Source organism: Beta vulgaris, chromosome 1, assembly GCF_026745355.1.
Source record: "Beta vulgaris subsp. vulgaris cultivar EL10 chromosome 1, EL10.2, whole genome shotgun sequence".
Lineage (NCBI taxonomy): Eukaryota > Viridiplantae > Streptophyta > Magnoliopsida > Caryophyllales > Amaranthaceae > Beta > Beta vulgaris.
In genome coordinates this window covers 33765468-33837275 of record NC_079202.1, presented here as the reverse complement: position 1 = coordinate 33837275, position 71808 = coordinate 33765468, and the positions used below count along the sequence as shown (strand labels likewise).

At 37.8% G+C, this 71808-nt stretch overlaps 5 protein-coding genes, 1 long non-coding RNA gene and 1 other non-coding gene across 8 annotated transcripts; 3 read left to right on the top strand and 4 right to left on the bottom strand.

The window, feature by feature from the left end:
* The first annotated feature begins 13408 nt into the window (after positions 1-13408).
* On the top strand, positions 13409-18542 carry LOC130590659 (uncharacterized). Its single transcript, XM_057393171.1, has 2 exons — positions 13409-17928; positions 18003-18542. Exons 1-2 carry the CDS (start codon positions 17124-17126, stop codon positions 18005-18007), a joined length of 810 nt encoding a protein of 269 aa, XP_057249154.1. The 5' UTR covers positions 13409-17123; the 3' UTR covers positions 18008-18542.
* A 4362-nt stretch (positions 18543-22904) lies between these two features.
* Positions 22905-34881, top strand: LOC104885186 (probable N-acetyl-gamma-glutamyl-phosphate reductase, chloroplastic). 2 transcript variants are annotated; one of them, XM_010669889.4, is made up of 15 exons: positions 22905-23121; positions 23459-23553; positions 23666-23815; positions 24049-24156; positions 24255-24341; positions 24528-24578; positions 24692-24763; positions 30387-30506; positions 31471-31531; positions 31614-31694; positions 32050-32129; positions 32206-32295; positions 32408-32536; positions 33480-33588; positions 34533-34881. In XM_010669889.4, the coding sequence occupies exons 2-14, from the start codon at positions 23500-23502 to the stop codon at positions 33585-33587; spliced, it is 1191 nt and encodes a 396-aa protein (XP_010668191.1). In that variant the 5' UTR covers positions 22905-23121; positions 23459-23499; the 3' UTR covers position 33588; positions 34533-34881. The 2 variants fall into 2 exon arrangements, with proteins under 2 accessions (XP_010668191.1, XP_010668190.1); XM_010669888.3 differs by having other exon boundaries at positions 22906-23121; positions 34527-34881.
* A 6378-nt stretch (positions 34882-41259) lies between these two features.
* LOC130590657 (uncharacterized) lies at positions 41260-41957 on the bottom strand. Its single transcript, XM_057393165.1, has 2 exons — positions 41625-41957; positions 41260-41535 (listed from the first exon to the last, which is right to left on the bottom strand). The coding sequence occupies exons 1-2, from the start codon at positions 41944-41946 to the stop codon at positions 41519-41521; spliced, it is 339 nt and encodes a 112-aa protein (XP_057249148.1). The 5' UTR covers positions 41947-41957; the 3' UTR covers positions 41260-41518.
* A 338-nt stretch (positions 41958-42295) lies between these two features.
* On the bottom strand, positions 42296-45073 carry LOC130590656 (uncharacterized). Its single transcript, XR_008968506.1, has 2 exons — positions 44596-45073; positions 42296-42475 (listed from the first exon to the last, which is right to left on the bottom strand). It is a non-coding gene; the product is annotated as an uncharacterized LOC130590656 (long non-coding RNA).
* A 924-nt stretch (positions 45074-45997) lies between these two features.
* Positions 45998-46372, top strand: LOC104896347 (hypothetical protein). The gene has a single exon (XM_010683094.4). It carries the CDS (start codon positions 45998-46000, stop codon positions 46370-46372), a length of 375 nt encoding a protein of 124 aa, XP_010681396.1.
* A 115-nt stretch (positions 46373-46487) lies between these two features.
* On the bottom strand, positions 46488-56073 carry LOC104896355 (DEAD-box ATP-dependent RNA helicase 39). The gene is made up of 9 exons (XM_010683104.4): positions 55423-56073; positions 54405-54500; positions 54102-54290; positions 53873-54013; positions 53494-53634; positions 50614-50756; positions 47944-48073; positions 47800-47848; positions 46488-47260 (listed from the first exon to the last, which is right to left on the bottom strand). The coding sequence occupies exons 1-9, from the start codon at positions 55945-55947 to the stop codon at positions 46659-46661; spliced, it is 2016 nt and encodes a 671-aa protein (XP_010681406.1). The 5' UTR covers positions 55948-56073; the 3' UTR covers positions 46488-46658.
* Positions 56074-59787: 3714 nt separating this feature from the next.
* Positions 59788-59894, bottom strand: LOC125494473 (small nucleolar RNA R71). The gene has a single exon (XR_007270721.1). It is a non-coding gene; the product is annotated as a small nucleolar RNA R71 (small nucleolar RNA).
* Positions 59895-71808: the final 11914 nt, after the last annotated feature.

Genomic DNA, 71808 nt, shown 5'->3' with positions numbered 1-71808 from the left:
AAATGGTAAAAAAAACATGTCAGGCTTTGGAATCACTCAATTCTGATGTCCGAGATAGGCATTAGGTCGAAATTACAATGTTGGGCTAAGATGAGCATGAATCAGACTCGAAAAATTGCACTTCAACGAATTCAGCTTCAGAGCTCACGAACCAGGATTTTGAATCGCTCAATTCTGATGTCCGAGGTAGGAGTTAGGCCCAAATTACGATTTTGGGCCAAGATGAGGAAGAAAGGGACGCGAAAAATCGGACTTCAATGAATTCAGCTTATGAGCTCACGAACCCCTTAGAGATGGTAAAAAAACATTTCAGGGTTTTGAATCGCTCAATTTTGAGGTGCAAGCTAGGAGTTAGTCCCAATTACAATTTTGAGCCAAGATGAGAAGGACATAGAGGCGAAAAATTGGGCTGCAAGGAATTCAGCTTCTGAGCTCACGAACACCGTACAAATGGAAAAAAATATGTCAGGCTTAAGAATCGCTCAATTTTAATGTCCGAGATAGGAGTTAGGTCGAAATTACGATGTTGGGCCAAGATGAGCATGAAACAGACACGAAAAATCTGACTTCAACGAATTCACCTTCTGAGCTCACGAACCCATTAAAAATGGTAAAACACCAATTCAGGCTTTTGAATCGCTCAATTCTGATGTCCGAGGTAGGAGTTAGGCCTAAATTACGATTTTGGGCACAAATGAGTTGTAAAGAGACACAAAAATATGACTGCAAGGAATTCAGCTTCTGAGCTCACGAACCCCTTCAAAATGGTAAAAAAAACATGTCCGGCTTTGGAATCGATCAATTATGATGTCCGAGTTAGGAGTTAGCCCCAAATTACGATGTTGGGCCAAAATGAGCAAGAAACGGATGCGAAAAATCAGAGTTCAAAGAATTCAGCTTCTGAGCTCACGAACCCCTTAGAAATGGTAATAAACATGTCAGGCTTTGGAATCGCTCTATTTTGATGTCCGAGATAGGAGTTAGGTCGAAATTACGATGTTGGGCCAAGATGAGCATGAAATAGACTCGAAAATCGGACTTCAACGAATTCAGCTTTGAGCTCACGAACCCCTTAGAAATGGTAAAAAACCAATTCAAGCTTTTGAATCGCTCAATTCTGATGTCCGAGCTAGGAGTTAGGCCCAAATTACAATTTTGAGCCAAGATGAGAAGGACACAGACGCGAAAAATTGGGCTGCAAGGAATTCAACTTTTGAGCTCACGAACCCCTTAGAAATGGTAAAAAAACATGTCAGGCTGTGGAATCTCTCATTCTAATGTCCGAGATAGGAGTTAGGTCGAAATTACGATGTTGGGCTAAGATGAGCATGAAACAGACACGAAAAATTGGACTTCAACAAATTCAATTTCTGAGCTCACGGATCCCTTACAATCGATAAAAATATCATGTCAGTCTTTGGAATCGTTCAATTCTGATGTCTGAGCTAGGAGTTAGGCCCAAATTACGATTTTGGGCACAGATGAGCTGTAAACAGACGCAAAAAATCTGATTGCAAGGAATTCAGCTTCTGAGCTCACGAACCCCTTAGAAATGGTAAAAAAACATGTCAGGCTTTGGAATCGCTCATTTCTGATGTCCGAGATAGAAGTTAGGTCGAAATTACGATTATGGGTAAAGTTGAGGATGAAACAAACACGAAAAATTGGACTTCAACGAATTCAGCTTCTAAGCTCGCGAACCCTTTTGAACTGGTAAAAAACCAGTTCAGGCTTTTCAATCGTTCAATTCTGATGTCCGACCTAGGACTTAGGCCCAAATTACGATTTTGGGCACAGATGAGTAGCAAACATACACAAAAAATCTGACTGCAAGGAATTCAGCTTCTGAGCTCAGGTTCCCCTTAGAAATGGTAAAAAGACATGTCAGGCTTTGAAATCGCTCAATTATGATGTCCGAGCTAGGAGCGAGGCCCAAATTAAGATTTTGGGCCAAGGTGAGCAAGAAAGGGACGCGAAAAATCGGACTTCAACGAATTCAGCTTCTGAGCTCACGAACCCCTTGGAAATGGTAAAAAAACATTTCAGGCTTTTGAATCGCTCTATTTTGAGGTCCGAGCTAGGAGATAGTTCAAAATTACAATTTTGAGCCAAGATGAGAAGGACACAAACGCGAAAAATTGAGCTACAAGGAATTCAACTTCTGAGCTCACGAACCCCTTAGCAATGGTAAAAAAAACATGTCAGGCTTAGGAATCGCTCAATTCTGATGTCCGAAATAGGAGTTAGGTCGAAATTACGATGTTGGGCTAAGATGAGCATGAAACAGACACGAAAAATCGGACTTCAACGAATTCAACTTCTGAGCTCACGAACCCCTTAGAAATGGTAAAAAAAATTCAGGCTTTTGAATCGCTCAATTTTGATGTCCGAGTAAGAGTTAGGCCCAAATTACAATTTTGGGCACCGATGAGTAGTAAGCAGAGAAAAAATCTGACTGCAAGGAATTCAGCTACTAAGCTCACGAACCCCTTACAATTGATAAAAAAATCATGTCAGTCTTTGGAATCGTTCAATTCCGATGTCCGAGCTAGGAGTTAGACCCAAATTACGATTTTGGGCACAGATGAGCTGTAAACAGACGCAAAATATCTGACTGCAAGGAATTCAGCTATTGAGCTCACGAACCCGTTAGAAATGGGAAAAAAACCATTTCAGGCTTTTGAATCGCTCAATTTTGAGGTCCGAGCTAGGAGTTAGTCCCAAATTACAATTTTGAGCCAAGATGAGAAGGACACAGACGCGAAAAATTGGGCTGCAAGGAATTCAGCTTCCGAGCTCAGGAACCCCTTAGAAATGGTAAAAAAACATTTCAAGCTTTTGAATCGCTTAATTTTGAGGTCCGAGCTAGGAGTTAGTCCCAAATTACAATTTTGATCCAAAATGAGAAGGACCAATTTATGCTTTTGAATCGCTCAATTCTGATGTCCGAGGTAGGAGTTAGGCCCAAATTACGATTTTGGGCCAAGATGAGCAAGAAACGGACGCTAAAAATTAGACTTCAACGAATTTAGTTTCTCAGCTCACGAACCCCTTAGAAATGGTAAAAAACAAAATTACACGCTTTTGAATGGCTCAATTTTGAAGTCCGAGATAGAAGTTAGGTCGAAATTACGATGTTGGGCTAAGATGAGGATGAAACATACACGAAAAATTGGACTTCAACGAATTCAGCTTCTGAGCTCGCGAAACCCTTAGAAATGGTAAAAAGCCAATTCAGGCTTTTGAATCGCTCAATTCTGATGTCCGAGCTAGGAGTTTGGCCCAAATTACGATTTTGGGCACAGATGAGCTGTAAATAGACGCAAAAAATCTGACTGCAAGAAATTCAGCTTCTGAGCTCACGAACCCCTTAGAAATGGTAAAAAAAAAGCATGTCATGCTTAGGAATCGCTCAATTATGATGTCCGAGCTAGGAGCTAGACCCAAATTATGATTTTGGGCTAAGATGAGGAAGAAACGTACGCGAAAAATCGGACTTCAACGAATTCAGCTTCTGAGCTCACGAACCCCTTAGAAATGGTAAGAAAACGATTCAGGCTTTTGAATAGCTCGATTTTGAGGTCCAAGCTAGGAGATAGTTCAAAATTTCAATTTTGAGCCAAGATGAGAAGGACACAAACGCGAAAAATTGGGCTACAAGGAATTCAACTTCTGAGCTCACGAACCCCTTAGAAATGGTAAAAAAAACATGTCAGGCTTAGAAATCGCTCAATTCTAATGTCCGAGATAGGAGTTAGGTCGAAATTACGATGTTGGGCTAAGATGAGCATGAAACAGACACGAAAAATCGGATTTCAACGAATTCAGCTTCTGAGCTCACGAACCCCTTAGAAATGGTAAAAACCAATTCAGGCTTGTGAATCGCTCAATTCAGTTGTCCGAGGTAGGCGTTAGGCCCAAATTACGATTTTGGGCACAGATGAGTAGTAAATAGATACAAAAAATCTGACTGCTAGGAATTCAGCTTCTGAGCTCATAAACCCTTAGAAATGGTAAAAAAAAAACATGTTAGGGTTTGGAATCGCTCAGTTATGATGTCCGAGCTAGGAGCTAGGCCCCAATTACAATTTTGGGCCAAGAAGAGCACGAAAGGGACGTGAAAAACCGGGCTTCAACGAATTCAGCTTTTGAGCTTAACCCGTTAGAAATGGTTAAAAAAACATTTCAGGCTTTTGAATCGCTCAATTTTGAGGTCCGAGCTAGGAATTAGTCCTAAATTACAATTTTGAGCCAAGATGAGAAGGACACGGACTCTAAAAATTGGGCTGCAAGGAATTCAACTTTTGAGCTCACGAACCCCTTAGAAATGGTAAAAAAAAACAAGTCAGGCTTTGGAATCACTCAATTCTGATGTCCGAGGTAGGAGTTAGGTCGAAATTACGATGTTGGGCTAAGATGAGCATGAAACAGACACGAAAAATTGGACTTCAACGAATTCAACTTCTGAACTCACGACCCCTTTAGAAATAGTAAAAAAACCAATTCAGGCTTTTGAATCGCTCAATTTTGATGTCCGAGGTAGGAGTTAGGCCTAAATTACGATTTTGGACACAGATAAGTAGTAAGCAGAGAAAATATCTGAATGCAAGGAATTCAGCTTCTAAGCTCACGAACCCCTTACAATTGATAAAAAAATCATGTCAGTTGTTGGAATCGTTCAATTCCGATGTTCGAGCAAGGAGTTAGGCCCAAATTACGATTTTGGGCACAGATGAGTTGTAAACAGACGCAAAATATCTGACTGCAAGGAATTTAGCTTTTGAACTCACGAACCCCTTAGAAATGGTAAAAAAAACATTTCAGGCTTTTGAATCGCTCAATTTTGAGGTCCGCGCAAGGAGTTAGTCCCAAATTACAATTTTGAGCCAAGATGAGAAGCACACAGACGCGAAAAATTGGGCTGCAAGGAATTCAACTTCTGAGCTCACGAACCCCTTAGAAATGGTAAAAAATATTTCAGCCTTTTGAATCGCTCAATTTTGAGGTCCGAGCTAGGAGTTAGTCCCAAATTACAATTTTGATCTAAGATGAGAAGGACCAATTCAGGCTTTTGAATCACTCAATTCTAATATCTGAGTTAGGAGTTAGGCCAAAATTACGATTTTGGGCACAGATGAGTAGTAAAGAGACACAAAAAATCTGACTGCAAGGAATTCAGCTTCTGAGCTCACGAACCCCTTAGAAATGGTAAAAAAAAACATGTGAGGCTTTGAAATCGCTCAATTATGATGTCTGAGCTAGGAGCTAGGCCCAAATTACGATTTTGGGCCAAGATGAGCAAGAAACAGACGCGAAAAATTGGACTTCAACGAATTCAGCTTCTGAGCTCAAGAACCCCTTAGAAGTGGTAAAAAAAAACATTTCAGGCTTTTGAATCGCTCAATTTTGAGGTCCGAGGTAGGAGTTAGTCCCAAATTACAATTTTGAGCCAAGATGAGGACACAGATGCGAAAAAATTGGGCTGGAAGGAATTCAACTTTTGAGCTCACGAATCCCTTAGAAATGGTAAAAAAACATGTGAGGCTTTGGAATCGCTCAATTCTGATGTCCGAGATAGGAGTTAGGTGGAAATTACGATGTTGGGTTAAGATGAGCATGAAGCGGACACGAAAAATCGGATTTCAATGAATTCAGCTTCGAAGCTCATGAACCCCTTAGAAATGGTAAAAAATCAATTCACGCTTTTGAATCGCTCAATTCTTATGTCCGAGGTAGGAGTTAGGCCCAAATTACTATTTTGGGCACAGAGGAGTAGTAAACAGACACAAAAAATCTGACTGCAAGGAATTCAGCTTCTGAGCTAACGAACCCCTTAGAAATGGTAATAAAACCATGTCCGGTTTTGGAATCGCTAAATTATGATGTCCGAGCTAAGAGTTAGGCCCAAATTACGATGTTGGGCCAAGATGACCATGAAACAGACACGAAAAATCGGACTTCAACGAATTCAATTTCTGAGCTCATGACCCCTTACAATTGATAAAAAAATCATGTCAGTCTTTGGAATCGTTCAATCTGATGTACGAGCTAGGATTTAGGCCCAAATTACGATTTGGGGCACAGATGAGCTGTAAACAAATGTAAAAATTATACTGCAAGGAATTCAACTTCTAAGCTCACGAACCCCTTAGAAATGGTAAAAAAAATATTTCAGGCTTTTGAATCTCTCAATTTTGAGGTTTGCGCTAGGAGTTAGTCTCAAATTACAATTTTGAGCCAAGGTGAGAATGACACAGACGCGAAAAATTGGGCTGCAAGGAATTCAGCTTCTAAGCTCACAAACGCCTTATAAATGGTAAAAAAACCAATTCAGGCTTTTGTATCGCTCAATTCTGATGTCCGAGCTAGGAATTAGGGCCAAATTACGATTTTGGGCACAGATAAGTAGTAAACAGACACAAAAAATCTGACTGCAAGGAATTTAGCTTATGAGTTCAGGAACCCCTAAGAAATGGTAAAAAAACATGTCAGGCTTTGGAATCCCTCAATTATGATGTCCTAGCTAGGAGCTAGGCCTAAATTACGATTTTAGGCCAAGATGAGCAAGAAAGGGACGCGAAAAATCGGATTTCAACGAATTCAGCTTCTGAGTTCACGAACTCCTTTGAAATGGTAAGAAAACGATTCAGGCTTTTGAATCGCTCAATTCTAATGACCGAGTAAGAGTTAGGCCCAAATTACGATTTTGGGCCAAGATGTGAAGAAACGGACACGAAAAATCGGAATTCAACGAATTTAGCTTCTCAGCTCACGAACCTCTTAGAAATGGTTAAAAAAACCAATTCAGGCTTTTCAATCGCTCAATTCTAATGTCCGAGCTAGGAGTTTGGCCCAAATTACGATTTTGGGCATAGATGAGCTGTAAATAGACGCAAAAAATCTGACTGCAAGGAATTCAGCTTCTCAGCTCACGAACCCCTTAGATTTGGTAAAAAAAAAAACATTTCAAGCTTTGGAATCGCTCAATTATGATGTCCGAGCTAGGAGTTAGGCCTAAATTACGATTTTGGGCCAAGATGATTAAGAAAGAGACGCGAAAAATCGGACATCAACGAATTCAGCTTCTCAGCACACGAACCCTAAGAAATGGTAAAAAAAACATTTCAGGCGTTTGAATCGCTCAATTTTGACGTCCGAGCTAGGAGTTAGTCCCAAATTACAATTTTGAGCCTAGATGAAAAGGAAACAGACATGAAAAATCGGTCTTCAACGAATTCAGCTTCTGAGCTCACGAACCCCTTAGAAATGGTGAAAAAAACAATTCAGGCTTTTGAATCGCTCAATTTTGATGTCTGAGCTAGGAGTTACTCCCAAATTCCGATTTTGCCCAAGATAAGCAAGCAACGGACGCGAAAAATTAGATTTCACCGAATTTAGCTTCTCAGCTCAGGAACCCCTTAGAAATGGTAAAAAAAAATCAGGCTTTTGAATGGCTCAATTTTGAGGTCCGAGCTAGGAGTTAGTCCCAAATTACAATATTCAGCCATTATGAGAAGGACACAGACGCGAAAAATTGGGCTGCATGAATTCAGCTTCTGAGCTCACGAACCCCTTAGAAATGGTAAAAAAACATGTCAGGCTTTGGAATCGCTCAATTCTGATGTCTGAGATAGGAGTTAGGTCAAATTACAATGTTGGGCTAAGAAGAGCATAAAACAGACACGAAAAATTGGACTTCAACGAATTCAGCTTTTGAGCTCATCACGAACCCCTTAGAAATGGTAAAAAACCAATTCAGGCTTTTGAATCGCTCAATTCTGATGTCCGAGCTAGGACTTAGGCCCAAATTACGATTTTGGGCACTGATGAGTAGTAAACAGACACAAAAAATCTGACTGCAAGGAATTCAACTTCTGAACTCAGGATCCCCTTAGAAATGGTAAAAAAAAATGTCAGGCTTTGGAATCGCTCAATTATGATGTCCGACCTAGGAACTAGCCCAAATTACGAATATGGGCCAAGATGCGCAAGAAACGGACGCGAAAACTCGGACTTCAACGAATTCAGCTTCTGAGCTCATAAACCCCTTAGAAATGGTAAAAAAACATTTCGGGCTTTTGAATCGCTCAATTTTGAGGTCCGAGATAGGTGTTAGGTCGAAATTACGAATTTGGGCTAAAATAAACATAAAACAGACACGAAAAATTGGGCAGGAAGGAATTCAACTTTTGAGCTCACGAACCCCTTAGAAATAGTAAAAAAACATGTCAGGCTTTGGAATGGCTCAGTTCTGATGTCCGAGATAGGAGTTAGGTCGAAATTACGATGTTTGGCTAAGATGAGCATGAAACGGACACGAAAAATCGGACTTCAACGAATTTAGCTTATGAGCTCACAAACCCCTTAGAAATGGTAAAAAAAACATTTCAGCCTTTTGAATTGCTCAATTTTGAGGTCCGAGAGAGATGTTAGGTCGAAATTCTGATGTTGAGCTAAGATGAGCATGAAACGGACACGAAAAATCGGACTTCAACGAATTCAGCTTATGAGCTCAGAACCTATTAGAAATGGTAAAAAACCCTATTCAGGCTTTTGAATCGCTCAATTCTGATGTCCGAGGTAGGAGTTAGTCCCAAATTACTATTTTGGGCACAAATGAGTAGTAAACAGACACAAAAAATCTGACTGCAAGGAATTCAGCTTCTGAGCTCACGAACCCCTTAGAAATGGTAATAAAAACATGTATGGCTTTGGAATCGTTCAATTATGATGTCCGAGCTAGGAGTTAGGCCCATATTAAGATGTCAAGCCAAGAAGAGCATGAAACAGACACGAAAAATCGGACTTCAACGAATTTAACTTCTGAGCTCACGAACCCCTTACAATTGATAAGAAAATCATGCCAGTCTTTGGAATCGTTCAATTCTGATGTCTGAGCTAGGAGTTAGGCCCAAATTACGATTTTGGGCACTGATGAGCAGTAAACAGATGCAAAAAATCTGAATGCAAGGAATTCAACTTCTGGGCTCAAGAACCCCTTAGAATTGGAAAAAAAACATTTGAGGCTTTTGAATCGCTCAATTTTGAGATCCGCGCTTGGAGTTAGTCCCAAATTACAATTTTGAGCCAAGATGAGAAGGACGTAGACACGAAAAATCGGCTTCAACGAATTCAGCTTCTGAGCTCACGAACCTCTTAGAAATGGTAAAAAACCAATTCAGGCTTTTGAATCGCTCAATTATGAGGTCCGAGCTAGGAGTTAGGCCCAAATTACGATTTTGGGCACAGATAAGTAATAAACAGACACAAAAAATCTGACTGCAAGGAATTCAACTTTTGAGCTCACGAACCCCTTAGAAATGGTAAAAAAAAATGTCATGCTTTGGAATCGCTCAATTATGATGTCCGAGCTAGCTGCTAGTCCCGAATTACGATTATGGGCCAAGATGAGCAAGAAACAGACGCGAAAATTCGAACTTCAACGAATGCAACTTCTGAGCTCACGAACCCCTTAGAAAAGGTAAAAAAAACATGTCAGGCGTTGGAATCGCTCAATTATGATGTCCGAGCTAAGAGCCAGGCCCAAATTACGATTTTGGGCCAAGATGAGCAAGAAACGGACTTCAACGAATTCAACTTCTGAGCTCACGAACCCCTTAGAAACGGTAAAAAAACATTTCAGGATTTTGAATCGCTTAATTTTGAGGTTCGAGCTTGGAGTTAGTCCCAACTCACAATTTTGAGCCAAGATGAGAAGGACATAGACGCGAAAAATTGGGCTGGAAAGAATTCAACTTTTGAGCTCACAAACCCCTAACAAATGGTAAAAAAAACATGTCAGGCTTTGGAATCGTTTAATTCTGATTTTCGAGATAGGAGTTAGGTCGAAATTACGATGTTGGGCTAAGATGAGCATGAAACGGACACGAAAAATCGGATTTCAACGAATTCAGCTTCTGAGCTCACGAACCCCTTAGTAATGGTAAAAAACCAATTTAGGCTTTTGAATCGCTCAATACTGATGTCCGAGGTAGGAGTTAGGCCCAAATTACTATTTTGGGCACATATGAGTAGTAAACACACACAAAAAATCTGACTGCAACGAATTCAGCTTCTGAGCTCACGAAACCCTTAGAAGCAGTAAAAAAACATGTCCGGCTTTGGAATCGCTCAATTATGATGTCCGAGCTCGGAGTTAGGCCCAAATTACGATGTTGGGCCAAGATGAGCATGAAAAAGACACGAAAAATCGGACTTCAACGAATTCAATTTCTTAGCTCACGAACCCCTTACAATTGATAAAAAAATCATGTTAGTCTTTGGAATCGTTCAATTATGATGTCCGAGTTAGGAGTTAGGTCCAAATTATGATTTTGGGCACAGATGAGCTGTAAACAGACGCATAAAATCTGACTGCAAAGAATTGACCTTCTGAGCTCACAAACCCCTTAGAAATGGTAAAAAAAAAATGTCAGATTTTGGAATCTCTCAATTATGATGTCCGCGCTAGGAGCTAGACCCAAATTACGATTTTGGGCCAAGATGAGCAAGAAAGGGACGCGAAAAATCGGACTTCAACGAATTCAGCTTATGAGCTCACGAACTCCTTAGAAACGGTAAAAAAACATTTCAGGCTTTTGAATCGTTCAATTTTGAGGTCTGAGCTAGGAGTTAGTCCCAAATTACAATTTGGAGCCAAGATGGGAAGGACACAGATGCGAAAAATTGGGCTGCAAGGAATTCAACTTCTGAGCTCACGAACCCCATAAAATAGTAAAAAAAACATGTCAGACTTTGGAATCGCTCAATTATGATGTCCGAGATAGGAGTTAGGTCGAAATTACGATGTTAGGCCAAGATGAGCATGAAACAGACACGAAAGATCGGACTTCAACGAATTCAGCTTCTGAGCTCACGAACCTCTTAGAAATGGTAAAAAAAAACCAATTCAGGCTTTTGAATCGCTCAATTCTGATGTCCGGGCTAGGAGTTTGGCCCAAATTACGATTTTGGGCACAGATGAGCTATAAATAGACGCAAAAAATCTGACTGCAAGGAATTCAGCTTTTGAGCTCACGAACCCCTTAGAAATGGTAAAAAAAGCATGTCATGCTTAGGAATTGCTCAATTATGATGTCCGAGCTAGGAGCTAGACCCAAATTACGATTATGGGCCAAGATGAGCACGAAACAGACGCGAAAAATCGGACTTCAACGAATTCCGCTTCTGAGCTCACGAACCCCTTAGAAATGGTAAAAAAAACATTTCAGGTTTTTGAATCGCTCAATTTTGAGGTCCGCGTTAGGAGTTAGTCCCGAATTACAATTTTGAGCCAAGATGAGAAGGACACAGACGCGAAAAATTGGGCTGCAAGGAATTCAGCTTCTGAGCTCACGAACCCCTAAGAAATGGTAAAAAAACATGTCAGGCTTTGGAATCGCTCAATTCTGATGTCCGAGATACGACTTAGGTCGAAATTACGATGTTGAGCCAAGAGGAGCATGAAACAGACACGAAAAATCGGACTTCAACGAATTCAGCTTCTGAGCTCACGAACCTCTTAGAAATGGTAAAACACCAATTAAGGCTTTTGTATTGCTCAATTCTGATGTCCGAGCTAGGAGTTAGGCCCAAATTACGATTTTGGGCACAGATAAGTAGTAAACGGACACAAAAAACTGACTGCCAGGAAGTCAGATTTTGAGCTCAGGAACCCCTTAGAAATGGTAAAAAAAAACATGTCCGAGCTAGGAGCTAGGCCTAAATTACGATTTTGGGCCAAGATGAGCAAGAAAGTGAAGCGGAAAATCGGACTTCAACGAATTCAGCTTTTGAGCTCACGAACCCCTTAGAAATGGTAAGAAAACGATTCAGGCTTTTGAATCGCTCAATTCCAATGTCCGAGCTAAGAGTTAGGCCCAAATTACGATTTTGGGCCAAGATGTGCAAGAAACGGACACGAAAAATCGGACTTCAACCAATTTAGCTTCTCAGCTCACGAACCCCTTAGAAATGGTAAAAAAAACATTCCTGGCGTTTGAATCGCTAAATTTTGTGGTCCGAGCTAGGAGTTAGTCCCAAATTACAATTTTGAGCCTAGATGAAAAGGACACAGACATGAAAAATTGGACTTCAACTAATTCAGCTTCTGAGCTCACGAACCCCTTAGAAATGGTGAAAAAACAATCCAGGCTGTTGAATCGCTCAATTCTGATGTCCGAGCTAGGAGTTACGCCCAAATTACGATTTTGGGCCAAGATGAGCAAGAAACGGACGCGAAAAATTAGATTTCAACAAATTTAGCTTCTCAGCTCAGGAACCCCTTAGAAATGGTAAAAAAAAAATTCAGGCTTTCGAATCGCTCAATTTTGAGGTCCGAGTTAGGAGTTAGTCCCAAATTACAATTTTGTGCCAAGATAAGAAGGACACAGACGCGAAAAATTGGGCTGCAAGAAATTCAGCTTCTGAGCTCACGAACCCCTTAGAAATGGTAAAAAAACATGTCAGGCTTTGGAATCGCTTAATTCTGATGTCCGAGATGGAAGTTAGGTCGAAATTACGATGTTGCGCTAAGATGAGCATGAAACAGACACGAAAAATTGGACTTCAACGAATTTAGCTTATGAGCTCACGAACCCCTTAGATATGGTAACAAACCAATTCAGACTTTTGAATCGCTCAATTATGATGTCCGAGCTAGGACTTAGGCCCAAATCACGATTTTGGGCACAGATGAGTAGTAAACAAACACAAAAAATCTGACTGCAAGGAATTCAGCTTCTGAGCTCAGGAACCCCTTAGAAATGGTAAAAAAAACATGTCAGGCTTTGGAATCGCTCAATTGTGATGTCCGAGCTAGGAGCAAGGCCCAAATTATGATTATGGGCCAAGAGGAGCAAGAAAGGGACGCGAAAAATCGGACTTCAACGAATTCAGCTTCTGAGCTCACGAACCCCTTAGAAATGGTAAAAAAAACATTTCAGGCATTTGAATCGCTCAATTTTGAGGTCCGAGCTAGGAGTTAGTCCCAAATTACAATTTTGAACCAAGATGAGGACACAGACGTGAAAAATTGGGCTGGAAGGAATTCCACTTTGGAGCTCACGAACCCCCTAGAAATAGTAAAAAAAACATGTCAGCCTTTGGAATCGCTCAGTTCTGATGTCCGAGATAGGAATTAGGTGGAAATTACGATTATGGGCTAAGATGAGCATGAAACGGACACGAAAATCGGACTTCAACGAATTCAGCTTCTGAACTCACGAACACCTTAGAAATGGTAAAAAACCAATTCAGGCTTTTGAATCGCTCAATTCTTATGTCCGAGGTAGGAGTTGGGCCCAAATTACTATTTTGGGCACAGAGGAGTAGTAAACAGACACAAAAAATCTGACTGCAAGGAATTCAGCTTCTGAGCTCACGAACCCTTAGAAATGGTATAAAAACATGTCCGGATTTGGAATCGCTCAATTATGATGTCCGAGCTAGGAGTTAGGCCCAAATTACGATGTTGGGCCAAGATGAGCATGAAACAGACACGAAAAATCGGAATTCAACGAATTCAATTTCTAAGCTCACGACCCCTTACAATTGATAAAAAAATCATGTCAGTCTTTCGAATCGTTCAATTCTGATGTCCGAGCTAATAGTTAGGCCCAAATTACGATTTTTGGCACAGATGAGATGTAAACAGATGCAAAAAATCTGATTTCAAGGAATTTAACTTCTGAGCTCACGAACCCCTTAGAGATGGTAAAAAAAAAACATTTTAGGCTTTTGAATCGCTCACTTTTGAGGTCCGCGCTAGGAGTTAGTCCCAACTTACAATTTTGAGCCAAGATGAGAAGGACACAGACGCGAAAAATGGGGCTGCAAGGAATTCATCTTCTGAGCTCACGAACCCCTTAGAAATGGTAAAAAAACATGGCAGGCTTTGGAATCGCTCAATTATGATGTCCGAGATAGGTGTTAGGTCGAAATTACGATGTTGGGCCAAGATGAGCATGAAACAGTCACGAAAAATCGGATTTCAACAAATTCAGCTTTTGAGCTCACAAACCTCTTAGAAATGGTAAAAAACCAATTCACGCTTTTGAATCGCTCAATTATGATGCCCGAGCTAGGAGTTAGGCCCAAATTACGATTTTGGGCACAAATAAGTAGTAAACAGACACAAAAAATCTGACTGCAAGGAATTCATCTTTTTAGCTCACGAACCCCTTAGAAATGGTAAAAAAACATGTCAGGCTTTCGAATCGCTCAATTATGATGTCCGAGCTAGGAGCTAGGCCTAAATTACGATTTTGGGCCAAGATGATTAAGAAAGAGACGCGAAAAATCGGACATCAACGAATTCAGCTTCTGAGCTCACAAACCCCTTAGAAATGGTAAGAAAACGTTTCAGGCTTTTGAATCGCTCAATTCTAATGTCCGAGCTAAGAGTTAGGCCCAAATTACGATTTTGGGCCAAGATGAGCAAGAAACGGACGCGAAAAATCGGATTTCAACGAATTTAGCTTCTCTGCTCACGAACCCTTTAGAAATGGTAAAAAAAACATTTCAGGCGTTTGAATCGCTCAATTTTGAGGTCCGAGCTAGGAGTTAGTCCCAAATTACAATTTTGAGCCTAGATGAAAAGGAAACAGACATGAAAATCGGACTTTAACGAATTCAGCTTATGAGCTCATGAACCCCTTAGAAATGGTGAAAAAACCAATTCAGGCTTTTGAATTGCTCAATTCTGATGTCCGAGGTAGGAGTTACGCCCAAATTACGATTTTAGGCCAAGATGAGCAAGAAACGGACGCGAAAAATTAGATTTCAACGAATTTAGCTTCTCAGCTCGGGAACCCCTTAGAAATGGTAAAAAAAAAATTCAGGCTTTTGAATCGCTCAATTTTGAGGTCCGAGCTAGGAGTTAGTCCCAAATTACAATTTTGAGCCATGATGAGAACGAAGGACATAGACGCGAAAAATTGGGCTGCAAGGAATTCAGCTTCTGAGCTCACGAACCCTTAGAAATGGTAAGAAAACATGTCAGGCTTTGGAATCGCTCAATTCTGATGTCCGAGATAGGAGTTAGGTCGAAATTACGATGTTGGGCTAAGATGAGCATAAAACAGACACGAAAAATTGGACTTCAACGAATTCAGCTTCTGAGTTCACGAACCCCTTAGAAATGGTAAAAAACCAATTCAGGCTTTTGAATCGCTCAATTATGATGTCCGAGCTAGGACTTAGGCCCAAATTACGATTTTGGGCACAAATGAGTATTTTCTGAGAAGAATTTCCTATCTCCTTTTTTTAAGATGATGAATGAACCAGAAGTTTTGGTGTGGGTTGGACATTCCTTCTTGCTCAGAGAGGTTTTTTGATCTAATATTGTCATCTCCACTTGAGGAGTCTAGACGCTCCCTTTTCCGTGAACATGCACATTTATTCGAGTCCGAATTTTCCGAGGGCCTGGAGGATTCAGATTCGATGTTGAGCTATCAAAGCTTGCTGCAAATGGAATCCCATCACTAGGATCAACTATTAGATCATTCTAGAAGTTCGCAGGACTTCAATTCTCCAGGGTCTTATTAGCTTGTTCGTAAAACATGGTGAAGGGGGATGCCCTATCAATAAATTATCCCGAGAGGAGCAAACTTCAGCCATTCTAATCCCAAATTGCCTACGAGCTTCTTCAATGGACAAACGACATCTTGGTGTCTTATGTTCGATTATACCGCATTTCTTATAGAATATGAAAACCCCTTCATATCTAAAGTCAATCCATTTAAAGAAGCCTTTAGTGTACTCATAGAAATAACTTGGAATAAGTGGCTTTTCACCTCTATATAGACCTTAGCACGAATAAATTCTTTTGGGTCTTCCATGAGGTAAGCATCATCAAAATGAATGACTCTTCCTAATTTTGATAAAGCTCGTGCAGCTACATGGGCTCTATTTGATTTAATGGAATTCCTTCCACTTTTACCCATAATGGGTAGGACGCAAAATTAAGGCTTCTAATGGAAGCACTCGGGAACGAGCATTTAAAGAAAACTAGAGCACCTTTAAAACAAGCGTTTCTTTTTGAGAGAAGGTTATCTCCATCATTGACAATAGTGCAATAGAAGAAGTTTTACCTACTTTCTCGACTTTGACGTCTTCATTTGTAAGCCAGCACGAATTAACCCAATTATGGATTTGGCTCACCGAAAAGTCACCGTAGTTTTTGAATTGCCCTATAACTGACATTGGGAAAATTAAATAACATCAGATGGATGCATGTCACCTAGTTCAGATGATATTACTGGACCCATCTTTTTTATACCATGAGGGGGGCAATTGTCGAAATCCACAAAATTGTTGGAACATTTATAGGGTAATGGGTTTGAGACTCATATGGGTATGTACTAAAAGAGGAGGAGGTCTAGTATGCAAAAGATTAGAGTACATCAAGTGGCAAAATCACGTTGATAAACCAAGCTAAGGGAGACAGAAGGGCCGTCGCGAGTCGCGACCAGCGCCTCGCGACTCGCGAGCTCCTTCGCGAGTCGCGACCTGCCTTCTGCCTTGGAACGTGAAAAGATGCCTTGACGGTTTATATCCGTTGTGATGTTATGGTCTCATTTTAATGACCTTTAAGGTCCTTAAATCAGTGGATTAAAGGCCTTTGATGGGTGATTAAAATGGGGGTTATGTGATTAACTACTCTAGTCAATGAAAGGTTTATTCTTTTATATAAACCTTGGGATTCCTATGAGTAAAGGGTTAGAAATAAAATCAGATTTTCTATACTTTAAAAGACTTCTTGCTTTGCTTAAGAGAAACCTTGCAAACTTCTCTTGAGTGTTCTACACATACACTAAACACAAGTTCTTGTTGATTCACTTAGAAGATCATCTAAGTGGATTGTTTCTCTTCATTGTATCTCATTAGTTATTTCGTGATAACCCAGTGATCCTAGAGGGGCGAAATTAAACTAATAGGAAAGCGTAGTTTCCGTGCCTTGGAGTGGGATATCCGGTTCTCTCATTGATCACATCTAACAATCTATTAGTTTAATTTCTCTTTTTTCTTTTCGGATATGGCTCAAACACTCAAGGACATGACTATGAACTTCCAAAAAGTTGGATAAGTTTGAGGGGGTGGGTTATCGTAGGTGGCAAAAGAAGATGCACTTCTTGTTGACCACCTTGAATGTGGTGTATGTTCTATCAACACCCATGCCACCATTCCCGGTAGATGGAGAGGAGGAGTCCGCCGTGACTACAAAGAAGAGGACAAAGTGGGAGAATGATGACTACATTTGTCGAGGTCATATTCTCAACTCTCTTACCGACCCTTTGTTCGATCTCTACCAAAACGTGGAGAGTGCAAAGGAACTTTGGGATGCTCTTGAGGCCAAGTACATCTTGGAAGATGCTTCAAGTAAGAAATTCCTTGTTAGTAATTTTAATTCATTTAAAATGACTAATGATCGGCCTATTATGGAGCAATTCCATGAGGTTCATCATATTTTGAACCAAATAAGGTCACATGGTATGGTGATGGATGAGGCAATTGCGGTTGCCTCAATCATTGACAAATTACCACATTCTTGGAAAGATACAAAACATCTTTTAAAACATAAAAAAGAAGACATGTCCATGGAACAATTAGGAACTCATCTTCGTATTGAAGAGGGGATTCGGGCTCAAGATGGGGTTAAGGATACTACTCCTAGTATTCCTAAGTCTACCGTTAACTTGGTAGAGGTTGGTGGGTCTAGTAAGACCAAGAAATCCAACAACAACAACAACAACAACAACAACAACAACAACAACAACAACAACAACAATAACAAAACCAATGTTGCAAACAAGAAGAGGAAGACCCTCTCTTGTTGGATATGCAATGGTCCTCATCTTAAGAGGGATTGTCCTTCTAACAACAAGAAGAAGACAAAGAATGCACAATCTAGTGTTGTTCAAAACCAAGGTAAAATTGCACATGTTAATGTAATTGAGGAAATGCATTTTGTTGCTATGATTTCTGAAATTATGTGTGTGCAGGTTGATGATTCTTGGTGGATAGATTCGGGAGCCTCTAGACATGTGTGTAACAACAAGGATTTCTTCAAGTCTTTGAAAGATTTGGATGATGGTCCAATCTTGTATATGGGGAATTCTACGGTAAAGGCTAAAGGTATAGGCCAAGTAGAATTGTTGTTAACCTCGGGAAAGACTTTAACTCTCCGGGATGTTGTTTATGTACCGGAAGTTAGGAAGAATCTTGTGTCCGGAGGTCTTTTGAATAAGTATGGTTTTAAAGTTGTTTTTGAGTCGGATAAGTTTGTAATTTCCAAGGGTGGTATTTTTGTTGGACAAGGTTTCTTTTGTAATGGAATGTTTAAATTTAGTACTGATAATAAAATTGGTACTAATTCTATTTACATGCTTGATGTTTCTTCTCTATGGCACAATCGTTTATGTCATGTGAATTATCGTAGATTATATGACATGTCTAAGATGGGGTTAATATCTCCTTTCGATTTAAAGTTAGAGAAGTGTCACACTTGCGTGCTAAATAAAATTACAAAAAATCCTTATCCTAGTGTGACTAGACAAACGGTATTGCTTGAATTGTTGCATCGTGACTTGTGTGACTTTCATAGTTCACCTTCTTTGGGGAATAAGAAATTTGTTGTAACTTTTATTGATGATTTTTCAAGGTTTTGTTACATATATTTATTATTTACTAAAGATGAAGCACTAGAAAAGTTTAAGACCTTTAAAACCGAAGTGGAACTCCAACTTAATCAAAAGATTAAAAGACTTCGAACGGATAGGGGTGGTGAATATTATAATCCAAGTTATTTTAGTTCCATTGGTGTAATTCATGAAACAACCGCCCCATACTCACCTCAAAGTAATGGTATAGCGGAAAGGAAAAATAGGGTCCTAAAAGAAATGGTTAACACTATATATGCTTTCTAATTCGGGTCTTAATGACGGTTTTTGGGATGATGCAATTTTAACTGCATGTTATATTTTGAATCGAGTTCCTAATAAAAGGAATAAGACTACCCCTTATGAACTTTGGTGTAATAAAAAGCCTAATCTCAATTACCTTAAGGTATGGGGTTGTAGGGCAATTGTCAAATTGACGGAACCTAAAAGGAAAACTTTAGGTGAAAAAGAAATTGATTGCATTTTTATAGGCTATGCAGTACATAGCAAAGCCTATAGGTTTTATGTCATTGAGCCCAATGACTTTGTCTCTATTCACTCCGTGATAGAGTCAAGGGATGCAATATTTGATGAGACTAGATTCTCATCGGTTCCAAGACCAAAGGACGTGATACCTAGTACTAGTTCCAATGTTGTAGATGACATTTCAAATGATCATGATACTACAACACCGGAAATTAGGAAAAGTAAAAGAATTAGAAAAGAGAAATCTTTTGGACCGGATTTTCAACTATATTTAGTTGAAGGGTCAAGGGAGTCAATTTCGACTCAAATTTCATATTGTTACAATATGAAGGAGGATCCTAGGACCTTTGATGAGGCTATGAAGTCTCATGATTTTGCTTTCTGGAAAGAAGCAGTGAATGATGAAATGGATTCTATAATGGGTAATCACACTTGGATTTTAGCTAATTTACCTCCCGGTTGCAAACCCCTAGGTTGTAAATGGATTTTTGTAAGGAAAAAGAAAATCGATGGAACCATACTAAAACATAAGGCCCGGTTAGTGGTCCAAGGTTTTAGGCAAAGATATGGTATCGATTACTTTGACACTTATGCTCCAGTAGCTAGAATAGCTACTATTAGACTATTGATAGCATTAGCTGCGATTCATGGTCTAGTAATTCACCAAATGGATGTAAAAACTGCTTTTCTTAATGGTGAATTGGAGGAGGAAGTGTACATGAATCAACATGAAGGGTTTGTGGTCAAAGGTCAAGAAACTAAAGTTTGCAAATTAGTTAGATCTTTGTATGGTCTTAAACAAGCACCTAAGCAATGGCATCAAAAATTTGATGAGGTTGTGTTGTCTAGTGGGTTCAAAATAAATCAGTCCGATAAATGTGTATATAGCAAATTTGATAATAACGGTAAAGGAGTTATAATTTGCTTATATGTTGATGATTTGCTTATTTTTGGGACTGATTTGGAACAAGTGGAAAAGACCAAAGTCTTTCTTTCCTCTAGCTTCTACATGAAAGATTTGGGTGAAGCGGATGTTATTCTAGGTATTAGAATAATAAGAGGGAAATGGTCGTTTTCTTTATCACAATCTCATTATATTGAGAAAGTGGTCAAGAGGTATAATGAGTCAAATTCGACTCATTTAGCTACTCCTATGGATCCTAGTATTCACTTGGTTCCGAGTAGTGGTACTCCAAATTCACAATTGGAGTATGCAAGCTTAACTGGAAGCTTGATGTATGCTATGACTAGCACTCGGCCAGATATAGCCTTTGCTATTGGCAAGCTCAGTAGGTATACTAGTAATCCTAGTATGTTACATTGGCAAGCATTGAGAAGAGTGTTAAGGTACTTGAATAAGACCTTGGATTATGTCATAACATACAAAAGAGAACCTTCTATCTTAGAAGGTTACTCGGATGCTAGTTGGATTTCGAATAAGAAAGATTATTCATCCACTAGTGGTTGGGTGTTTCTTCTTGGAGGAGGTGCCATTTCATGGGCATCCAAGAAGCAAACATGTATAACGGATTCCACTATGGCATCGGAATTCATTGCTTTGGCTTCTTGTTGCCAAGAAGCGGAATGGCTAAGGAATGTGTTGAGTGAGGTGGACTTATGGGTGAAACCAATGTCACCTCTTGCTATCCATTGTGATAGTGCATCAACCATAGCTAAAGCATATAGTGAAGTCTACAATGGCAAGGCAAGGCACATTGGAGTTAGACATAGCTATGTGCGGGAAATGATAAGGAATAGTTGTATAACTATTAATTTTGTTCGGTCTAGTTTGAACTTGACGAATACGTTTACAAAACCGTTGTCAAGGGAACTAGTGAACAAAATGAACAAAGGGATGGGTCTTAAGTCTATTGATCAACCTATGGTGAAGGAAAACTCTATTTGATGTCTAATACAACGTTAGATCTCAAATTCAAGGAGGATAGTACTTCTCTTAGAGGTTGGGAGCACTTGTTTAATACATCACGAGGTTAGTGCTTGTTGCTATAATGATAAAGAGGTTTTTAAGAACCTAGTTTATGTTTGTGTGTATTAGTAACTTCAATAATTTGTAATGGTTATATGATTCAAAGCTTTGTCTATCATTATGATCTAAATTATTGTAAAGTTTACTTTTACTAAATGGAAATTCAATCGTTAGATATTTCCATGATGCATGAACATGAGTGTTTGCGATTTATAGCAAGTTGAAAAACTTTTCAACATTACCCTATAAATGGGAGGAGGATTGTTGGAACATTTATAGGGTAATGGGTTTGAGACTCATATGGGTATGCACTAGAAGAGGAGGAGGTCTAGTATGCAAAAGATTAGAGTACATCAAGTGGCAAAATCACGTTGATAAACCAAGGGAGACAGAAGGGCAGTCGCGAGTCGCGACAGGCGTCGCGAGTCGCGACCAGCGCCTCGCGACTCGCGAGCTCCTTCGCGAGTCGCGACCTGCCTTCTGCCTTGGAACGTGAAAAGATGCCTTGACGGTTTATATCTGTTGTGATGTTATGGTCTCATTTTAATGACCTTTAAGGTCCTTAAATCAGTGGATTAAAGGCCTTTGATGGGTGATTAAAATGGGGGTTATGTGATTAACTACTCAAGTCAATGAAAGGTTTATTCTTCTATATAAACATTGGGATTCCTATGAGTAAAGGGTTAGAAAGAAAATCAGATTTTCTATACTCTAAAAGACTTCTTGCTTTGCTTAAGAGAAACCTTGCAAACTTCTCTTGAGTGTTCTACACATACACTAAACACAAGTTCTTGTTGATTCACTTAGAAGATCATCTAAGTGGATTGTTTCTCTCCATTGTATCTCATTAGTTATTTCGTGATAACCCGGTGATCCTAGAGGGACGAAATTAAACTAATAGGAAAGCGTAGTTTCCGTGCCTTGGAGTGGGATATCCGGTTCTTTCATTGATCACATCTAACAAAAATTATGTGCCATTTTGAGGAGAAAGGAGTTTGGATTCCAGATAAAAACTTTCGGTGACAGTGAGGAGAAGAAGAGTGTTTAGGTTAGAAGAGTATTTAGAGTGAAGGAGGGTTACGAAAAGCTCTAGTTGTCTAGAGAGGGAGTCTCTCAGTTTTTAGTGAGAGAATATATTAGAATTTTTTCCTTGAATAACGCAAAAGTGGGTTTTAATTCCCAAAATATGCCCAAAAAAATTAAAATTCCCGTCGTACCGTCCACGTAGGACGGCACGCGAGAAAATTGTTTTTTTTTGTTTTAACCCACGGAAACCGCTACTTTGAGTAGCGGTTTAATTTAAAAATAAACCGCTACTCTGAGTAGCGGTTTATAAATATAAACCGCTACTCTGAGTAGCGGTTTATAAATATAAACCGCTACTCTGAGTAGCGGTTTATAAATATAAACCGCTACTCTGAGTAGCGATTTACAAATATAAACCGCTACTCTGAGTAGCGGTTTACCTGCGCAAATATATGGTAAGAAGATATAAGTTTTCATAATTTTTTTTTTTTTTTTTTTTTTTTTTTAAACCGCTACTCCGAGTAGCGGTTTTACCTAAGTTGAAAAAAAAAATATTCTCGGCACTTGTAAACCGCTAGTGCAAGTAGCGGTTTTACTAAAAAAAAAAATCTCGCGTGCCGTCCTACGTGGACGCTACGCAGGGAATTTTAATTTTTTTGGACATATTTTGGGAATTAAAACCCACTTTTATATTATCCAAGGAAAAAATTCGAATATATTATCCTGTAACATTACATTGTTGATGCCCATAAAATTTTGATACCAACTGAGACTGAGACATCTAGAGAATAGATTATGGAAGTACTTACCTAGCTAAGTTGCTGGCCTGCACCACTCCTTTCTCTCTCATCTCATCTCATCTCATCTCATCTCTTTTCGGTTTAGTTTCTCAATAGTCAATACGCTAACAGTTACACCGATCACTAAAGCACCCCAACCCACAAGGCCCACCACTTTATTAAGGTCATTTTTCTGTTTTGAGCAATTCAATATGTTGATAATTTATCATAGAAATCATATTATTTGTTGATTCATGGTGATTGTTGGTGTTCCTTTTGGTTTATTGCTGTACATTGTACTACAGAAAGGCAATGTTGATGATTTATGGTGTTAATGAATAATGCTGATAGACTTACAAATAGGGATTGTTTTTAGTGCACACCAATTGTTCGATGAAATGCTTACACACAAACATACTCTTATCTTCCTATGACATCTCAACTCTTAACTTTGAACAACCTTTTTTTTTTTTTTTTCAAATATTGGCAAGCTCATTAATTGTTTTCTTTTGGGATTGCAGTTTCGGAGTTGTTGCATCTTCCTTATTGAACAAGGATAAAGATGAGTTCTGTGTTTTTCAGTTCATCTTATGTAACTCAGTCTTGCTTTCTAAAGGTTAGTTCTATATTGGGACTATTTTTTTTGGTGTGTGTTTATGTGTCTCTGTTTTATTGTCCCAACTTCCGATACTTGGTTGGTTATTGATAGCTTTTGAAAAGAATGACAGAGCAAAGCAAAGGGTGGAAATGTCAGGAGGTTTTATGTTCGTAGCTCGGTGGCTACAGCCCCAAAGAACTTACAATCTTCTGAGAAGAATAATTTGCAGAAAAGTGTTCGAATAGGTGTTCTTGGTGCTAGTGGTTACACTGGCTCAGAGGTACTGATTTCTCTTGCATTTTAATTAATGGAAAATTGTTACCCCATGTATTGTAAATTCGAGTACTGTATGTGAAAAGTTAATTAGAGTGTATTGTTTCTTTACATGAAGATTGGGAGGACCTCTTATATATAAGCTGATAGGGTTATAAGGTGCCAAATATACCTGTATTTTGATTGGTGTTGAGATAAAATAACTCTTTCATTAATATTTGCCACTGTTTCTTATCTTAGATTGTTCGTTTGCTTGCCAATCACCCATACTTTGGTATTACTTTGATGACTGCTGATAGAAAGGCTGGTCAATCAATTGCATCAGTATTTCCACATCTGGTCTCCCAAGTATGACAATATTGTACTTTTGCTTCTCTCTTGCAAGTTTGTTCTGCTTTAGTTTTTTATGAACCTGCAGGTAAAAATAGTGATATTCTTGTTTACAGGACTTGCCAAATTTGGTTGCTGTCAATGATGCAGACTTTTCAAATGTTGATGCTGTGTTCTGTTGCTTGCCTCATGGTACAACACAGGTGACTTTCACCCTTATACTACATAACAAACTTTGCATAATATCTGATCAACTGAAATCAGTCTCTGAAATTGTACTTCCTAATCATGCAACTAACACTGGGAACATAAGAAGTCTGTTTATTCATACTATTTCTTTGATGAAACTTTATAAACATATCTGTGTTCTGTTCATCTTTTTTGTGCAGGATATAATTAAAGCTCTTCCTGGCTCACTGAAAGTTGTTGATCTTTCTGCCGTATGTGTCCAATGCAGCCTATTGAGATTTGATTTTATGTAATTTCCATGATACAATTTTTTTTCTTAATGTGCGAGTGTAGACAGCTTTAAATAATGGGTATGGTTGCGCAGGACTTCCGACTCCGAGATACTTCCCAGTATGAGGAATGGTATGGTCAAGCCCATAGAGCACCAGAATTACAGGTATGCCAACAATTTTGTGTTTTTGGAAGAATTATTCATACCATATTCCATTTATGCAGTTTCTGTATGATAAAAATTATAATCAAGTTGTAAAGAAATTTTCTTAGTAAATCTTATGTACTATGAAGTCATGGAGACAAATAATAGCTACAGTATAATTCATCTGACATATCAGTGATTACATATCTGGTATATGAAACTATGAATGTTGATGTGTTTTGAAATGGTACCGCAAGTGCACGGTGTCTGCTAACAATAGATACTTAGCAAAGACGGGTTGATCCACAAGATAGGAGTTCTATGGATTAATGTTCAATTATCTAACTACTTTAAGAGAAAAATTTGGTGAATGATTAATAACTAGACTAGAATAAACTAGAACATAATGGATGGAAGTTTATCAAACATTTAAAAACCTAGGGCATTTGCTCGGTCCACCATGCTTATATCAATTCAATTAATACAATATAATTCAACAATACATGGATTGACCAAGTATTGAGGGTTGAGCAATTAGAGTCTTTTGTTAATCCTACTATCGGGTCTTAACACTCTTAGATCAACATATGCTAGTACGGTCGCTCAACATAATGAGGACTACCAATTGTAACAAGCCTTTTATGAGTACGATCTTTCAATTCTCACTCTTATTAACTAAACATAACCCATGATATCGCTCAATTACATGAATTAAACAATCATAATAAATCAATAAGAATTACTCTAGTCCAATCTAATCATTGAAGAACTTTAAATCACAATCAAAGAGTTATAAACATGCCTTCCCTCACTAAGTCCTAGAAAAAGACTACTCACTCATGGTATTGAAGAACACAATAAACATAATGAAAATATAAGAATATATCAAATTAAACTAACTAATAAATAATATTGAATGATTGAAAATCAAAACGAAATCAACGATCTTTATAATCTTCAAAACCAAGAGTTAATACAAAACTAGATAGAAAGCTAAGTGTTTTGACCTAATGAAACCCAAAATAAAAGATGACTAATCGAATTTCCTATAAAACTATATAAAGTCTTTGCAAAACCGGCTAACAAAATACGAAAGATAGGCATCTCTAGAAACTGCTTGGTCGAGCGATAGTAACATCCCTCCTACGAGCTCAGCTGGACTTCGCCCGGTCAACCGGGCTAGGCGACCCGGTCAGGCGCTCTAGCAGTTTTTGGAGTCTTTCTCGCGTTGTCAATCGGGAAAACATGTGCAATGATATTTGAAGAAAACTTCGCTCGCCCGGTCCGGCTAAACCGCCCGGTCGATTGGGCGACAACTTTTCCTTGGCTTCTTGTTTCGTTTCTTCATCTAAGCCCCCTTAACTTGCTCTCCGGATCGGCTATGAGTTATGTATGGTCATCGACTTAGTTTTAAAAGGCACAAGGCTCACCGAGGCGCAAGACCGAGGCGCAAGGCAAAAGCGCACGCATCTTGTAGGTGAGGCACACCTTTGGTGTAAAAAAAAACTTAGAAATAAAAAATAAAAGCATTGTAATATTTATAACAACATAAATTTTATATTAAAGACCCATAAAGGGATATAAGAAAACATAGTTCATCGCTAGAATACCGCACCAAGTCAAAGTACTAAATAGAAAGAAAAGTAAACAAAATTGTCAAGATTCTCCATCAACAAAGTTACAATTCAAGTGATTCCTAAAAAAAACTACAATTCAAATGATATTCTAAAAAACAAATTAATGTAGGAACAATATATAATATATTAATGGAAACATAAATGCCTAATAGAGTCCGTGTCTCTAAGAAAAGGGAACTTCTATTTTTAAAAGAAAAATTGCTTTAACTCAAATCATACAGTCACTGCTCTACTTATAAAGAAATAAAGTGAGAGAGAAGAAAGAAAGAGGAAGTATAAAAGAGAAGACAGGAAAGGCGAAATAAGTTATGTGAGAAAATAGATTGAAAGAGGAAAAGAAAAAAAAAAGGTAGAAGAGACGAGATAATGAAAGGAAAATCTCCTAAAGAAAAGATAAAGAAAGGAAAAAGAAGAAGAAGAGAACGACAAAAGAAGAGAAGAAGAGAACGACGGAAGAAGAAGAAGAGAAGAGAACGACAGAAAAGATGAACTTACCTTGGACCGCTGACCACCAGTGAGGAGACAGAGAGAATATGGCGACCACCGGCGGTAGACGACCACATGTATATATAGGGTTTCCAAAACGGAAAGGCAGAGGAAAGGTCGAGCAAGACCCATTCAAAACCCTTAACGGCTTAACACGTGGATTTTTTTTTCAAAAAAGAGGTGGTGCAGTGTATGCGCACCTCAGCCCCGAAGGCGAACGCCTTTTGTGCCATACGCCTCTTTAAAAGGCGCACAAAGCGCGCGTTTGTACACTTCTCGTTGCTCGCCTCGACTGGGTTGGTTGAGGCGTTATGCTCGTCGCCTGAGCTCGCCTTGCGCCTAGGCGCGCCTTGGGAACTCTTTTTAAAACTAAGGTCATTAGACTTTCTTTTTGTGGCCAGATTAAGGAACGAAATATATAGTGTGTACAATAAAGCATAGAGGAACAAAACCAAGTGCAACCATCAAATCACACACATATGAGATCAAAAGTGTAACATCCCGTCCAATACAAAGAAGAGTGGAGACTAAAGTAAGATAAATAGTGCAGATAGCGGCAGCGGAAATACCACTAAGACGGAGATGCTACTCTAAGGAGTGGAATATGAAATCATAAATAAGGAAAATCTTTCAAAAACAATATTCAACCTCCGAAATCATATATATAAAAAGGGAAATGAGGTCCCATACCCTCATTCCTACAAAGTCTCAAACAACATATGATTTCTAAAAGAAACCTCAAAAATAGAGAAAATCCAAACCAAAAGACAACTAAAATCCGTAGTTCAAAACATGTGACAAAACAAAAGGGATAGCTACTTAAGACCAACTAAGTAACTAGTTCTAAATCCTGCCTCAAAGTGCTCGTCCACTATGACTAGCACCACTTTCTTGCTCACATGGTTATAACGCACAACCCCGGTCCAAACCGTGACGATCCTAAACAGCATCACCATCTGCATAATAATTCAACAACTTGTACAATCAGTGGGGGAGTAACTAACAGTTCTCCCAGCTCAAATAGAAAGAGATAATGATGAACTTAATAGTAATTAGAAGCAACATCAAAGAACTCATTAACAAGTTATCATTCTCACCATGAGGTACAAATAATCATAAGTAACCAATAAGGAAAACCAATATCACACCAAGTCCCGGTCAACCATGCAACAAATGCGGTCAACAAGCTCAAACATAACAGACCATACCATCTGTGAGTAGACTCATTGGACCATGCCGCCCAAGGCCTAAGTTGCATATTCGAGGAACCATACCGCCCTTTTCGAATAGCTATAATCTACGGATCATACCACCCGTAAGTGAACCAATGGACCATACCGCCCAAGGCTAAGTCACCAAGTTCCTAGGACCATACCGCCCTTAGGATAATCAAACTCAAGTTCCTAGGACCATGCTGCCCTTAGGATCATCAAACCCAAATTTCCTAGTTTCATACCGTTCTTAGCATCATCAAACACATATTTCTAGAACCATCCTGTTCCTAGGGTCAATCCAACTCTTCAACACGGGGTATACACGACAAGGTATACACACAATCCAACTAAACCAACTTTCATAGGTGTACACAACATGGTACACAAGTAAATCAAATTCGGCTAACCAACAGGGATAAATCGTGAGGATACATAACCAAACACAAGCATTCAACCCACTTCAAGGCAAACAACCATAAGCTACCCGACAAAATTGGGCACATACCCTTAATATAATAACTCAAACCAACCAAAGCTTACTCAAACACACTTAGCATACATGCCTAAGACCAACCAAGAACAAATATTCATGCTGTAGGCCAAAAAGAGAATTAAATCAAGATTACACAAACCAGGGGTTAGGCCCTCGTCGCGGGTCGCGACACCCTGCCGTATGCTCGTGGCTTGCGAGCTGCGCTCGTACGACAACCAAAAATCCAACGCCTCCCTCGTTCGACTTCACACATCCAAACACATCCAAAATTCACACCAATCACCATACTAAACACCTTAATCAAGGGCTATACATCAACAACCACATTCAACTACTCAAAGTCCAAAAATAACAAAGGTGAACCAAAATCAATCCAACCACAACAACAAGAGGACAAACTAATCAATGTGACAACCAAGATGACCATAGTAACAATTCAAGACGTGGAAACAACACTAACAATCATGAAACTACATGTAACTTCAATCATACAATTCTCTAAGTTCCACCTAGCATGATACTACGTTTTCTAACGCGATTCTAATAACCTAAGTTCACAATCTATTTTCTATCGAACTAGAATAACACTAGTTACCTTTTTCTTGAAGAGAAATGTAGTAGAACGCATCGAAAGTACTCTAATTGCCTTGTGAAAAATCACCACCTTCGTCTCCTACGAATACAATATGCAACGAACCCAACGCGTGCTTGAAAACCGGTGCAAAATAGCTTGAAAACAAGTAACAAGGACTGATTTTTGTGTGAGAAATGTAAGGAAGAACAAGAACTTTTCTTCTCCCCTTTTTCTTTAAAGTAGGCGTGTGAAATGAAGGAGGAAGGAGGAGTTTTTCTGATTTTGTTGTCAGAAAAAATGAAGGTGAAAAGATGGTGATTAAAAGGTGTATTAAGAGAGGTAAGTGAAGAGATGACTCTTGGTTATTACAAGAGCTTAATATGGCTGTCCAAAAACCGTCCATATACCAAGAATAAAATCAGAAATTTGGACCCTCTAATATACATAATACAATGACCGAAAATACTAGTACAATGTATATTTCAGGCACAAGTAAAACGCCCAAAATAATATGTATAAGTAAATATTTTTATAATCGGAAATTATAATAATTAACGTAATACAAATACGTACTTACCATACTATCACATTTTACATTTTGCACAAACACGAGCACTACATTGCCCTTTTAATATAATTAACGCAGATACGAGCATTGTACACCTACTAAGCAATGCCGCACATAAAAACACACTATAGAAGCATTGAAACATTATCAAACAGAAATGTAGGTGTAAAAATATATATGTTTATACTTATTGGAAAACATATTAGTAAAATATAATTTTACACTCAAATAATAACAATTAACGCGCGAAGATTTTAGAGAAATTTTGGGGTGTTACAAAAAGTGCTCAAAACATTACTTAATGCTAAAGGAATTGGGGATAAAAACTCTATAAAATAGACACATCAAATGCCCTTTCTGCATGGAACAATTCTTAATAGGTTACTAGTGACAAAATTCCATTAGTTATGCACTATGTCATGAACTACTTATTGTTCTCATTTGCATGGTGTCTTTATGATCCCTACACTTTTAATATTCTTAAATCATTGTAGATCTATCTTGAGAACCTAAAATAGATATTCATTACTATTTCCTAATAACTACTATTAATTTTAATATTGCTTCATTCCTTTGCAATGTTATGAATTCCTTGTTTGACCATTTGTTTCCATTATCCATGCATATTTCGACTTCTCTCTCTTTTAAAACTTGTTTTGTTCTTGCCCCTAGAAAGAAGCTGTATATGGTTTGACAGAAATATTAAGGCAAGAAATTCAGAATGCTCGGCTTGTTGCTAACCCTGGTTGTTACCCGACATCAATTCAGATCCCTCTTATTCCCTTGTTGAAGGTTTGATTTTTACCTTCTTGTTAAGTTGTCTCGTGAATGTTTTGTAGATTGTAAATGAGATTAAAGTGACAAGAAACATGGATTTGTATGACACTACTTTTTGCCTTTTTACAGTTTAGCTTTGGGCTATTAAATCATACTCTCTCCTTTTCATTTTAATCTACACACTTGCACTTTTCACGCATGCCAATGCAAAACTTTGAGAACATATATTTTTAATTTTGTATTTGTAAAAATTATAAAAAGTACATATTAATAAAATACATGTTATGATGAATTTAACAAGATCTCACATGACTATATTTTCTTCCACGTATAAATCACAAATGATGGTCAAAGTGAAATTTGCGAATAGTGTAAAATATCAAAGTGTAAAAATTAAAATGAAACGGAGGGAGTATATGTCAAGCATAGTCTCAACTATTTACATGCATCTGTGACGCAGCATGTCTTCATATAACGGGGCATATGGTTCATAATTTAGAGTTCAATTCAGAAGAATATCGCAGCCATCATGTGATTACTTAAATGCTTCAATCAGGTTATGTGCGTCATTCATGCTAAAATCAGGGATTTTCCTGACACCTTATCTAGTGTAGATTATATGGCAGTTTGTGCTGGAATACTCCCCCATCCCTCCCCTCTTTCTTGGGTTTATAATTTTTCCCTTTTGGGGGGCGCGGGGATAATGAAGTTAAGTGGAGAAGAAGTAATTGTTATCACAAGATGTTCATACCCTCTAAACTAGGTGAGGTATTGGGTGAGGTTTTGGTGGATGAAGAATGGTTGTTGGAACTTTCACTTAGTCTATTCCATAGAGTCTCCTCAGCAAGAGCAAGGAGGTCTATCTCTCTGAAACTAGAGTAATAAGCCTACTATTCTTATTGAACCTTGTGGAGGTGGAATAGGTGTCCTCTACGGCTCGTATTTATTTTTTTTACTTATATCCCTCTTTGTCTTGCAGGCTAATCTTATAGACTACAGCAACATTATCATTGACTCAAAATCTGGTGTGAGTGGGGCAGGTTAGTGCAATGCTTAGAAATCAGCTTTACTACTTTAACAAAAATTCTGTCTTTATTGCTGTATGAGTGGTTCATGTCATAGGACGTGGAGCAAAGGAGGCTAATTTATATACCGAAGTAGCTGAAGGAATTCATGCATATGGTGTTACAAGACATCGTCATGGTTAGTATTTTTTATCATCAAAACTTTCTAGGTTTATTCTTAGAACTGAGAAATTCTGAAATTTTTGTTGGAGTCATGACTCATTTATACATCCTTCTTTCAAAGAGTTAGGTCAGCCTTTACTATTTAGGTTTCTAGAAGATGGGTCATTATTTGCCGTTGTTATGCATCTTATTATTGGTTTCTTTAGTAGATCTTTCTGTGTATGTGATCTTTTATGCCGTTTTCTTGTTCCTACCTGAGTTTTCACAGGAATGAGGATGTCAGAAAGCAGTTTCTTTTCCTTTTCAATTTTTATTAATAATAAAAGTAGATAGTCTTATTAGGCCTTTAACCTCTGTGCTCTAATTTTCAGTTCCCGAAATAGAACAAGGGCTTTCAGATGTTGCAAGGTCAAAAATAACAGTCAGCTTCACTCCACACTTGATGCCAATGGTAGTGGTAGCTTTGGTGTGCTGTGCTTTTTTATCGAACTTTCTTGTTTGGAAATGTGATATTTGCTTGCCTGCAGAGCCGAGGTATGCAATCAACCATATATGTTCAGATGGCTTCAGGAGTGAAAATTGATGATCTGTATGAACAATTAAAAATGTTCTCTGAGGTACACCTAGACATCAATCTGATATAATCTAAATGCCTGTGTTCAGGTTTTTCAGAAACCGGGCTGATTCTGAATTTCTTTCTGCTTGATGTTAAATTATCTTCACTTGCAGAAGGAAGAATTTGTCATTTTGCTAGAGAAAGGGGTTGTTCCACACACTCGAAATGTTCGTGGATCAAATTACTGTTATATGAACGTCTTTCCTGATCGAATTCCAGGGAGAGCTATTATTATATCAGTTGTATGTTCACATACACTCAAATTGTCTTGGTTTCTTCCTTCAAAATGGATGTCTTTTCTGTTGGAGTTTATAAAGATTTTGCTTCAAAAGAATGTGAAGAGTCTCTTGGAGTCTCTTGTCCCACATTGAAAGAATAATAGGGAGTGTAAAGGTTTATAACCATTACACTTCCTCTACCCTTTGAGTTGTGTAGCAAAGAGATTTTAGTGGGTATGTGGTGAGTGGAATTACCACACGCGCCCTGACCGGGCCAGGGCCATGGGACTTGGGCTTTACTTAACTAAAGTTTTGGGTCAACATTCTGTCAGATTTATGACCGTTTTAAGCCAGTATTAAGTTACCGTTTTTTCCCCTTAATTTCTCCCTTAATGTGCCGTTACTCCTAATTTCGTGCCATAACTGTTGCCATTTTCTTCCCACTAAGTGACCGTTTGTACCCACGTTTTCAGCCTCGATCTGGTTTTCTTCTCTCTATAAATACCGAGGTTTATTGTTGGATTAAACACACAAAAAATCCGAAACACTTTCTTCTTCTCCGCTTTCTTTCTCTTCCAAAATTCTGGGCAATATTCAAGAGCATTCTCAATCTGTTTTTCCATCAACACTGGAAACACAGAAATCGTGTATCCCTGGAGGTTGATTGCTATGAGTCCGTGTGTTGTTGCGGGGTAAATTCAACTTCAGGGCAGTGATTTCTTCACGCCACGGTTATCAGATAAGTCTAATTAATTTGTTAGCAGTCTTTGTTACTACATTTTCTCCCATTTACAAATATTTTATGAGAAACTTTACTTCTGCTCTTTTCATAGTGCCCAGTTTAAATTGTTATCTTATATTATGTCACAGGCGAGATTTTTATATTGGCATAATTACTTTTATCTTATTTGTGTGCTTTATAATTGCATCTCCTGAAGTAGCATTTGGGTTTTGTGATGTTCTGCAGATTGATAATCTCGTGAAGGGAGCATCTGGTCAAGCTGTACAAAATCTTAACTTAATGATGGGATGCCCAGAAAATACAGGGTTACTCTATCAGCCTCTCTTTCCTTAGGGTATTTACACCTGTTACCTATAATGTCTTAATTTTCAGTATTAAGCATGCATAGCCTACATGCAATGAACCAACTGGTTGAGCACTTGTGATAACAAGAAAACTGCCACTTCTCGTACATTTCTTGGTTAAAATATTTGCTTGTTCTAAGTGACCCTAACGGCCCGTTTGGTAGTTGGTCATAAATGGTGGTAATGGGAATGAATTTGTGTGTAAATTTGTGAAAAATATCATTGTCCATTCCCATGGTAATGCTAGTTTATCCTAAAGTATCCACTTTCCTTCTTGAATTTTCATTCCCATCCAATACCACCTTGTAGGTGGTAATGAGTGGTAATGAAAATTGCTTCCCTTTAGAGACAAAAACACAAGTTTATGGGTGAGATTGTTTGCTCATGGAGAAAAAATACCTCCCCATGGAGATTTTAAGGGTGCTTCCCTAATAAAATTACACTTAAAATTCATTCCCATTACCGCAATTAATTAACGACTACCAAACGAGCCGTAAATCCTAATGTCATTTGCTTTGTAGCTTTCAAACTCATCAATTTTTCTTTTAGTTGAGGTCTTTGAGATTAACTATTTGTTTGTTAGGCGGTAGTGAATATTGGTAATAGTAATAATTCTATTCACAATTTTTATAAAGGAAGTCTGCGTTTATTCTGTTTATGAATTTTCATTACTTGTCAATACCACTTCTAAAGTGAGTGGGTATTTCAGAAAATTTATGAAGAAAAAGAGGTATTCGGAGATGGACAAAAATTACTTTGGACATGGCACTTTATTCATAGAATTACCTGTAATGTCACGACCTTTACCATTATCACATACCAAACAAGTGGTTGGAAAGATAATAGTTGACCTGATTGTGATTCATGAGTCGTCATCTACTCTTATAGATGAAAACATCCCAACTTTTACAAATTTTTCCATTTGAAGTTGCAGGTTTTTAATGTCACTATGTTGTTGATTGGCGACTTTGCTGGTAATTTTGCTGTGGCGAGCGAGAGAAAAATCAGTGATGGTCATATTACCATATCACGAACTCCTGTTCTCCCCCTCCCCCCTCCCTAACCTGCCATCCGAAGAAGTTATCTTTTAAGTATTTCTATTGAGGGACGCTTGATATTGTTGGTGGAAGCTCAAGATGAGGTTGCTGTATGTTTTTACTCTTTTGGCTTTGCAGTTGTCCTGCGCCAAAAGGACTGTATAATACTGCATTGTAACTTTCAAAGGTAATTAGGACACATGATATTGTGAAATATGTCCAAGTAAATAAAAGGGTTTTTTTTCCCAATTATGACAAATTTGTAAGATAGCATTTCCACCAAAGTTGAGCGATGTGGTTCATGGTTGGATCTTTAGCAACTGCAATTAAACTTAGTGAAACATCATGATGTATGTGTGTAACTTGGAGAAATATAAAAGAATTAAGTACTCTGTGAGATAAGTTGCAAAGGAGTGATAAACCTATATCAGTTAGAGGGTAACTGTCTCTAACAAAGACCCCAGTGCAAAATATAAAAGTGGTAGGGTTTTGCTTTTAAAAAAACAAATAAAAGCCACTGAACTTGCTAGAACATCAGTACAACATTTTGGACGACGAAAACAGTAAAAGTAAAAGCAAAATAACGGTCAGAAAGTACAATTTGTACGGAAACAGGGGTTAGTGGACAGCTTGCCCACTAACAAGGTTATTATTGTCATTTCAACATTTTTACATACACAAACAGGGGTTGGTATAACAAAACATGGGTTTGAAACACATAAACATGGGTTGATTTAACAATGACCAGGGCTTCAAACATACAAACAGGGGTTCTTATCAAAACCGATTGTACTTTTTTAGAGAAAAGTTGAACGGAGCACACAAATCAATGTAATTTTTTGCTTTATGCCAGAGATCATATGTTTACTTTTTGATGAAAAGTACATTTCAACCTTATCTACATACACAAATAGGGGTTGGTTTAACAAAAATACGGGTTTCAAACACACAAACAAGGGTTGATACAACAATAACATGGGCTTCAAACACACAAACAAGGATTCGTATCAATAATCAATTATACTTTTTGGAAAAAAAGATAAATGGAACACGTAAATCAATGCAACTTTTTGCTTTATGTCAAAGATCACATGTTACTTTAAGCAAAAAGTAGTTTTTTTTTTTTTTTTTTTTGTTTTAACAAAAAGGTAACTTTTAAAAAAAAGTTGTATTAATGTTCTGGCAAGTTCAGTGGCTTTTATTTGTTTTTTTTAAAAGCAAAATCCTACCATTTTTATATTTTGCACTTGGGTCCTGGTTAGAGGGCAATTGCCCTCTAACTGATAGAGGTTTATCACTCCTCATAAGTTGCATAGGAGTATGTAAATGTAATGAAACCCCCCCCAATCGAAGATTTGCAGACCTCTATTGCATTACAATCGACAGATAAGTTCACAAGTTGCATTTTGCATAGGTAATTTCTAACTCAACTTTGAGCAAATAGCTTTTTACCTTGTAAGTTCTAACCTTGTGTGGTAATCCCCTTGGCTACTTTCCACTCAATCATTTTCTTCACGATTCACTTTTAAAGAACAAGAATTTACAAAATCGACATTATGACATGCAAAAACAACGTTACTCACACTTATGAATATAAATTAGGACTTTGTATTGTCATATACTCCTATATACTTGCAAAAAATTTACAAGTCAGCTAAGCTTGGTTCTTGATGCTTGACTACTAGTGAACAAGATAAACATATTAACTAACTAATTTTTACTTGTTATAAAGTTCTATTTGAATTTTACTTCTTACAAAGGTCACAAAATGTTATCAAAACATCTATAATAGGCATGATACTAATTACTCCGTCCATTTCTAAATGTTGAATCCACTCACTATGCACCAAATACCAATGAGAAGAGGGAGAAGGGATCATCCTTCATCCTTGTCTGGATACTCCTACATTTTAGAGAGAGACTAGGGTGTAATTCTTATCTATACTGTCCTATAAATTCGATCGAGAGAAGGAAAATATGGGGTAAGAAAGGGTAATCATAGCTGAACTAAAGTTAAAGTTGGTAGAACAAAAAGAAACATTTGAATGTGGAAGTGAATAAAACAAACAACGGCATGTATGTCGAAAGTGGGTAGGATAAAAATATAATAGAGGGGAGTATATTATAGATAAGTTTATGATAAAAAAAATTATATTTTTACTGTTATTAGATTAGTATATAAATGTTACTACCGTTTAACAAACTATTCAATATTAGAATCGTTTGAAGATGTAGGACCTAAGTCGAATCCAAAATTACTCTGATTGCAAACATTATTCCGAGTTTATTTGATATTCGACAGGTCATTACTCTCAAAAGTTTATTCTAAGTATGCTTACCCAAGCTTAGAAGGATATTTATTTATTACTCCCTCGATTTTCTTTTGTTGTTCCTAGCTATATTCCACATTGAGAAATTTCAATATGATGTTTTTATTTGGAATCTTTCAATAAGTTCTTCCTGTTTTGACCAGTTTCCTTTCACAAAAAGATTCCAAATAGGAATAACAAAAGAAAACAAAGGGACATAATTTATGAATTAAATTTTCAATTACTTTTATGTTGCAATAAATGTGTTCATATTATTTAGTAGTCATTTTTTACCTTTTAACCACTCAAACTTTTTGCCTGATTGGTTGTCTAACATAGAGTTGTAGGAATATATAAGTGCTATAAAGCGGAATTTCATGAATCAAATTCATAAGCACTTAAATCAGGATCACATGCATATACAATTAAGGATCACATACAAGTTTAGAAATAACCTTTGTAGCGTGATTTCCACAAAGCTTGAAGAACCCGGATTGAGAATCTCAGATGTGATTCCTCTACTTAGTCCACCAACCCAGATCAACACTCCACCAATGCTAGTTGGAAAGGAAGAAAACTTCTTTCTTGTTTGAGGAGTATTACGTGACTTTTGAAGAGAGAGAATAGGAGAGAGAAAATAATAAGAGAATAAAACTGACTGTTTTCTTTTCTGCCTAACCCAAATATATAAAAGTATTTAGGTCAGATTCTCTCCCCCTTTTCCTATCTCTTGGCCGGCCACCCTAGGGCCCTCTTGGGCTCTAGGTTTCTTTTGTTGATCCAAGTTTAATGTGTGACCTTGTAGGATCCGTTACATTGGGCTTTGGGTTTATTTATTTACTAATCCGAAGTTCTATAGCTTTCTCTAGCAAGACGTATAGACGACCCAATATAACGAACTTATTATCTCTATAATACGATCCAATATATATTAGTAATTGCATTTAAGTCGAGGACATAAATCCTTCAATCTCCCACTTGTCCGAGACGAGTGTGCAATGTTTTTATTCCTCAAGTCTCTTAATGTCTTAATTTGATAGTATGATCATATTTCTATATCATCCATACTTTCTTTCAAATTATTCCTTGAAATCCGAGTTCAAATTGTCCAACAAATGATCATCGAATGATCCATTTGAGCACGGCCATGCATTTTCAATTTTTCACTCTTCAAGGGGCCAAGACACCTATCCTATCTCATATAGGAGCTTTTCCAATCTTGTAGTAACCAATACTCCCACTCAACTTTTAGCACAACCTGAATGCTGCCTTTATAGTCCCCTTTTACGGCATGACGTTTGACAGTATCAAAGCTATACTAATCATTGGGCTAAGTAATGTTCTACTCATGTCTCAGGAATCTACTAATATAATTTCGAAGTTACAAAACTTCTAAGTAGGTCAAGTTCGACTATGTATCAACTATACATATCCATACGATTGATTAAACATCTCTATGTTTCCATAGCCCATGAAATAGCGCTATCAATCAATCTTATATGCTAATCCCTTTAATAAGTCATTTATGTCCAGTTTAATGACTTAGATTAGGAACTTTAATATTCTATGAATTCTGTTCACTTATGGTGTTTCATTCATCAAATCACATATTTGACAAAACCATAGAATTCAAGATATATTTTGGACATACCAAACCAAAATTAAATAAGACAAAATTTATTATCATAAACATAAATAGCAAAACCATGTCTTTACACTGCAATAAGTTTCTCTAAACCTAGTACAATCTAAAGCCACTCTAACATTTGCTTCAAGCCTATAGCCCTAGCGTGACACTCATGCTTGGGTTGAGGTAGCGGTTTAGTTAGCGGATCAGCCACGTTCTCATCCGTATGAACTTTGCTTTGAGCTCTTCCAGCTCACTACTACTCCATTTAGACAACAGAAATACCCTGACTGAGAGCGGTAATCATCTTTGTCGATTTGGAAGTTTGCATCAATATAACCTTCAACAACCAACTCACTTTGTCCCCCATATACTAAGAAAATAACTTTAGTCCTCCTTAAGTACTTAAGGATGCTCTTAGCTGCAGTCCAGTGTGCTTCTCCTGGATTTGCTTGGAACCTGCTACACATGCTCAAGGCATATGCAACATCAGGTCGAGTACTTATCATGGCATACATAATAGACCCTATAGCCGAAGCATAAGGAATGCTACTCATTCGCTTTAACTCATCAGGCTCAGTCGGGCACTGACTCTTGCTAAGCGATATGCCATGTGACATGGGAACGAAACCTCTCTTCGATTTTCCATGTTGAACCTTGTAAGAACCTTATCAATATAAGTTTCTTGACTCAGCCCAATCATCCTTCGAGACCTATCTCTATGGATTTTAATTCCCAGTATGTACTCAGCTTCTCCAAGGTCCTTCATAGAGAAACAACTTTTAACCATTCCTTGACTGACTCAAGCATTGGTATGTCGTTTCCCATGATTAGTATGTCATCTACATACAGAACCAAGAAGACTAAGCTGCTCCCACTAAACTTCTTGTAAACACAAGACTCTTCTTCGCTTTTGATGAAACCAAATCGTTTGATTGCCTCATCAAACCGAAGATTCCAGCTCCGAGATGCCTGCTTCAATCCATAAATGGATCTCTGAAGCTTGCAAACCCTTTTAGGATTTTCTGGATCTTCAAAACCTTCAGGTTGTGTCATGTACACATCCTCATTCAAGAACCCATTCAAGAATGCGGTTTTGACATCCATCTGCCAAATTTCGTAATCGAAAAATGCAGCAATCGCTAAAAGTATCCGAATTGATTTAAGCATTGCTACTGGAGAAAAGGTCTCATCATAGTCTATACCATGAACTTGTCTGAATCCTTTTGCAACCAGTCTTGCTTTGTAGACATAGACATTTCCATCTTTGTCTGTTTTCAATTTGAACACCCACTTGCATCCAATAGGGTTAACCCCAGCAGGCAAGTCAACTAGTGTCCAAACTTTATTCTCAGACATGGAGTCTAACTCGGATTTCATGGCCTCAAGCCATTTCTCAGAGTCTGGGCTCGTCAAAGCTTGTTTGTAGGTAGTAGGTTCTGAATTTTCCAAAATCATAATTTCAGAATTCTTCAGTCATTAGGAAATCAACCAACCTTTTGTTTGGAATCCTTGGTCTACTAGACCTACGCGGGGTCTGAGCATCAAGAGAAACGTTCTCTTCAACAGTTTGAAGATTTTCGCTTGATTCAACTTCGAATGGGACGGTAGGAGGTTCATGCGTTGAATACGTTATCTCCTCAACATGACTTTCGTCTTGTTGGGCCGTCTCTGACATGGTGTGAGCCACGTCCAGTTGTTGCTCATCTCGAATTTCTTCGAGTGTTATTTTACTCCCACTTGTCTTTCTAGAAACAAATTCCTTTTCAAGAAAGACACCATCACGAGCAACAAACACTTTGTTCTCTTGACGGTTATAGAAGTAATAACCCCTTGTCTCTTTTGGATACCCCACAAAGAGACATTTATCTGACTTGGGTGCGAGTTTGTCTGATAGTAACGCTTTACATAGACCTCGCATCCCCAGATTTTAAGAAAAGACAAGTTTGGAGGTTTTCCATTCCATAACTCATATGGAGTCTTTTCTACAGCCTTTGACGGGCTCCTATTTAGTGTGTGTGCAGCAGTTTCGAGAGCGTATCCCCAAAAAGAAATCGGTAGATCAGCAAGACTCATCATAGATCGAACCATATCTAGTAGTGTTCGATTCCTCCTTTCAGATACACCATTTAACTGTGGTGTTCCTGGTGGAGTTAATTGTGAAAGAATTCCACAATCCTTTAGATGATCATCAAACTCTTGGCTCAAATATTCACCACCACGATCGGATCGTAGTGCTTTTATTGTCTTACCAAGTTGATTCTGTACTTCATTTTGGAACTCTTTGAATTTTTCAAAAGATTCCGACTTATGTTTCATCAAGTAAATATAGCCATATCTACTCAAATCATCAGTGAAGGTGATGAAGTAATTAAACCCTCCCCTTGCCTTTGTGCTCATAGGACCAATACATCTGTATGTATGAGTCCTAAAAGATCGCTGGCCCTTTCACCTTTTCCAGTAAATGGTGATTTTGTCATCTTACCCATTAAGCATGATTCACATACATCAAATGATTCGAAATCAAATGATGGAATTATACCGTCCTTTTGTAACTTGTGAATGCGCTTTTGGTTTATATGACCCATTCGGCAATGCCAAATATAGGTTAGGTTAGAATCATTTGATTTCTTTTTCTTGCTATCTATGTTATAGACTTGTAATGATTTATCAAGCACATATAAACCATTTATCAAATTAGCTCTGGCATAGAACATATTATTGTAAGAAATGGAACAACATTTGTTCTTTATTTCAAAGCAAAAACCTTCAGAATCCAAAACTGAAACCGAAATTATGTTCTTAGTTATTGTAGGAACGAAATAACAATTATTTAATTCTAAAATAAGCCCAGATGGCAAGTGTAGACTATAGCTCCCGACGGCAAGTGGCAGCAACTCGTGCTCCATTTCCAACGCGTAGCTCTACCTCGCCTTTTGCCAACTTCCTACTTCTTTTTAGTCCCTGCACATCATTAACTATGTGAGAACCACAACCGGTATCAAATACCCATAAAGAAGTAGAAGTCAAATTGATTTCTATAACATATATACCTGAAGTAGAAGCCCCAGACTTCTTTATTTCCTCCAAGTATATCGGGCAGTTCCTCTTCCAGTGTCCAATCTTGTGACAGTGGAAGCACTTGCTTTCCGCAGCAACCTTGGGCTTGGCGGTTGGCTTAGGTTTTTCAGCGACAGTGGCAACTTGCTTGCCTTTGTCCTTCTTTCCTGCCCATTTCTTTTTGAAACCCTTTCCCTTTTGAACCAACAGAACCTCTTTCTTTGGTTCAACCTTAGGGATGTTCCTTTCAGCATTGACCAACAATCCATGCAGCTCTTGCAAAGTCTTTTCAGACTCATTCATATTGTAGGTCATTCTGAACTGATTAAAACTTCAGGAGTGAGTGGAGAATAATGTCAGTAGCCAACTCGAGCCTATAAGGAACCCAAGCTTTCCATGTTTTCGAAAAGACCCATCATTTCGAACACATGGGGGCCAACAGCTTGACCCGGCTTCAAGTGACATTCAAGGATCTCCCTGTTAGTCTCATACCGCTCAACTCGGGCCTGAGTTTTAAACATGGCCCGCAGCTCTTGCATGATCGTGTAGGCATCCTTGGTTTCGAACCTCTTTTGGAGGTTCGGCTCCATGGCTGCTACCATCAAACAAGTGATTGGTATAGACTTATCACTAGCCTGTTTTGCACGACGTTTTTCAGCGTCAGTTGATTCATCAGTTATTACAGGAAGCGGGGTATCTAAGACGTCCTCTCGACCCTCAAACCTCAGAACGAGTCTTAAGGTCCTTTCCCAATTAAGGAAATTTTCACCATTCAGTCTGTCCTTTTCCAGAAAAGGACGAATGTTGAAACCGGAGTTGTTGTTGTTGTTATTAGACATGATATCTACAGACAGAAAAATAAGGCAAAGTTCAATTTTATGTTTATAAAGCAACCTAAAACATGTAAAAGGTTTCTAGGTTGACCACCTATTCAAAATTAAAGTCCCCTATGAATAAGTGTTTTACAAGATCCTATCAACATGTAACACTAAGCAGACGGAGGCCTTATCTTAACGTTACATTATCAAGGTAAGTAAACTCTTTTACTAATTATAACACTTTATAACTCTTGTTTAGATGGATAAACATCGCATGTTTAACTATCTCTTGCTTCAAAATTCAAAACGCTTTTGATAATTTTGTTAAGGACAACCAAACTAAGTTGTAAAATTCGCAATTTTACCTTATATCCCAAAATTAATGATAACACCCTGCGGAGGCATGACCTATTACTATTAATTAAGGGTTTTATAAGTACTTTATGTTTGGAAAAGCAAACCTTAATATTTACGGGCCTAAGTTTATTATGTTGTTATGAATTAGTGAACTCTAGCGCATCAATAACCAACATACAATAAACTTATAAGCATTTTAAAGAATAATAAAATGCGAAAATAAAATGATCTAGTATGGCCCCTAATCCTAAGAACTAAGCATCAACGCTCCTTCTTGGACTCTTCATGGATCTCCATCCACTTTTCCATGGGCCTTCTCTTGATGGACTCTTCTTTGGATTACATAAGTATCAAAATAATTTAAATAATAACTAAATTAAATAAATTACAAAAATACTTAACGATACGCAGATCGTATTTAAAATTACAAGAATACATTACGATACGCAGATCGTATTTTCTATCTTAATTTGGGCCATACTAGTCATACATAGCAAATATATCATAATATAAAAGCCACATAATAATATCATATATTATACTTGCCAATCAATTAAAATATCAAATATTCTTAATTAAAGCAAGAAGATAAAATTTTAAGTAATATCTAATCACCTAAAGATTCTATCCCTTAAAACTAGCCTAATTAATTTTAATTAGATTAAAAAATCAGATTATGGATTGAAATTTATGACCAAGTCAACCTAATTGAAATTTACTTATCTTTCTCAAAATTCTGTTTTCAAAATTTAAAACTTCCAAAATAATAAAAAAAAAATAACTGCTGCTGCCTTGATATTAGGCACGTTTCTTTTCAAAAAAAATTTTTTTTTTTTTTATTATTTTGTTTTTTGAAATCGTGAAACTACATCACAGCCCAAGGCTGCCATTCACGCAGAAAACCGGCCGGACAAAACAAAACCCGGCGACCTCGCAGGCCACCTTGCCGGCGTGCTTGCCGGCCTTTTCTTTCGCGAGCCGACACCGGCGTTCATCCTGCGGCGGCGAGCAGCACATTGCTTAGCACTGCACGTCAAACGTGCATCGCGTGTGGCTGCTGCCACCACCTCCCTCGCTGACTCCGACTACTCGCCGGCAGTCAAGATTCACCCTTCCCGGCTTGTCGCCGGCAGACCACCGGAGCCGCCACCGTGGCTGCTCCTCTCTCCCCTTTATTATTATTTTTTTTTTCTTTTCTTTTCATGAAGGATATTAAAATACAACATTTTGTAAATTTAATTAGGTGATCTTGATTAAATTAAACATAACTCTTTATGCTTAATACAGAAAATTAAATTTAAAATCTCTATTTTAATTAATTTTCAGATTATTCATATAATTAATCACTAATTCATACAAAACACCTTTTATATGAATTCATCTTCATATATAAACTATTTTAAACATGAAAATTAGATTAATGACATGAATTTATTTTTGAAATTTAGAGATCTAAAATCAGAATTTTATAAATTTCGAAAATTAGGGTTTAGGAGGTTAAAATTTCGACTATTAAAAAAAATGAGAAAGAAAGTAATTAAAACTCTTTTTAACAAATTTCAATTAATTATTCAATCCATAATCTAATTCCTCCCCTTAATCAAATTAAAATTAATCATACAAAACTAAACTTTATGACCAAAATTCTATATGCAAGAGGCTAAAACTGATACCACTGTAGGAATATATAAGTACTATAAAGCGGAATTTCATGAATCAAATTCATAAGCATTTAAATCAGGATCACATGCATATACAATTAAGGATCACATACAAGTTTAGAAATAACCTTTGTAGCGTGATTTCCACAAAGCTTGAAGAACCCGGATTGAGAATCTCAGATGTGATTTCTCTACTTAGTCCACCAACCCAGATCAACACTCCACCAATGCTAGTTGGAAAGGAAGAAAACTTCTTTCTTGTTTGAGGAGTATTACGTGACTTTTGAAGAGAGAGAATAGGAGAGAGAAAATAATAAGAGAATAAACTGACTGTTTTCTTTTCTGCCTAACCCAAATATATAAAAGTATTTAGGTCAGATTTCTCTCCCCTTTTCCTATCTCTTGGCCGGCCACCCTAGGCCCTCTTGGGCTCTAGGTTTCTTTTGTTGATCCAAGTTTAATGTGTGACCTTGTAGGATCCGTTACATTGGGCTTCGGGTTTATTTATTTACTAATCCGAAGTTCTATAGCTTTCTCTAGCAAGACGTATAGACGACCCAATATAACGAACTTATTATCTCTATAATACGATCCAATATATATTAGTAATTGCATTTAAGTCGAGGACATAAATCCTTCAAGAGTAACTCAAAAAGAGTAATACATGTGTTCACACTAGTTTGCAGTTACTTTACTCTTTTACCCCTCAAACTTTTTGTATCATTGATTGCTTAACATTAAATAACTCAAAAGGGCAAAAATCTTTATTTTTAGATCTTTCCCGTTTTTTGAGTTACATTGGTTTTTTTCCGCAATTTCAAATAGGAACAACAAAAGAAACCGAAGGGAGTATACGTCAAAAGAAAGTTGTAAAATTATAAGTATATGTTACTAACATATACTCTCAAAAGAAATTTAGTATTCAACAAGTCATTTCGAGTATTCTGAATATGTTAGGTTTACATTGAGAGATTTTAACCCTTTTATTATGTACCCAAATACGATATCAACCTGATCGAACTTGTTACTCATAATTATGTAGTAAAAACAAAAAAAATGTCAACTCACATTAGTTTTTACAAATGCAATGCTATCTTATAGGCAGGTTCTATATTAAGAACCAAACCTAGTTTTTCTTCCCTTTAAAAAAAATATGCAATGCTATCTTGTGCGTTGGTCTGAAATTCTATTATTCTAATGTATAGCTCATCAACTAACGTGGTTATGGTGATTAGCAACAAATCCACCATATCAAATCCAAAGTTGACTTGAACCAAAACTATTCCTGGAGGCTGGAATGTACTTATTTCACATAACAACTCGAATTAAAAATTTGTTAACATTATCCAAACTTCTAATATTCCAACAACTTCACTACAACTAGATTTAAATTATTTTTATTTTAATAAATTCAACTGCAACGCCAGTTTGTGAATATGAAATTTTTTTATCATCTGGACTCTGGAGTATATAAATTAGGAACTCATACTTTGGACATAATAGTAGAACACCACAATCCTAGACTTAGCGATGGCTCGTCCACTCTTGACAGCATATTCTTCCATTAGTATTCCTCAAACTGCATTCGCGGCTCTAACACTAGTCTTTTGTGCCTTTACGCTTTTCCTGTGTGCCTCTCACTCCAGAAGGTGGCGACGGTGGACTACTTGCTATAGAGGCCGAGGCAGAGATCCAGTCATACAGCAGCTTCAGAATGAAGGAATGATATTCACTTCAACAGAGGCAGGGGAAAACCAACAACTTTCAGGACCTGTTTGGCAGAAGAACATACTCATGGGAGGCAAATGCGAGTTACCTGATTTCTCTGGGGTCATAATCTATGACGCTGCTGGAAATGTCGTCCCACCAAACAAGCCTTCTAGACTTGCTCTTACTTGGAAGTAAAGTTCAGTGATCAACATACTGATATTGTAGTTAATACCATCCTGAAAGTTCTTCAGTATCTATTGACAATCTCTGTTTAATTTGATCATTAGTTACATACCATGAGTTAGAATCATTTTACGCTGAAATAATCTATATATTAATTTCAATCAATATCATATAGCTAATTGTTATAAAAATATCAAAAGATTGTAAAACCTGTAAATGTCACAAGAATTCTCCTAATTTACATACAACTCACCTATCCCCCTGCAGAGCAAAAAAGTACACTAGGCAAAAACTTAAGCTAATTTTTTGTGACCGGGGAAGAACTTCGTCCTCGGAACCCAACCACACTGATCTTTGCAGATCTCTTTGAGGTACTGGAGCTTGTTAATTGTGAAACCTTGACAGCTTTCTTTGCAGGTTTGAACTGACTGGCCACTTTTTCAGGTTTCCCTTTTGACTGATTAATTGCAGTTCCAAATTTTCCACCTGAGCTTTTCCTTGCAGATGCCTGAGCAGCTACCCCTTTGCCAGGCACCCCTGCAGGCTTTGCTGAAGCAGCTCTGCCACTGCTTCTGCCAGGCACACCTGCGGACTTTGTTGAAGTAACTCTTCCACTGCTTTTGCCAGGCAGACCTGCGGACTTTGTTGAAGTAGTTCTTCCACTGCTTTTGCCAGGCCCACCAGCTGATTTGGCTGAAGCAGTTCTGCTGCTGTTTTTAAAAGTAGATGTCCGAACCGCTTTGATATTACTTCCTTGCTGTTGAGTGATACGTGTCCTGGCTATATCCCTCCTTACACTATCTACACTAAGAGATTCCAAGCTCTCATTTTTTTTAATAGCCTCCTCTATCCGATTGGCCAATGGCACGTCCCTCTTGGCAACCAAACAGGTCACTTTCCCTATTTAGAAAGTGAATGAAATAAGATAAGGATTATCAAGAAAATATATCACGGTAGTCATACAAACACAAACAAAAAAGAAGAAAATAGACCACATTGACTCCAGATTATTGCCTAGTCCTGAGTAGCCAAGAAACCCGGGTAATTTTTGAAGCATGGAAACCTCTATGACCAAGGTTTCCTTGTTTCTGAAACACCGGCCAATGTTGTGCTAATGACGCCCAAAAATAGCTAGGACCAAGAATTCCCACCTTGAAAAATACTTCCGTTTCCAAAACCCCAAAAAACCACCAATCGGCAGTCGTTCATGCTACATAGCTAGTAATTTTGTTATTAAACTACAGCTAGACATGCAAGTATCCATGAAGATAAAGTAACTCTAGGCTTTTATCTCAAGATAACACAATTTTGGGCTATTTATAAAAGGATAGACGAACAAGTCCATTCCAACTTTAGGCCATTAACAGTTATCAAATTGGACAATTGTACAACTATCAATTTCAGTAGAGGTTTTCTAATTGATTCTCTGTTTTGAGTACCTTTTGCACCCATACGTGCAGTTCTTCCAGTTCGATGGAGATAATCAACCTGCACAATTGATTGATTAAGATTATAGTTGGAAAGGGAAGAGAATGACTCGAAGTGACAAATAGAGAAACCAAATAATATGCGATCATACTCACAGAATTCTTAGGAAAGTCAAACATGATAACATGGTCTACATCCAAGTCCAGTCCCCTAGCAGCCAGATCAGTGCAAACCAAAGTGGGACAATCACCATCTTCATCTTTGAACTTTTTGAGATTCTCAACCCTTGATTCAACATCAAAGAGATGAGTAAATAGTCCAATCGATGCACAAGGTCATCAGGAAAGATTTATGTACAGAAAAGGTCATACAACGAGAGTGGAGAGGGAGGGGGGAGGGGGATGAGGAAGAATCAACAATATTCAGAACTAAGTTGCTCAAACTCTGACATGAGACACTAAGACTTCGTTATGGACCCAAAACATGCAATTATTTCATGAAATAGTTGACACATACTTGTGGTGGACACTAGTTGCTTAGTCTTAGTAACAAAGATCTAAAATTCAAATAACATTATAAATTCAAATTCTCGGAATCTTATTCAATAGTCTAGCAGTAAGCTAAAGTTTAACACCATATTTAAATAGCATCAATAGTCTTTCAAGTTGTTCCCTTGAAAAAAATAGTTTTCAGGTTAGAGTAAATCGAATGACTACCATAAAAAGGTTTGCATCACTAGCCCTCACCTGATGGAAAGAAATGGAACCTGCTACAGTAAAAGAAAGGGGAGCAAGCTTATTCGCTACCATAATTAGGACAAATAATGAGCTTAGCTTGCTTGCAAGCTACTCAATCTTAGCCTAAGTGAAATTTAAACCTTAACGATCCAAGCTGAACAAAGCAGCTCATGACCAAGCTCAATTATATTCATTAAATAGAATCAATCAGTCCTGAGTTATGAATCACACTAAAAATTCAACAAAAGAACGTATGAGGGCCTCGATGTATTAGCAAAACATTAAAAATACGAATATACTGACATAACACCCTTGATTGGTTGGAGCTGGTTGCTCATAACTCGGGCTTGAGTTGAGTTACTAGCCAACCAAAGCCTGACATCTCTGAACATGGAGTCTACGTTGTTGTGAGCTAAGATAAATGGAGCTACCACAAGCTTGAGCTCCGGTCAGCACACTATCATGCCTAGCAATCTAGCATAATGTTATTTTCAGGCACAATTAAGAGTCCATTTGTATAAATTAGTAAGAGTTGAAGCTGGAGCTCAAAATAATTCAGAGCTGAAGCTCACAACATCCTGATAAGAGTGGAAGCTCAGAATACCCCATAGAACAGACGTTCAACAAAACCATAGAGCCCAAAACTAACGACAACCATAAAGTTGGAACTCCAGTTACATACTAAGCTGAAGCTACAATTCACCAGAAAGTGCCAAGCCCACACATCTTTAAAATTACACCTCCAAGCACACATTAGTGGTTGGATGTATATACAGCAAGCAATCATGAGCAGTCCTCACCAGGAGAACTGACAATCTTGGTGCGACATTTCCAACAACCTATCAACCTTTTTCCAGCAGCCAGATGCAATAATATCAGCAAATACTTCAACTGATTTGCACACCCTCCCCCCCTCTTCAGGAAAAGCAACACAGAAGGTACCAATAACTGTATCCACTCGTAAGCTTGTGCACAGATCAGATACATGATCCATAATCATATTTCAGATCAAATACCCAGTATCTCAAATTTTCTATCTCCGCTACCGTATCAAATCAAATACAACAAATATCCAACATCCCAAAATATTTGAAACGAATACTACCAGAGTTCTGAAATCCAACATCAGAGAATCAGCCTCAAATCGAAATCAGTATAAAGGGTTGGATATGGGTACGTGTCCAATTCTTCATTCACCAAATTCAATAAAATGTTTGAATATAATAACATTTCTTTTCTTTCATATCACCCATTCAATATTTCTCCTGAAAATTTGTGCCATATGGAAGGGGTAAACTAATAAAAGTTGGAGGGAGTAGTGTAGACCTACTCTCTTTGAAGGAATCTGTCAAAACACAGGTACAAATTTTTACCCTCCTCAAATTTATCTTACAACTGAGAATAGAAAAACCTAACAATACATGAATCTAATCTATTGTTTACCAACTTATAGTTAACCCATTCCCATATCCTCCCTCTACCAAGTACCAACAATAAAAAAAAAATCAAAAATCATTCATCAATAAAATACAGTTTTCAATTAATTATATTGAGTAAACTGCATATGACAAAACCCTAAAGTTCAGTGAAAATCAGTTTTTGTGTTATTTAATACATATTTCTATTCAATCAAAATCGGGTGAGCTTAACAAAGTTCTATACTCTATACCCCGTAGCTGTAAGCATGGCCACAATAATCTTCTGACTTCTATAGCAGGCAAATTTCATTTCTGAATTATCATCAATTATATCAAATGTCTCATGAACCCAATTAAGTGGAACTAGAGCATTCTGAAAAGTCTATCAGGTTTCAACTAATAACTGAATCCATCGGCTGTTGTGCTGACAAATGGATATTTTAGCCAGTATAAGATGCTCTATACAGGAACTTCCAGTGAACTAACACACAAAAGTAATGCAACCAACCATCTAATGCACCAAAATAGCCAACAATACTAGACTCACTACAATTTTTTGATGAGGTTGAACCTTAAAGTTAAGTCTTTTGTCATGTTCATTTTAATAATGATGCACTTTCATTAACCAAGCACATATACTCCAATGTCCGACAATTGTTTATCATCTTACCTTTGCTCTGCTGGGACTTCTCCATGGTAATTGACTGTGAAGATTTGATTTTCACTAAGGAAGTGATCAACAGCGCGACTTGAATCCAAAGTATTACAAAAGACCATGACCTTATTTCCTTTGGACAAGCTAGGCTCAAGAACCTGCATTGACACGAAAAAAAACACATTACACTACTTCAGATAATAACCCACCCAAAAAGGAAAAACATCCATCAAACATCATATACTTAATTAGTTTGAGGCCTTAACATAAAAGACAAAGAGATCCCGAAAGAAAAAAAGAAGTTTCCTTTGTATTCTTGTTGCAAAACCTCCTTTCTACAGCCATTCTAATAAGTCACAACACAAACATTCATATCACAAATTTCCTTCAAATCAGATAGAAGAGGATTTTGATAGAAATGGCTCAGATATCACCCTCGATGTGGGCACAGCTTATGGGGCTCTAAATTAGTTTCTTAATTCTTATTTTCTAGCTATACATTGAATACTGAATATCAAAAAGGGTGAGTGTTGATCTTAAGTTTAATTACTTTTTACTAGCCTTAGACGAATCTTGGAGGCTTGAGTTTTAGATTATCGAGACAACTTGTGTCATAAGGAACTCCTGTGAGCTTACTGGGAACACCAACTTCAAAAAAGCAATATTTGCTATTACTCATTATTTTATTTTATTATGAGTGGAACTATTACTCATTATTTGAAATACTAGAGATGAAAGTAGAGTCTGAGAGCTTTCCAACTAATGGTAAAAATATAAAAGATACGGTTGTTGGCCACATGTGCAGTCTGGCAGAGAAACGAGGAAATTATGACCATTTGAAGTTAAATATTCCAAGCACCACTATTTCACACAACAAGCCTGCCTCAACTTTTTCCTTCACTCATTGATGGTGTGTCAATGTGTGCCCATACCACGTGACGAATTCCAAATTCTTTCTCCTTCATTTCATAATAATCTCAGCCATCAAAGTAATATAAGGACAAAGTTCAGTAGCACAATAAGCTTTAAGTGAGTTTTGGCTTCCCTCTCCCCAGCAATGGTGGTTTAAAAAATAACTGATTTGGTAGGCATAAGATTGGCAATATCGTAAAGGTTTTCAAATCTACAAACCGATATTACCCGCATCGTAAATGTACAAAAAACATCGCATTTTAGGCGGGTTTTAGGGATATTTCATGGCTTAAGCCGAAATTCAGTTGTATGACAACCGCATCATCCCTGTTCCCGCCTCACCGTGACCGCTACCGCAATCGTAACCGAAATCGTGTTTTCGAACTTTGGCCTATAATGCCAAAGTTGTTGCTTCTCTCTTCTCTTTTTGGGATTGAAATTCTGTTCTTTCTTGGATCTCCATGACCTTTGGGAATTATGACTGTAGCTTTCTCAAGATGGAAAGCAAAGTTCTCACTAGCCCCTATTGTTTATTTTTCAAGCAGTATCTCTCCCTTGCGGTGAAAAGCATGATTTATGGACCCTTTGAAAGTGAAGTCCTCATTTATTACTTCCCCTCTAATCAAAGAAGTGTAATTTATGGTCCAAGTTCAAAAACTTTGACAACTTATTACTACTATGCCTAAAATTTATTCATGTGGGATCTTATTTTGTTTATCCATGGGTACTTTCAAAATATCAACTTATGATTTATATTGATAAGTACTTAAGATATTAGCGGTAAAAAGTGTGCATAGGAGACTAAGGAAAAGCAAGTGTCACACTTTAGAAGCAGAGGTGATACAACTTAACTTGTTAATCAATTTTTTAATTCCATCGCTTTAAAATAATATCCCCCTCCCCCTTCTTCTATACTGTAGGTATCCTCCCTGCTATTTTTTCTTCCTCCTTTCTAGGCTGTTATATGCTTATATTGTTAATTACTGTCATTTATTCTTATACCTCGGCACCGTTACTGAAGCTATGATATAACAATAACATAAATATGTGACGTCACGCCTCACTACTAAGCGCAAGCGCTCTTACCTTGAGCCTCATGCTTTTGAAAAGTAAGCTGATGACTTATTTCAAATCTGCAATTGGGGTTCTCAACTTCTCATCGCTACTTATGTGTTGTGTTTTCCCTCTCCCCTAATCCTCAAGATCCACATGATTCTGTCAATTAGAGCCACATCATCATATCCTTTAAGCAACACGAGCAAGACTCTCTGCCAAGTGGACCTAGAACTCTTAGTGATAATCACAATATATCATAATAGTATTGAGTCTGTCAAAGCATTAGATCTCTATGATTTTAACTTGTAAGATGTTTGGTGGTCGTAAGGGCTTTCAAGGGATGGCATTTCTCTAGGTAGTGTAAACCAATCTGACTTTAAGTTTGTCACGTATCAAGTTAGTTGGACCTCCAGGATCACATCTATACAAATATATTAAAAGGCGTGCGAAAACATGAATCTGTGCCACGTGGCGCTCTCCCTAGGGAGTTTTAGTTCATGTAATCCATGTACAATAAAAAAATTAAGAAATTGCATAGTATAGGGTTTGATCCCGAGACCTCGAGTACATATACTAAGTTTTAACCACTAGGCAAAGTTGTATTTAGTGTTATTATCATAAAGTATTATATTAATAAATGAAATATTTTCTTACTCGGGCCATAGCACGGGCCTAATAACTAGTTGTTCCTTATAAGTTGAGGAACATCGGTATCAGCTTATTCTTCGAAAACAACTACATGATCCTTCCAACAACTATATGAACCTTCCAATAAATGGCAAGAAGCATGTCTGACAGAAGTTATCGCAAATGAATAATTACAAATGAAAGTGAATTGCATGGGTAAGTAATATCAGCTTACAGAAAGGAAGATGCAGAATCAATATCTCTATCAAGACAAAGATAATAAGACATGGCAAGGCAAACCTGTAACAGTGCTTCCAGCTTGTTTTCAGCTCCTGAAAGTCTTATGAAATCATGACGAGCAGATGCGACCTTTTTATGTAGAGTTGAAGTGCGCAAATGTATAATGCCTTGGAACTCCTCATCAACGAGCATTTGAACTGCCTTTAGTTCAAGAGCTTAGTTATTAACAGTGAACCAATCTGAGAAAGAAAATTGTAAAACCTATCTATAGCTAGTTTATCCTCAAATTCAAGAATATAAGATTAGGCAACAAAACTAACCACCACGATAGTGAATTTTTTAAAGCAATCACCACTACCAAAATGTGAAAAATGGAACTTCCAAGTTCTAACTGAGTCTGGAACTTGTCTTATTCAATTGACAGTGTTTCAGGGCATACCTTGGTCATTGTTGCCGCAACCAAGATAGTTTGGAACCCAGGGTCATTAGGTTTAGAAGCACGGTTCTTGAGTGGGCCAAGAAATTTACGAATATCAGGACCAAAGCCACGATCAAACATGGTGTCTGCCTCATCCAACACCTGAAATATTTAATCCTAGTCCTTGTTACAAGCTAGTCAAACTCAAGGAAATTAAACTTCAACAAGATAAAATTGAAAGAATTCTCACTATGTATTTGATATCACCATAAACCATATTCCCATCCTCGATATGTTGTAGAATCCTTCCTGGTGTGCCAACTACCATATCTATGGGGAGATTAAGTGAGTCCTCTTGAGGTCGTAGCCGACCACCACCACTTATCATAGTAGTCCTGAACCGTGCATGATGACTGATGGACTTTGCCACACGAAATACCTGTAACACCAATCCAAAGTCCAGATTAAAAAGTTCATATTCATAGCAACAGACATCTCAATCAAAATTTAGGATTACTGATAATTTGAAGTCTGATTGTAAGATAATAAATACCTGTTCCGAAAGCTCCCTAGTTGGGCAAAGGACAACAGCTCGTGGACGCCTAGGCTTTATTACAATGCCTGAGTTATCTTCGTCCCGCCTCAAAAGCTATTAAGTTGGCAGAATACATACATCAAAATCCGAGAATTGAATACACCAACCAAGTGATACTTTAGCTCATATAGAATAATAACAAAAAACACCAACACTGGTGGAAAATAATGCCACATCTTGCCAGCATAAAAGACTGCAAAACTATAGTAATGACTCTCTGCAAAACAAAACAAAAGAAGTACAAATTGCAGAGCTCTAGTGGACTCAATGAGTATCTCTACACAGCATAAAGAGCAGTCAAATCTCAATACCAAGCCTTAAAAAGAAGGTATAAAACAAAAATCTGACTCTCATCAATGATTGACCCAAAAACCAGTAACTCAACTTGTCCAGATGAGATAGAGAAGTACAGAATTAAAATGAAACGTCTACTTTCTGCTCCCACTATCCCCCCCCCCCCCCCTCCTTCCCTTCTGTATAATAAAAGCTCCATGACCCCATCCAAAGTATAATATTCCCACTGCTCTATGGCTGGATGTGAATCATATATAGCATTTTGAGTCATACCACATTAAATTGCGAGAAATTCCTAACTATTATGAAGTTGTTTTGTTCATAACAATTTGTAGTTGTATATTTGAAGACAAATGTTGTCTATCGAGTCATAAATATTTTATATGAATCACAACTATTGTATATGATCTATCATCATGTACATTGGTGAAATTTTAATGTTCCCTCTATCTATTTCTCTCCTAGTACTCCTTAAAACTTGTGACTGCCCCCGTTACAGCTAAAATGGAAAGGAAAAGCACATCTTTTATAATTAAATATCCAACGAAAAAAATGATATGAACACATAACCTTTTGAACTAGGCATTCATCCATTAAACTAACTTCAAATTGAAAAATCCAAATTTTTTTTGCGAACTCCATAAAAAATAATCAAAGAAATTCAGAAAAGAGCTAATATCACCTGAACTATAGGAAGCATGTAAGCCAAAGTCTTGCCAGACCCAGTATGAGACCCCAAAACCACACTATTTCTTTCGAGAACAGCTGGAATACCAACACACTGAATTTCAGTGGGAACAGATATACCCATTTCTTCCAAAGCACCCATAACCTCTTCACTCAAACCCAATTCCCCAAAATTTGAAGCCAAACCCTTTTTATTTGATATTTTATTAGCACTTTCTCCATTATTAACCAAATTTGAAGATGATTTAGAAGGTAAGGTTTTGAATTCTGGGGTTTTAAGACCATCTTTGAGGTGTCTAACCCTTAATCTTTCAAGAAGAATTGATTGTTTTGATGGGTTTGAGAGTTCTTCTGCTTCAACAATGGTGGTGGAAGAGCAGAGAGGCCTAAACCCTAGTAAAACCCTGTGTGGAAAAGTGAGTTTTCGAAGTGGGTAAGATTTGGATGATGAAAAGAGGGAGTGAGAAATGAGGTTGGAGGAGATTGATAGAGTGAGCATGCTTCTTCCTGTTCCCCTCATATCTTCTAAGTTGCAGGTTAGAGATTCAAAGCCTCTATATAGATGTAGTCATGTAGAGACTAGAGAGAGTCACAAGCTCACTATAATCTCATTCTCATGGTCTCACCCCTTCCAAGTTAGCAGAATTTTTTTTAATTTTTTTTAGAGGTCCCTAGTTAGCAATTTCCACTAGGCTGATAACAAGTCTACTCTGTTTGTAAAATTAGCCAAATTTAGTCAACGAACTAGTTATTACGCCCGGACTATGTCCCTGGTAAGAAAAAATTTCATTTATTAATATAATACTTTGTGATAATAACACTAAATACAACTTAGCCTAGTGGTTAGAACTTTAGTATATGCACTTGAGGTCTCGGGATCAAACCCTATTGTTCCAGTATGGAATAAGCGGTAGGGTGTGAACCGATATGTCCTTCGTATATAAGCCAGTTCGATTTCCTACAAAAGAGAACACGTAAGCTAACCTCGGGGGTTGATCTGAGGAACGTCCCTCCGATGCCTAAGTCAGTATTGGGTAAACCGGTAGCTCTCAAGTAGAGTATAATTGTGTTTGTGAATGTACCTTATGACTCAGATCAACGGGGTATTTATAGGAGCCGGTAAGAGTCATTGTTCAAGTAGGACTCTGTTCCTATTGGTTGGACTAGGTATATTCCTTTGGGATATACTTTTATCCACTATTGATGTTTATCTTTAGGCCCGTAGGCGCATTTAGATAGAAACTGGATCAAGCTCAGGCCCATGGATAATGGCCCAGGGAGGGATACCGTCTTGATATCCTAATGGAACCAGTATGACGAAGTCAACGATTCTGTAGTGAGTGTATTGACTATGACGATACATATCGGTCTAGGTGGACATGTATGAAACTTGGTCAACCCCCATACAACTATCCCCCAAGCCGGTATGTTTGGCAAAGATGTATCCTGCTTAGTCGATGTTCAACCGTCATGGGCATAGCTGATATGAAATAGCGTGGGAGGGTTAACCGGTGTCTGGGAATCCCAATCGTCGCCTCGAGGCGCGTGACTACTGTCAAAGCTCATTATGAGAAGCTGCTTCACAACTGTTTTTGTGCTTCATAATACGTGGCGTGATCAAGGGCGGGAAAAAGAAGAGTCGCGTAATCCAAACCGTGAATTTTTCAATAAATACACTTTGGTTGACCTCCATTCCTCACTTCTCTTCATCCTTCATTCGCTCTGAATTTCATAATGGACTTTCTCTCTCTAAGCTGACCCGCTGCATCTTGGCGGTTTTGATCGGATCTTTCCTTTCGGCTTTCACGTACATGCAGATACCGGTTTATTCCCTCTTCAATTTCCTTCTTCCAGGTATTTCCACAAATCTTTCCTCGTCTTTCATACCGTCTTATTTATGAACATGTCTTCAAATTCGGATTCTAATAAGTGGGTTCTTGAACCTTCTTTAGGTAGTGTTTTCGTAGTTTTCTTAGTTTATTTTTGTTAGTTTTTGCAATATTTAACCACTTTAACCATGTTTTTTGTATATGTGTGTTTTAGCTATTTTGGTTGTGGTTTATTGCACTTGGTCTCGTCTGGTTTTTGTAGGTCATCTTCTATGGAGTCATGCTTACACGGGCTTCGATTTGCGCACGATTGTTGGAATATGGACCATGTCCCGAAGCTTTGAGTTGAATAAATGAAGCAAGCTTGCCCCTGCTCCAAGCCACACGGTCATTTCACACAACCGTGTGGACTTGATACTGTGTTTTTGTGCTGCTGCTGAGTACACGGTCCTGTCACATACGACACGCCCGTGTTGCTGAGGATTTCTGGAGGCAGGAACTCTACATTTGGTCCTGACCTCTCTGCCACCACCTCACACGACCGTGCCACTTTTGACACGACCGTGTGGGTCTGCTCTGCTCGACATTTTGTACTACGTCGTTTTGTTTAGTTGTGTTTTTGGGTTGTATGTTTTGCACGGTTTGGAGGGGGTATATAAGAGATTTTGGCTTGTAATCTGAGGCGGCTGGAAAATCCTCTAACTCTTAACTTCTTACTCTCTACCCCTTAGTTTTATCTCTCTCTCTCCTCCATTGTTAGATCTAGATTTTCTCTCTCCTAAAAACTCTTACTAGTAGTAGTTTGTCGCTCAACTTTGAAGATTTATTCAAGCATTTTCGGTTTCTCATCTCTACTTTTGAAGCTTATTAGTATACTCTCTCTCTCCCTTACTTTATTTTGTTGTTATTTTTGTTTTTGTTTTTGTTGCATGTTGATTTGAACTAAGTTTTACTCCATGTTGCTAATGATTGTGTTTAGAAGCTTTGATTTCAGTTTAAATATGATGTGTGAGTAGTTCTCTAGTTAGGGTTGGGTGAAAACCCAACTAAGCCATGGGTTGAATAACATTGGGTGTTTTGTGATGAATTCGGGTTGAGCTACGATTATTCATGCTTTGGTTAATTGCATGTGTGTTTTGGTGGCCACAAGATGCTTATGCTACTACTCCTAATCTTGCATTGAGAGATGAAGTTAGGTTGTAGGCCGTCGTTTGGATTTTTGGATTAATTAAATCGTTAGTTGGAGTTTAGTTGTTTAATTCATGGTTGTGGATGCATTAGTCAAAGTAATGTAGGAGGGAGACCCCAATTGCTTGTGCTTGATTCTTCTCACAAGATCGAGAGACTTAATGAGTAAAATCCCCTTCCCTTCCTTGAGTTATACTTTCTTGTTCTAGATAGCTATTTGGTTTATGCATCGTTGATTTGTGCTTCGAGAGAAGACTTCTCAAGTATCTCATAGATTACCCCGAACTGTCACTTTTTCACCCGAACTTGGTTGACTCATTGGCTTGGTAGGTGTTGGATCCTGTCTACCCTAACGTTTTTCCCTCTTGGTAATTTCTTGATTTTATTAATCGTTGTAGTCCTAGTTAACAAACCCAAATTATTGATCAAGTTAGCTTGTAGCTGTTTTGCAAATTTCGGTGTCTCAAAGTCATTCCCTATGGATACGATCCTTACTTGCCCCATACTTGTTATTTGGTTAGTTAGGTTTTGATTGAGCAAATTGTGCAATGACATTAGAATTCGCACTATGTCAAAATGGCGCCGTTGCCGGGGAATGGCGTTTAAGAATTGAGTCTTTTGAGAAATTTATGAGACTAACTCATTGTTTTCTTATTTTATTTTATTTTATTTTATATTTTTTTACTAACGGAAACTAATCTCCACTCTAGTTGTTTTGTTGTATGCTAAGGCGCAGTGATAGAGTTCTACCACTTCTACCTTTTGACACTGAGCTTGAAAGAACCGTGAAGGCTATCCGAAGAGGAAGAAGAGCGATAACTAATACATCAGGTTCAAGCAGCTCCCAAAGGGGTCCTAGGCAGGATTCGGTGCACGAAACCCTCAACTCACTCAAATCAAGTAGTAGTAACACTCCATTAGATTCACCGAGGTCTAGTGTGCCCGAGGACTTCACAAATCCGTTTGGAATGGCAGAAAACAGAACATTGAGGGATTTTGGTGCCCCACCACCATATGAGGATGTGAGCGGGATTGCTACTCCCACCACCGAGGCTAACAACTACGAGTTCAAGGCCAACCTCATCGGTCTTATTGAAGGTCACCAATTTTCTGGAGCTAAACATGAAAATCCCCGGGCCCATCTCCGACAATTCTTGCGATATTGCAACACCGTGAAGGTAAATGGAGTTACACCGGAGTTCATCCGAATGAGTTTATTCAAGTTTTTTCTCACCGGGAAGGCATTGGATTGGCTTGATAAGTTGCCCCCGAATTCATTGACTACTTGGGACCAAGTCACATTGACTTTCCTATCAAAGTTTATTCCTCTTGAGAAGACGGACGAATTAAGGTTAAGGCTTGCTAGCTTTGATGAGGTAAGAGATGAAACTCTCTTTGAGGCATGGGAGAGGTTCAAGAGCTTAATGGAAGATTGTCCCCATCATGGGATAATGGATGATTGGATACTCCTACACACATTCTATAAGGGGCTTTCAAAACAGAACAGATTGTGCCTCGATGCGGGCATCGGGGGGACCCATAATGAAGAAACAACCTACGGAAGCCCTCCGAACAATTGAGGATGTCGTCCAAAACTATGCCGATTGGAGCAAAGGAGAACGAGAGACCCCTACAAAAGGGGGGAGGTATGATGTTAATGCAATTAATAGGTTAAATTTCAAGTTTGATGCACTCTCATCTAGGCTTGATGCACAATTTACATCCCCTCCCCAACACATGCATGCATCAAGTTCTTCTCATAACAATATGCCCATGCAACTCAATTCATGTGAGTTGTGTGGAAACAATGATCATGCTCCTTCCGATTGCTATTTGTTGATCAATGATCCTTGTTCCCCCACCCCATCTATGGAACAAGTGAATGCTATGAATAATGTACATGGTCCTAATTTTGACCCCTACTCCAACACTTATAATGAAGGATGGAAGCATCACCCCGCGTTTGGTTGGAGGGGAGGTCAAACCCAAGGTCAAGGTCAAAGAGCTGTTCAAAATCAAGGTCACAATAATTTCGTGAATCGAGGTCAAGGTCAAAACAATTTCGTCCCTAACCAAGGAAATTCCCAAAATGTGAATAGGTTTCAAAATTAAGGCCAATTTTACTCCTCTAATAATACTCCACCAGATTTTAATGGGGGGTTTAGGCCTAATCTTGCTCCTATTTCGCAAGCACCACGTCTTCAATTGCAGGCTTCCCCTCCTCCAAAGTCAAGTCTTGAACTAACCATGGAGGCATTCATTAATGCCGAAAGCAGAAAGAACAATGAATTGGAGGAAGGGTATAAGCAATTGCAAACCCACAATAAAATGATGGAAACGCAAATAACTCAACTTATTAGCGCTCTCAAGGAAAAGTCTAGTAACTCTTTGCCTAGTCAAGGCGTAGACCCTAGAGAGCATGCCAATGCCATTGTCACGCGTAGTGGGAAGAGTCTAGGGGAAGTCCGAGTCGAAGAGGTGGGTGAGTCTAGTGAGACCCTATCGCCACAAATTGTTAAAGGCCATGATGATGAATTAGATGAACATGATAAATCTCAACAAGTTGCGACGGAAAATGAAAATCAACCAAAGAACATGGGTAAGGAAAAAGAAAATAGTGGATCACCATTGCATATGGCAAGGCTTCCGTACCCCGGGAGATTTGCCGGGGCGAGACTTGATGAGCAATTTGCTAAATTTTTAGAAGTCTTGATAAAACTCTATGTTAACATCCCTTTCACCGATGTGATCAAACAAATGCCCACATACGCTAAGTTTCTCAAGGACATCTTGAGTAACTAGCGTAATGTGGACTTTGTAGATACGATAAACATACCAGAGACTTGTAGTGCCATAATTCAAAACATATTGCCTGCAAAACTCAAGGACCCCAATAGTTTTTCGATTCCATGTGCTATTAATGATATGATAATTGATCGTGCTTTATGTGATCTAGGTGCTAGCATTAGTTTGATGTCCCTCTCAATGTGCAAAAGATTGAACCTAGGTGCATTAAAACCGACTAACATTTCTCTTCAATTAGCCGATCGCTCGGTTAAGATGCCCATGGGAAAGCTAGAGGATGTCCCACTTAGAGTGGGAAAACTCTTCATCGCGGTCGATTTCATTGTGCTTGATATGGAAGAGGACTTGAATGTCCCAATAATCCTAGGTCGGCCTTTCTTGGCCATGGCGGGGGCACTCATTGATGTGCAAAATGGTAAGTTGTCCTTGGTTGTTGGTGACGAAAAAGTGGAATTTCAATTAAGCCAACCTATGAAATGTCCATCCTCTATGCATGATTGTATGCGTATAGATACTATTGATTACGTCATTCATGAATCCATGTATGAGCATATGCATAACACTAATGATCCACTTGAGTATGCTTTATTGAGAAATGAGCAGGGAAATGAGAAGATCAAAGAAGTAAATGCAATAGAGGAGTACCTCGACTCTACTCCCACAATTGAAGAAGAAGAAAGAGAAAAGGAGGTTCACCTTGTGATTGGGGAAGAGGACATGATCGAGGAGAAATCAAATGGTAAGGAAGTTCCTAGCGTAGAATTGAAACCTCTACCTTCGAACTTGAGGTATGAATTTCTTGGTCCCTTTTCCACCTTCCTCGTGATTGTCAATGCTTCGCTGAATGAAGGTGAAACCTCTAGATTGTTGGATGTATTGCGGGTGCATCTTAAGGCTTTGTGTTATGAAATTAACGATTTGAAAGGAATAAGCCCAATGCTTTGCATGCACCGCATTTTATTGGAGGATGACGCTAAACCATCGATTGAGCGTCAAAGGAGGTTGAACCCTCCAATGCTTGGGGTTGTTAAAAAAGAGGTTCTTAAACTACTTGCCGCCGTTATCATCTACTCTATTTCGAATAGTAGGTGGGTGGCACCGGTGCAAGTAGTCCTTAAAAAGGGAGGGGATGATGGTTGTAAAGAATGATAAAAATGAACTCATCCCTACTAGACCCGTGACCGGATGGAGGATGTGTATAGACTATCATAGGCTAAATACATCCACCAAGAAGGATCACTTTCCCCTTCCCTTCATTGATCAAATGTTGGAACGGTTAGCCACTCACAAGTATTTTTGTTATCTTGATGGTTATTCGGGTTTCTTCCAAATTCCCATCCACCCAGATGACCAAGAGAAGACAACATTTACTTGCCCGTATGGCACCTACGCATATATCGTAAGATGCCATTTGGATTGTGCAATTGTAACACCCCAATAATTCTCTTTTTCAAGAAAATACTTTTATAATAACCCTTAGAGAATTACCCAGGCATTATCGCCCGTGTGATAACGTTTCGGCTTACTTAGAATTTTGCAGCGGAAAATAACTTATTAAAAATCAACTTTATTAAAACTTATGAAATCAATAACAATTGTTAGAAGTAAACACACCAACTTAAAACGAACTAATGTCTGAAAACGTAAGCTCCTATGAAAACAACTTAAATGCTACTAGTAATACAAGAGTCTCTCCATTCCAGATTCCCAATGAGATGCATCTGCGAACTTGAAATATCAATGTCGTCTCAACTCTGCTCCCCCGAAGGATCACCACAGGATCAATTGGCAAAGCCATGATCACAAACACAACAAGCACGTAATCAGCAAAGCTGAGTACTACATATCAGACATACATAATCCTAAACATGATACTACAAAATAACATGCAGGAATAAACAATAATAAACATATAATAATCTGCAGTCAACTCTTACTGAACTAGACTCTAAACTTTATTTCTTTCTTTAAATGAATAGTTATTGGACGAGTTGTCTAACCTGAAAATAGGAAATACGGGAGCTACCACATATTCCAAAATGACCTGCGATATCGAGGAACCTTTAACTAATGAGGAATGGTGATCAATCCAATCCTAGTAAAGCCATGGGCTACCACCATGTACTCCAACCCTTAGTGTCCAACTCTAGACGTGCACCAGTCTAAAGTCTATAACTATTCTCGTTTCACTTTACTTAAATATATTTTATTACTTGTGTTGACACAACAAACAAGAAACATAACTAATACTCAAACATCATAACAGAAACTCTTTTTATCTTTGGATTAACAAGTGATCACAACTTATCAATCAAGACTCCTTTAACTTCTTTTTATCTTTACTAACTTGCTTGTTGAACCTAGCCAACAATAAACTTACCTTTATATAGGTATAACTTTACTTACCAAATAAGATCCACGGTTCTTATAAGATAATAATAATACTCAAGAATCATGTAAACATGATTCAATCTACTTACATTAATTCACTCACGAATTAATACATAAACTTGACTTATCTGCTTGCATCAAACTTCCATACAAACATCTATACTCATAAATACTTCTAGTTTACATGTAGCACACAGGCAAATAACATGTAAAACAATTCCAGTAAATCATATATATGAACAAATAGAGTCCTATACATGATACTAATAAAATAACATCCTTAAGGCATGTTCTAAATCATATAGCACGTAGACATGTACGTACCTTGTATAAACAATCTGTAGGCCACTTTTACTGCTAAAAGTCTCCTACTATGAAACTCCGCCTAGAAAATAAAATAATGAATAAATACTTGAACTAAAAATTTACAGCAACTTTAAAAACGTCCAAACCCTTAAACGTGTTTTAAAATCGTTTTTAGTACAAACTTTCGTTATTTTTAATCCCTAGTATAGTACAACTATTCTAGTGATTAAAAATCATTTAAAACCTTAAAATACTTATTTCTGAATTACAGCATTATAAAATTTATAAATCTTCTGAAAATATATTTAATACAATAAAATTATATCTAACCAAATCTCATATTTATACTTTATAAATATAGTTTCTAGTGATTAAAACCCTAAAAAACTATATTTCATGATAAAAACTAAAATAATAATATATAATCTGAAATTATTATCTTATATAATATGATAACCGAAATTATATTGCATAATAAAACAATAATTTAAATCTAAACATGCTAATAAATAATAAAATAATATAAAAACTAACTTTATATGGAATCTTAGAAGAGAAGAAAAGAAAACAACCAACACAAGGAGAAGAGGAAGGCCCGGACAGCACAGCAGCAAGGAGCAGCGCGGAGCGGATTTTCGGCTCAAAAAAGTTTGTGACGTTTCTTGTTCAACAAGAAACGTTACTTGAAGAAGAAAAACAACTTTTGAGAGAAATAAGAATGCGCACAAAGGAGAAGAGAGAGAAAGGAAGAAGCGCGAGTGAGAGAGGAGAGAATCAGTGGAAGAGGAGAGAGAAATAAAGTGTGTAGGGTAAAATTTGGGTTTTTGGATATTTAAATAGAGCTTTCCTTTTGGGCTTAGGAAAAGAGATTTAATAATAAAACTTTGATGACTAATAAGATGGGCTATTAGGACTTTAGTCATCAAATACCTTTCCCTTTTTATCACTTTTGGGCTTTCGATTCCATTAAGCTTCTTTTCAAATATGCTTTTAATAATTAAAACTCTTATTAAAACATGCTTAATTAAAACATTACAAATTTTATTAAGCTATGAAAAATATTTTTAGTTGACTTTTAAAATAGTCAACCCTTTTTAAAAGTCAAATCATTTTCCAAACTCATTTGGATTTAAATATAACTACATAAATACTTTAATATATTTATGAAAATTCTTTAAAATTGTGGGGGATTACAGTCTACCCCCTTAAAAAAGTTTCGTCCCGAAACTTAACACAAAACCCTCGTACTTTCAAAAGTTTGAACTCAACATTTCGAAAACTTTTGAAGAAGTAGTGCCTCTTGCACTTTCCCATTTTTAAAACACTTGTGTTACTTATGAACACTTTTCTTATGCGGAGACTCTACTTCTTTTGCACTAACATGTGCAAATTGCCCAACATAGGCATACATATGCATGAAAATCTCATAAAAATAGACAAAAGCGCGAAATTTATCGCATTCTACCCCCTTAAAGAAAACGAGTTACGCCCTCGTAACTCACCTCAAGGAATAGGTCTGGATACTTTTTCTTCATATCCTCTTCGGCTTCCCACGTTGCCTCTTCTGACTCGTGGTTAGACCAAAGAACTTTGACAATATGAACATCCTTGTTCGCGTACTACGCACTTTCCTGTCGAGAATCTTGACAGGTCTTTCCTCATATGTGAGGCTACTATCTATCTGACTCTTCAGGCTCTAACACATGCGCTCATCAGGGATATAGCGCTTAAGTTGGGATATATGAAACATCATGCATCTTTTCAAACTCCATTGGCAATGCCAATCTATAAGCTACTTTCCCAATGCGCTCCAAAATCTCATATGGGCCTACATATTTAGCACTTAGCTTGCCCTTTTTCCCAAATCTCATAACGCCTTTAGTGGGTGATACTTTCAAGAATACTTTATCACCTACAGCAAACTCATCTTCGCGACGTTTTAAATCTGCATAACTTTCTGCCTATCTTGCGCAGCTTGAATTCGAGCCTGAATCAATCGTACATTCTTGACGGTCTCCTCAATAAATTCAGTCCCCAAAACTATATTTCCTAAAGTCATTCCAGCAAATGGGACTTCTACACTTCCGTCCATATAATGCCTCAAAAGGTGCCATCTTTATACTCGCATGGTAACTATTGTTGTAAGAAAACTCAATCAAATCTAATTGGTCCTCCCAACTTCCTTGAAAATCAATGCACAAGCTCTCAACATATCCTCCATAGTTGATTAGTCCTCTCAGTCTGACCATCGGTCGCAGGGTGAAAGGCGGTACTCATTTTCAATGTTGTCCCAAGGTTTAATTGGACCTTTTTCCAAACTTAGATAGAAATCTAGAGTCACGATCCGAGATAATGTCCTTTGGAACTCCATGCAATCTCACTACATGCTTGATATAGGTTTTAGCGAGTTGCTTCTTTTTCCATGTCTCCTTAATAGGTATGAACACGCGGACTTGGTCAGTCTATCCACAATAACCCAAATGTGTCATTTCCACTCTCGTCTTGGGTAAGGCAGTCACAAAGTCCATAGAAATAGAATCCCACTTCCATCCAAGAACCTCTAACGATTGAACTTTTCCCATGGGTCTTTTATGGTCTATCTTCACTTTCTGACAGGTTAAACACTTAGACACATACTCCGCTACCTCTCGCTTCATGTTGGCCACCAATAATCACCTTAAGGTCTTTTACAACTTGTCACCCCCAGGGTGCACAGAATATGGAGTTTATTGCCCCTCGTCCATAAGACGTTCTTAAGGTCATTGCACTTCTGTGGTACACACCACCTCCCTTTAAACCTTAGACTCCCATCATCATGAATCTTGAAGTCTACTTCCTTACCTTGCTTCATTTTCTCCTTATCTTGTCTAGATGCTCATCCCCGACTTGACCCTCAATAACTCGTCGAAAATGACACTCCCAAAGAAAGATTACTAAGTCTAGCCTCACTTTCCCCAGGATTTAAAATTTCTAGGTCAACCTTTGCATATCTCACACAATCCTCAGGGACTATCAAAGCACTCAAGCTATGACTCGATTTTGACTCAAGGCGTCAGCAACCACATTTGCTTTCCCCTCATGATACTGGATATCTAGATCATAATCCTTAATCAACTCTAGCCATCTTCTTTGCCTCATATTCAAGTCTTTTTGGTAAAATGTACTTCAAACTCTTATGGTCTGTAAATATCTTGCAAGTTGCTCCATAAAGATAATGTCTCCAAATCTTCAATGCAAACACTATGGCAGCTAACTCTAGATCATGGGTAGGGTAATTAGCCTCATAAGGTTTCAATTGACGCGACGCATAAGCTATTACCTTACCATTCTGTTGCAACACACAACCCAAACCATTTTTCGAAGCATCACTATAGACCTCAAATCCCTCATTCCCATCAGGTAGGGTTAAAACAGGTGCAGTGGTTAAACGATCCTTCAAGATCTGAAAGCTTCCTCACACTTCTCATTCCACTCAAACTTGGACTCCTTTTTCATCAAATTAGTCATAGGTCTTGCTATCTTCGAGAAATCTCTCACAAATCTCCTATAATAGCCAGCTAAACCCAAGAAACTCCTAATGTCTGACACACTCTTTGGAGTTGGCCACTCACTCACAGCTTGAATCTTAGCAGGATCTACTGAGACTCCTTCCTTAGACACAAAATGACCCAAAATGCTACTTTCTCCAAACGAAACTCACACTTAGAGAATTGGCATATATTGGTTCTTCTCAAGTCTCCAAAATAATCCTAAATGTTCATCATGCTCGGTTTCATTCCTCGAATATATCAAAATGTCATCAATGAAAACCACTACGAACTTATCCAAAAACTCATGAAAGATCTATTCATCAAGTCCATAAATATGCAGGAGCATTGGTTAACCCAAATGGCATTACAGTGAACTCGTAGTGACCATAACGCGTTCTAAAGGCAGTCTTAGGTACATCCTTATCGCTACCCTCAATTGATGATATCCGAACGTAAGTCAATCTTCGAGAACACACTCGCTCCATTCAGTTGATCGAATAGGTCATCTATTCTAGGCAAAGGGTACTTGTTCTTGATGGTAACATTATTCAACTCCCTATAGTCGATACATAACCTCATACTCCCATCCTTTTTCTTCACGAACAAACAGGAGCTCCCCAAGGCGATGCACTAGGTCTGATATAACCTTTCCAAAAGTTCTTGCAATTGCGTCTTTAACTCACTCATCTCAGGAGGTGCCATTCTATAAGGTGCCTTAGATATAGGTGCAGTTCCAGGAACTAAGTCTATGGTAAACTCAACAGCTCTTGCAGGCGGCATACCTGAAATTTCACTCGGAAATACTCCATAAACTCATTCACTATTGGAACATCCTCAAGTTTTAACTCAGCTTCCTTACTCACATCTTGCACGCTACAGAAAAAAGCTCACACCCCTTTCTCATCAACTTCTGCACTTGCATAGCAGAGATCACTCCAAATTCTTGGTTTCCCAAATCGTCTATATGAGGTCAATTTTCCCGAAGGGTTTCTCAACACTACTTTTGAACTTCACAATCATCCTGGCCTTGTAATGACTCAACCAGTTCATCCCAAGAATCACATCTAAGTCTCCTAAGTTAAACTCGATTAAATCGGATGGAAAGACACTCCTCCTATCTTCAAAGGCAGTTCTTGAACAACTTAGTACACTTAACGACTTCCCCAGTAGGAATACTATAGACAAGTCAATTGACTCATACTCTACTAATCCCAGACTCTTTAGAACAGAAGATGAAATAAAAGAATAGGTCGCCCCCGAATCAAATAACGTTTTAACGAAAACTGAATGAATAGAGAAATTACCAGTGACCACATCAGCGACCTCTGCTTTACTATGACTCATCACGAACACTTTTCCGCAGGCTTGTTCTGGGTAGGATTTCATTAGCAGGCCTACTATAGTTTCCTTGGTTATTCTGACCTCCAGGCTTAGGACCCTGGTTCCCTATCTGATTGACCCTGATCTAGCCTGATTACCATTTCCCTGAGTCTTAGATCTTTCCCGTGCTTGGAGAAGCACTCATACTCTCTATGACCCTTCTTCTGGCAATAATGACAGGTCACTAGCTCTCCCTTACAGTCTTCCCAGGATGGTTTTTGTCACACTTCTAATTGTAACCCTTCAGGTCTACCCTGACTACGGTTATCCTGGTTGTTCTTCCTTGGAAATTCCCATTTCCATTCCGGTTTTTCTTAAAGTTACTTTGGTTTCCCCAGTACTAACCTCTTTTCTCTTTTACCAACTATTCCATTCTTCTTATCTCTCCTTGATTGCAACCATAAATATGGAAGCTCTCCCATACACCACATCTAAAGATGTAAAGGTTTCACCCCCTAATCCCAGCTGGATTTCATCAGTCAACCCTTGTTCGAACCTCTGAGCCTTAAGCTCCTCAGTAGCTACCACCTCAGGTGCAAACCTAGACAGGGTTATGAATTACTATAATATTCAGAGATAGTCATACTACCCATTCTAAGGTTGATGAACTCTTGAGTTTCTGTTTCTCATGAAGGCAGGGTAAAACTTTCCTCTAGCACAATCACAAAGGCTTCCCAATTGAATCCCTCAGCAGCACTCAATCTAGCCCCGTTTTCTCTCCACCACAAATCAGCCTCATCCTTTAGGTATAAAACAGCCTGGCCTACTCTCATATTAGCAGGGCAATTCACTACTTCAAATAACTTCTCAAATTCCCTAATCCAGTTCTCTAGGAAGGTAGGGTCAGCTTGTCCCTTAAAGTAAGGTGGTTTCACTTTGGCCAGTCTTTCGAACATCTCTCCAGCAGTCTCTGGACGTTCGACCTTGTCCTGATTCAGTTTTCCGCCAAGAGGCGAATAGCATCAGCTAGTTCAGTGTTGTTAGCCATTCTACTTCGGGACCTGAAAGTAATATAACTCTACTCAGGTTCCAGAAAACTTACATAGTCATCTAAGCAAGGCAACACTTGATTTGATCATTAAAGATCGCATCAACATACAATTTCACTAAGTTTCCAATAGAATGTTCTCTAATATTCATATATTGTTCACGTAAATAAATTCATATCAACATGAAAGAATTGAGCAAGAAAATAAATCACATAATGAAAATAAAAATAAATAAAAATATTTCCCATTACGTGCCCAAAATAAATTCTTACTCCTCAATAAAATAACTATATTTTATTATTCTTCCATAGAAGGGAAAAAATGTGAAATAAAATAACACACTAGTATCTATATTTTTCCTAAAATGGTAACTCTATAAAACACCTTTGTCTTGTTGGCACATATCCAACATTATCCTTATAACTAAAACTTATGTAATCTATATTATAAAAAAATATATAAGTATATATATAACCTAGGGCACTACATTGCCATCCTTATCCTTGTCTTCCTTATATTGTTCAGGTATGAAGGTTCATCACTAGCTTCATCCTCTTCTTCATCCTCATAGTAATCGATGAACTTTCTCTGAATCTTAGACCTTCTAATAGGTATGGTGTCTTCGTCCTCTTCAGGTTCAGATTCATCCTAACATGCATCATAAATATCCTCCCTAGTAGTACCTCTAGCACGTCCATCTCTATGATGACTTCATCATCCCTAGCAAATTCTTTCCTCAAAATACAACGCATTATCCAATGCAGTTTTCATATTCTCTATGGTCAATGGGTGACATAGTCGTCGCTTCATCGTCAGTCAGAACGATGGGGTTAAAATAGTTTCCTAGATTAGCAGCCATATTCGTAGAGCTACAACACAATAAACCAGAAGGTTTAGCACTCTTCCTAACGTGTTCCCACAAATACAAGAGGTAAACAAAAACAAAGGCATGTAAATATACACTTTGCAGGCAAGAATTATAAACAGTTAGCAGGGAAGAAAAATATTTGCATCAATAGCAGGGAAGTATAATAATAATGCATCATTACAGAAAAAATGATAATGGCGATTTGCAGGGAAGAAAAATAATAATGATGCTGAACTAACTTCCAGATGCAGGCATATAATATTTCTATCCTATATGCCCTTCCTATACTACCCATTCTCACAATGCAATACTATAAACCTTAAAGGCATGAAAAATAATGCAGACACTTTTATAAATAACATTACTTAAGTGTCAACAAAAAAATTTTCGAATAAAAAAAATTTCGAACAACATTTCCGAAAAAAAATTTCACTCGAAATATTTTTTTTTCGGACTCAGCACTTTTTCGAAAAAAAAAATTTTTTTTTTCGCCGAAAACTTAAAAGAATTTCGAACCCTTAATTTTTCCGAAAAAAAAATTTCGGTGTATATAAAAAAAATTTTGGTAAAAAAAATATTATGTCAACTTTTCGAAATGAAAACGTAGGAGCAATACTAAGGTTTCCTTCAAATAACTAATAAGCTAGGTAACTTAATAAGCTAAAGTCACTTAATAAGCTAGTTAGTTAGGCGCCTATAAGTCTTAAACTAACCTAAAGCTCCCGATACCACTTTGTAACACCCCGATAATTCTCTTTTCTAGAAAATACTTTTATAATAAACCTTAGAGAATTACCCAGGCATTATCGCCCGTGTGATAACGTTTCGGCTTACTCAGAATTTTGCAGCGGAAAATAACTTATTAAAAATCAAATTTATTAAAACTTTCATGAAATCAATAACAATTGTCAGAAACTAAACACACCAACTTAAAACGAACCAATGTTTGAAAACGTAAGCTCCTATGAAAACAACTTAAATGCTACTAGTAATACAAGAGTCTCTCCATTCCAGATTCCCAATGAGATGCATCTTCGAACCTGTAATGTCAATGTCGTCTTACTTCTGCCCCCGAAGGATCACCACAGGATCAAT

Bases quoted from the DNA above. Each gene is read 5' to 3' on its own strand.
- LOC130590659 (XM_057393171.1), top strand. From the start codon at position 17,124: ATGCACTTCTTGTTGACCACCTTGAATGTGGTGTATGTTCTATCAACA.
- LOC104885186 (XM_010669889.4), top strand. From the start codon at position 23,500: ATGAGTTCTGTGTTTTTCAGTTCATCTTATGTAACTCAGTCTTGCTTT. The intron at 23,816-24,048 runs GTACTGATTTCT...TTCTTATCTTAG, and splicing joins GTGGTTACACTGGCTCAGAG to ATTGTTCGTTTGCTTGCCAA. The intron at 31,532-31,613 runs GTTAGTGCAATG...TTCATGTCATAG, and splicing joins ATCTGGTGTGAGTGGGGCAG to GACGTGGAGCAAAGGAGGCT.
- LOC130590657 (XM_057393165.1), bottom strand. From the start codon at position 41,946: ATGACCTACAATATGAATGAGTCTGAAAAGACTTTGCAAGAGCTGCAT.
- LOC104896347 (XM_010683094.4), top strand. From the start codon at position 45,998: ATGGCTCGTCCACTCTTGACAGCATATTCTTCCATTAGTATTCCTCAA.
- LOC104896355 (XM_010683104.4), bottom strand. From the start codon at position 55,947: ATGAGGGGAACAGGAAGAAGCATGCTCACTCTATCAATCTCCTCCAAC. The intron at 54,291-54,404 runs GTATTTATTATC...TTGGTGTTACAG, and splicing joins CTAGGGAGCTTTCGGAACAG to GTATTTCGTGTGGCAAAGTC. The intron at 47,261-47,799 runs GTACTCAAAACA...CTTTCTAAATAG, and splicing joins TGCACGTATGGGTGCAAAAG to GGAAAGTGACCTGTTTGGTT.